Here is a 72,089-nt window from a genome sequence, read left to right on the forward strand (position 1 = left end):
ATAAAACCTGCTTCCAAGAGCAATACATTGAATTAAATGAGGTAATTTTGCTTCTGAACAATACTCCAAGGGTCATTCCAAAGTAATAAACCCGAAAGCAAAAACTATGAAACCAAGGGAGAAAAAGGGGGATATGCACAGGAAAAGGAAGTATGCACATGTTACCACATGCATTTTTGTTCAGTCTGTGGGGCATGCCTGCTGAAAACTGTTTCTGGTTGTGCATGAAATTCACCACGGACACATGGGAGGACCAGATGTCACTTCTGTGCCTTGGCCTCAGGTACTGATACATCCAAAGCAAGCCAGGTTGGTAAGGCCAGGAAAGCAAGGCTGGGGGGTATTTTCTATAAACTTGAAACACTTCCAACATTTTCCGAAGTTGGTTGTGATGCTTACATCTTATGATTGTGTGCTCCCAGTCAAGGGCAGTCTTCCAAATATTTAATATCTGGTAAAGAATAAACCTTGACTAATTGGAACAAACACCAGACAAATCAGAATAGAGGCTGTCTGTACCCAACATTTTAGCTGAATACTTGGCTAGTTCTCCGTGTTTAGTGAAAAGAACAGGGGCCCTGTATCTGGTCAAAGCTGAGTTAGATCTTGGTTGTTTCTTAGAATCCCTTGTAGCTCCCTGTCTTTGAGCAAGTTCAAGCTTTGCTAAGGCTGATTTTCCTTGTATGTGAAAAAAAGAGAAGACGATTTCCTTGTGTGGTTATTTTGAAAATGAAATGAAATGCGTTTCAATGGTCTTTTGCTACCTATCCCATCATCCAAAAACCGAGGGGCTTAAACCAACAATGATTTATTATTTCTCATGACTGGGTGGGTCAAGAATCCAGGCAGGGCTTGGCTCGGAGGTCCTTCTGCTCCATGTGGTGTGGGCTGGGGGTTGCTCACTCAGCTGCATCCATCTGGCACCTGGGTGGGGCTGGAAGGTCTAGGAAGGCCTCACACACACATACATGACTGGCTCCTCTACCTGGCCTCTTTCTTCCCACAAAGGAAGCTCCCTCTCATCTAGGGAGCTGAGCTTCTCTAAAGGTGATAGTTGGCTTCTCAGGGCCAGAGAGGAAGCTGTCTTGGTATCTTTTAATTTAACCCCAGAACTGGAAGGCATAGCTTCTGCCATACTCTACAGGACAAGGCAAATCATGAAACTGGACAAGATTCAAGGGGGAGGGAGGTCGACCCCACCTCTTTGTGGGGAGTACATCATGTGTGTACACAGAAGCAAGGAATTACTGGTGATCATCATTGGAAGCTCTTAGCCTCAAGATGAATTATGTGAAGGGACCTACTGCAGAGTTTAAAGCCCCCTGCTTGAAATCCCTCATGGGTCCCCACGGTTTCAGGCTACTCCCTAGCATGGCATTCAAGGCCTTTGCTGGCCTGCCCCTGCCTATCTGGCTAGCCTCATTTCTCAGAGCTCCATTCCTTACAGCCCCTGCGCTGGCTGCACAAACCTCTTGCCATAATTTCTTCCACTTTCGTGTCTGTATAGGCTGCTCTCTGAGTGAAAACCCTCCCCGCCCAACTCCGGTCTAACTCCTGACTGTACTTCAAAACTCTGTTCAGTGATGCCTCGTCTGGGATGCCCTTCCACCTCCCTATCTCAGGCTCAGTGTAGGGAAGAAAGGTGGCAGATGAGGGACAGAGAAACAGGCATGGGAGGGTTTGCTAGAAACTCCAGATGGCTTTTTCGTCTTCTCATAGCAGAAGCAACTCTTGTCCAGAGTGTGCTCTTGGAGAACACAGCCTTTCAGAGAAGCCCACCCTCGTCATGGCACCTGGTGTGCATGGAAAACAACAGGGGGCAGTGTCTCCACAGATGACTGGGGTCTGCAGCCCTGGTTCTCTGTGGCCTGTGAATAGGGCAAAGGGAGTAACTGAGAGATTTGCTAGCTCTCAGGTAGCCTTTGGAAAGCACAATGGGTGGAATTGTGGCCCCCGGAAGATATGTCCAAGTCCTAGCCTTTGTGTCTGTGAATGGGACCTCATTTGGAAAGAGCATCTTTGCAGATATAATCAAGTTAAAGATGTAGAGATTAGATCATATTGGATTTAGGGTGGGCCAGTGATTGGTGTTCTTGTAAGAGAAAGCAGAGGGAGGTTTGAGACAAATAGAGAAGTCCACTTGAGAAGGGAGGGAGAGATGGAGGGATGCAGTCACGGGCCCAGGAGGCCAATGGTACCTGAAGCTAAAAGAGGCAAGGAAGGATTCCTCCCTCTGAGCCTAGAGCTTCGGAAGGAGTGCGGTCCTTGATTTCAGACTTCTGGCGTCTAGAACTATGAGAGCATAAACCTCATTGTTTGAAGCCACTTGGTTTGCCCTAGGAAACTAACAGGGCAGGGGAGAAGTGGAGCCTGAAATAACTGTGGGCCCAGCAGAGGCCTGGATTCAGGACCAATGACCTGGAGACTTCTCAACTGGAGGCAAAGGGCCATGATCACAGACTTCAGGACATTGTGGCAGCTTAATGCCTCAAAGGATGGTCAGGGACTCCTGTGCCCGAGGACATATCTATGCTGGGCTCCAGGGTTCCAGCCTAGCCCAGAAGTTCCCCTAGGGAAGATGTGCATGTTCCTTTCCAGTCAGGATGAGATGGCATCCACCAGGGAGGAAGCCTGTGAGACCCAGCATTGCCCTCCAGGGGCTCAGGTCGGAAGATGCTATTTTCAACTGGAGGAGTTTGAGAAGCCTTCAGCTGGTGAGTTCCTCCACCCTTGTAGAATGAGGCTTATGAATAAATTAAGTCAGGTATAGAAAATAAAATGATGGCCATTTGGGGGCCACAATTAAACATATATATAGTGATATAATTATCTATCTATCTATCTATCTATCTATGTATATCTCACGATCTCAACCCCTTAATGTAGTGACAAGAAGCAAAAGGAATTTTGTTTTGGAGCTATGCTGCAATCTCCCAGCATGTGAAGAAAGCATCCTCAGCTGCCCAAAGGTTATGCATGGGCTTGGTTCTAGGCTGTGGAATTACTTTCTGGGGCTTGCTAGGGAAAAGGACAAAAGAGAAGAAGCAAATAGTCATGTGGCATTTCTGTGCTGGGACTTAGGCAAATTATGTAATCGTCCTTTGCATTAAAATCTGCTCCACTTCCATCTGATATTTTGCTGAGAGGACAAGTGAGATTCCAAAGCTCATTTTGCTGGAGTGCAAAATGCTAATCAGCTTCATGGCCAGCAGAGTGGCAGAGGGGGTGTGCCTCTCTGGAGAAGAGAGGAAGGTGAGGAGCCCAGACTGGGGAGGGACAGGAGTCGTCTAGCTGACTCAGTGAACTCTGTCAAACATGCCTCCCTCCTTGCTCCTTTCCCCTGTGACCTCTTCTCAGTGGGCAAGGGGAGGACTCTGAACTGTGTTCTCTTTTACCAAGAAAGACAGTGTGCAAAAGGGTCATTAACAATAGGATCAAGGGTTTGGCTATGAGATGGCATGTGGATGGCATGTGCGAGATACTGATTTGGGGAAATGTGTCCTTATCTCTATAGATGTGCCATTTCAAATTCCCGGTTAGTTTTGAAAAAGACCTTGGAGATTGTCTAATTCCCCCTTCCTCTCCTGCACAGTGGCTCTGAAACTGGTCTAGCAGATGCTTAGCAAATATTTGTTGAATGAAAGAATAAATAAATGAATGAATTTAGTTCAAGTGCTCAGTTTATAGGTGAGGGAATCAAGGCTCTGAGAAATCAAGAGATTGGTCAAGGTCATGCATCAAGCTAGTGGTAGCTTCAAGCCTCTGAGATCTAGTACTCTGACCACTTGGCTGAGAATTTTCTTTCTGTTCCATCTCGCTCCTAGGACAACTGTAGCCACCAGAAGGACGCTTCAATACTCTTGGAAGTTCTCTGGCTGAATGTTGCTATGATACAGTCTTGCAAAGAGCTGATTGCTCAGTCGCAAGGGCAAGTGCTATTTATGTTGGGTGAGTTAGAAGAATTGTTGCCTTGCAGATATCATTTGTTAACTGCCTCTTTAATATTTGTGAGGAGGATGCCTCCATAACATTTTCTGTGTGCACATATTAACTGGTAAATTTTACCTTTTATGGGCTGTGATATCCTTTTGCTATTTGACTTAGAAATCTTTCCCTTCCTTCCTCTCTACCTACATGAAGGAAAAAAAAGCCAGCAGAGGGGAATATTTAGAGGGTGACATTTCAACTTTGCCACTCATTATGACAATTGTGACTGCTTTGCTTTTAATGCTTCAACATTGCCACATGGCCTCCGTTTTTCAAGACTCAGTCAAATTTATTTTATTTTATTTATTTTTTGGCAGTTAAGGGGTCTGTCACAGCGTCAGTCATGACCCATAGAGGATAATCACTATCGAGCTTCCCGGCAATGCTGGTGCCCTGCCCCACATACTTCTTATTGCTTTGGTAAATGAAGTGTCTTCTGGGTCCTCCTATGGGACATCACTGGCTGTGAGTTTCCCAGCCTTGAGTGTATTAGTAATCTATTGCTGCATAACAACACCACAAACTGAATAGCTTAGGACAACCTACATTTATTATCTCAGAGTTTCCTAGGGGCAGGAGTCCGATTATGGCTTCACTGGGTCCTTGGTTCCAGGTTCCACAAGGCTGCAGGCAAGCTGTCGGCCTCTTCGAGGACATTTGGTAGTGGGCAGAATTCAAGTCTTGGCAGCTGTGGGACCGAGGTCCCTATTTTCTCGCTGGCGGTCATCTGGGCCTGCTTCCAATTCCTGGAGGTCTGCACTTCCTTGCTGCCTGGGCAGCTCCCTTTGTCAAACCAGCAGCGGCACCTCTCCCTTCGAGATGCTGAGACGATGTTATATGATCAGAATCTGTTATATGTTAGCAGAATCACTGGAGTGACTATCCCATCACCTCTGCCAGCCATATACTGTTGGCTAGAAGCAAGTTGCAGTTTCTGCTTGTACTTAGGGGAGGGGATTATACAAGGGTGTGCCTCACTGGGGTCACCTTAGGGTGTGCCACCGTAAGCAGTAGAACTGCTCGTCCCCCCCCCCCCCCCCACACACACACATGCCTGATTCTCTGAGCCTTTTATGCCTTCCTCTGCTCGCTGCTGCGGAGTTCTGGCATTTCTGCCCCACTACCTCACTTTCCCCAAGTTTACAAGAGCCATCCAAGATGCACCTCTGTGCCATCCCCTACCGCTCTTGTCAGGGTGTTAAACCATCTCGCCATGTCAATAAACTCTTCCTTATCCAGCTCTGTACCCCGTCCCCTTCGGACATATCCAGTGTTCCAATCCTCTGCCTACCTTCCTGGCTTGTGTTGGTGCGTTTTGGCTACTTCCGGCATCTTCTTTGGTGTGTGCGCCTCTTGTAGCAGGCTCAGCCCTTCCCTGGGCTGACAGTATGGTGGCTGGATGCCACTTATTGTTCTGGTGGCCAGCAGAGGAGGTGGGGTGAGATCGGGGAAGGCATGTGTTGTCTTGCAAGTGAAGGCCTCTGTATTCAAGCTGCCTTGTAGCAAGGGCTGGGGGTGTGTAATGAGGGATGGGCTACTTCTTCAGGCCCAGAGGCTTCAGGAGGATATGATGGTTCAGGGTTTCTGGGTGCACTGGTCCAGCTGTCACCACTCAAGTGTAGGGTCCCATTCCTTCCCAGTCAGAGCACAAACCTGGACACAGCAGCCTTGCTGCGGTTGGGATTCCAACCTTATAATTAAGTCCTGGGCCTGATGCTCAGTTTTTTTCTGCCCTCTGCAGAAAGAGGGCAGGAGATGAGATTCCTTTTACTTGATGCCAGGGAGGCACTATGACCCTCACTCCTTACCTTTTCATGATGATGAATCACCTCAGCCTTTCCTTGTCTCTCCCTAATGCATTTTTAGCAAGGAGCAGCAGCCATCTGAGTCCACTGTACTTAGGACAACTTTTCTGGCGCTGTGCAGGCTGAATGCTTTATATATTCACCAGCCAGCACATTCCCTTCTGGAGGGATCCCATCCAGTTTGGAGCAATTACATGTTTAACAGCTGCAATTCCAACATGCTGGGGCTCCCAGTACTCTCCATTGATGACTGCTGATGGGGTACTTTTTGTCAGCTAGCTAGAAGCGGGTCCAGCTCCCCAAATTTCATTTTAGAGTCAACTTCCTAGGACACCTCCTGACAATAAGTTTTAGTTCATGTTCCCCAGAAATAGACTCTGATGTGGAGATATGCATGCAGAAGTTTTATTGGAAAATGCATTTGGGAATAGCACCTGTAGAAAAGCTAGGGAGCAGAACTGGGCACAGGGAGAGTATCAGCTATGATGTAGTTGTACTAGAGTACCTCCTGATCATACAGCAAGCTCCGGAGCTGGGGTGGCATTTTATGATTGTCCTGCCTTGGAGAAAGGGAGTCAGGCCTTTGCGCCCTTGCATTGACCAGTCACAGGATATAGGCTGGCCCTGGGGAGTGGGTATAAGGGGGAAGGGTGAGGCAGGTCTTTTGACTAAGGACAATCTCTAGAGGGGGGTGCCTTTGTCAGCAGTCAGCATCCAACATTCCCAGCTGCTGGGGTAATGGGTCCTGAAGGGGTGATCTGGGCCATATGCCGTATTAACCACCATACCCGTGGTTCCCACTGAGGGTGATTTTGTCTCCTAGGAGACGTTTAGCATTGTCTGGAGACTTTTTGGTTATTACAACTAGAGGGGTGTTTGCTACCAGCATCTTGTGGGTAGAGACCAGGGATGCTGCTAAACATTCGATAGGGCTCAATTAAGACTGTCCCCCACCATAAAGAATGATGTGGCCCCAAACGTCGATAGTGCCAAAATTGAGAAACTCATGCTATGCCATGCTTCCTTGGATTCACTCTCAAATAAATTACTTGCACCAAAATCCTTGTTTGGGGTTTCTGTTTGGAGGACAATGGGGGGATATTAAAACTCGGGCAATGGAGGATATTAGAGCTCTAAGAGACAAAGTGATTTGAGGGGGTTGCACATCTTGGGCAGGGGAGGACAAAGATGGGAAATCCCAGACTTTCTGTGCCCTGAGCCCACATTCTTCTCTACGTACCATGCTACGTACCATGGAGCTGGTGGGAGGACCAGTCTGCAGGTCTTATAGCACGTGTAGGAGTTGGTGATGGGGGATTTCAGCATGTCCCTGGGCTTATCAGCAAATTCTGGTTCCTTGAGAAATTTGTTGGCTATTCAACAATCATAAAGCCTTTCTCAACTGGACTACAGAATGTGGACAATGATGTGAATGACTATTTCTCAATTCTCCCAAAGTTGGCACGTAGTTAGCACCATTATAGATGGAGAAGTTAATATAGAGAAATTAATTCACTGCTACAGTGGATGCCTTAGGACATTAAGCCTTAATTCTCTTACAGAAACCTGAAGGAAAATGGCTATGTGGTCAGAGATATTCTTCTCAAGTTACTGAGCTTCCATTTAGTAAGGTATTTGTTCCTCCAATCATTCTTCCTTTCACCTATTCATTATTTCATTTAACTAGTAGTTATACTCAGTGAGAGACAACCCTATCTCATGTCTTTTAAAAAATATATTAGAATAGAAAGACTTGAGCTATCATTGTCAGAGAGATTCTATAAATGGTAGAAATGAGAAATCCGGAGAGGCTGAGCAATTTGCCCAAAGGTTTTGGAACTAATTCAAGACATGATCATGGTTAGAACCAGGTTCCAGAAGGGGACAAGTATGCCGAGAGAAGATTGCGTGCAGTATGGTCTTTTACCATAAGGACAGAAATATGTGACTCACTTTAATTTGCACTTTATTAATATGTAGTCATATTAATTCTCTCAGCACACTGCCTGAAGGTACAAGGGTGTAGCCTTCCCCTCTGTGTGTAATTCTCTAGAAAGCTGTGTGCCACAGGGAGCTTTCTAACTAGTAGGTGTCATAGGCCTGGATTGATTTAATTTGAGCCAAGGAGCAATGTAAATCCCAGAAGTTCCTCTTCCAGCTAGAATTGAAAGTACTGGAATGTGAATGCTACCAAATCTCTGGGAAATGAAAGCTCTAGCTTGCCATTTAAGGGAACAATCTGTGAAACTACCTGCTTTCCCCAAACATTGAACCAAGCCAACATTAACTTTTGCCAACCTTAATTGTAAGCAGAGAAGCCACTGTCATGAGTCCATAAATTGAGATTCTCCTCAGGCTTGGAACTGTGCTTAGAAACCATGTTGCTTTCCTGCTCTGCCCCAGGCCTTGTACAAACTTCATTTTCTCATTCTTCTGGGACCGAGTGATGCTCCTTTGGTTGCCGGTACAGTGCTGGGGAGAAATCTGATTTTGTTTTTCCCGACACACACACTGAATTCACTCTGTTTAATTCTGATTTGAGTATTGCCAATTCTCAATCCTGTAATACTGTCAAGAGTATTAATACGATCATTGCCGTGAAGGTGGCCCTCCCTGGCATTTGGCCATATGCCTCACACCAGAGATTCACATGGGTCGCAGAGAAACTGTTCCCAATACCCAGTACCCAGTACAGGAACTTGGAGGAGTGTTTCTTGCTAAAGTAACCACTTAGGCTGGGTCAATCATTGACTGCAAATTCACTACCCATGCATTTAAACCTAAACTAATTAACCATGTGATTTTCTATTTCCATGTTTACATTTTTAAAAAGTTCTTATCTTCATGAGAACTCAAGTGTGCAGGTGAACCCTGCTAGTGTTTGCTTACCAGCAAAAGAGTTTATCGGCTCAGGAAAATGGGAGGGTCATGGATGAACCTGGCTTTCATAATAACTGGAATCAGGGACTAGAAAGTTTTCAGAATTTAGTCCACTCAATACCTATACATTAGGAGTAAAAGCTTCCCTAATATTGGTGCCTGCTTAACTATGGAGGTGGTATCACTAGGCTCATACTCTGGATTTTCCCTGTCCTTCAGTTTGCAAGGAGGGCACTTATTTCTGATCATAAATTCCGGGAGAACCAACTTGGTGTTGTTCTCAGTTCGGCCTTTCTATTTCTTTGGTTCTCACTGAAGATCGCCCTTCTCTGTCCCTCCATGTCCCTGGGGGCAGGCCTGTGGTCTTCTAATACTGTCCAGGACTGGGTGGAAAAGTCTGCCTACCTCTGAGTTTTCCTATTACCTATTTCCTATTTCTTATATATTCCCACATTCTCCAGTAGTTCCTGTTGTTAGTAATAAAGGTGATATTTCGGTCTCCCTAGGTCTGATGTCATCCAGCTCTCAAATCATTTGGAACCTTGGTGGGGAAAGAAGTCTCATTTACCCAGCCCTCTTCAATCCCATTGTTATTCGCTTAGCAGGAACCATTTATTGTGTGATCATTATGTATCAGGCACAGGCCCCATAGAGACAGAGAGAAAAAAGATGGTTCTCGCTCTTGGTGGACTGTCAGTCTAGAGAGAGCTCCTACTGGTGCATCTCCAAGGCCCTGCATGCTTGATAAATATTTGTGGAATGAAAGAAAGGGTGAAGATGCTGCATGTTAACGTGGTAAATGCACAGTGGAAGCAGTGTGTGTTACGGAGATCTGCCTCCAGGACCTGGCCACTCTTTCCTCCCTCCTGGGAGTGCTGGCTGCTGGTGGCTCTCAGCTGAGACTCTCTCCAAAAATTGCCTTCTGTGGAAGAAAGCAGCTTCACTCAAGATAATATTCTGTCTCCAAGGGCAGCCCATGACTGGGCAATACAAGCTACAAAGGCTTGGTCCCCACGTTTCAAACTGGGAGAGATCTGAATGGCCAGGTCAGCTTCTTCCTCTGCCCAGTCCTGACTCCTTTAGGTGTCGATGCTGGGAGCATACCCCAAAAAACTTCCTGCATGTCAATTTCCATCTCAAAATCTGTTTCCAGGAACCTGATCAATACACAAATGCAAACTGTTGTGGGATTACAGGGGAGGGGTTATTTGGTCAATGGTAGGCATTTGGAGAGGTAGAAATGGTACTGGGATTAGAGGAGAGGATGGAAAGCCTGGGCAAAGGATGAAGGAAGCTTGCTAGGAAAAGGAGGGAAGGATGTGCTTTGGGAGAAGAGGTGGCTGGAGCACAGGTGGGAGTGTGGAGCTCCTGAGACAGAGGGAGCTCATGCCTCTTGCTCAGAAGAGATGCTTCCCATGCTTATTGCTCTCAGGTTATACTGTCCTCTCCAAGGAAACAGCCCAGCCAGAGAGATGGAGGGACAGAGGCCTTCATGAGATATTGCAGAGGTAGTGGGGGTTACCCACAGCAAGGAGGGAAGAGAAAATGTGCAGTCAGAGGTCTGAGGACACTGAAGAGGCCAGTGTAGCATGTGAGTGGGGATTCCTGGGTGCAGAAGACCAGAAGGTGCCAGAGTGTTGGGACTGACTCTCTGGAGATATGCCTACATCTGACTGACTCGGGAAGGGTTTGTTTTAGCTCCCAGAGTTCCCTGATGTCATGGCTGGGTATGCACAGGCTGCAGGGGGTGGAGAGAGGAGCAGGATGCCTGCTGTGGTCAAGCATGACTGGCCAAGATGAGCATCTGCTCCTTCTCTGGCAGGTGCCAGGGCAGAGGGATGAGGCCAGTGAGGAGCAAGCTGCTCAGAGGGCAAGGGAGACAGGGAAGAGTGAAAGCTGAAGAGGTGGCCCGAGGAAAGGATCAGGCAGAAGCAAAAGCCTCTGACTTTATTTTCTTGGTTATTGATGTAAAAAATCATTCCCCCCCCCACCCCCTGGAGCTGCAAAAATGAAAAGCAAGTAGCTTTAGCTTTTCTAAATGGTGAAAGGTTTTGATCATGCTTATTGCTTCTACCTAATATAAGATTTGTGAAATTAGAATCCGATCCAAATAACACTGCATATCTAATATATGCCAGGAGCTATGCTAAGCAGCCTGGCTTCATTTGCTAGTGATTATAATCAAAGAAGCAGTTCCTAAAATAATTAAATTTAATGAGAGAAGGATAAACAGAAATGCCATTCAGTTACCATTCTGTTGGTTGCTCTTACCTTGCTGTGGAAGTTAGCTAGGTTGGTTCTATAGCAGTGAGTACCTATTCATTTCATAAATTTATGAAACAAAATGTTATTGATGTCTTGGTGACAGATGCATGTCAGGTGCTAGAAATATACATGCCCAGTATAATAGAAATCAAGGAGACAAGGCTTTTAACACCCAAGAACAAAATAATTTGGTTTTGGATATTAATTCCTTTGGATTTGAACATTTTTAGAGTTAACTTTCAGGAGGACTTGATCTTTTTTAGGAGGATTTGATTTTTGAATGTGTATTTCTTCTCTAAGAATTTGATAATGGGATATCTCTGGGTTATAATCATTCATTATGTGAGTGTCTTCATGTGGTTCATTATTGGTGCATTATAAGGGTGTCATTTAATCTCATTGTTGAATCTTGGATATGCTGTGTTGGACAGCATGACTGCACATATTGTGATTTGGAAAATGGAACAGAGAGGGAATTTTTAGCCTTGGGTCTGGCGTTGATTGAATTTGGTTCTGTTCTGATACATTTCAGAGCCTTCTGGAAGCAACGTGTAAACCACTCATCTGTGGTCCCCAGGAGTGCCATTTGGTACTGAAGGTGCAGTCTCCTGTTATGGTGATCTCCTCCTGAGGGCCACCGCTACACTGTAGTTGACTATTGACTTAACAATGAAGCAGGCTGGGGGCACTTGGGTGGCCCAGTTGGTTAAGCATCCGACTTCAGCTCAGGTCATAATCTCACGGTCTGTGAGTTGGAGCCCGACATGGGGCTCTGTGCTGACAGGTCAGAGCCTGGAGCCTGTTTCGGATTCTGTGTCTCCCTCTCTCTCTCTCTGCCCCTCCCCCGCTCGTGCTCTGTCTCTCTTGCTCTCAAAAATAAATAAAACATAATTTTTTTTTCTAAACAATGAAGCAGGCTGAGTTGAGAGCAAAAAGCTAAAGAAAGGGGAGAACATTTCTTCCCCACTTCTGATGTTTCCTTCTGTGTTAAAAGAACTTCAATTGGATTTCTGCTCTCTGCTGCAGGGGAGGCAGGGTGATTTGTCTGACTGGGAGCTGTGGGAAGAATGAACTGGGCATGTCTGGGTCATATTTACCTTTCTTCCCCTTGGGAATGAGCTTCCCTCAGGCAGCAGGTATTCCTCTTAATTTTTCTGGGGGAAGGTTTGTCCTAACCACCCCAGCTGCTGCATTAGGATGGATACGTCCACTTGGTTCACTTGGTTCACTCACGTTTTTTTCTAACCCATTTCAGAAACTTCTGGAAGAGAAACCTAAACTGTCTACCACTGGTGGTGCCCACCACTGGTCTCAGGAGACCCCAAAGGAAGAGAGTACAGCCAGCAGATCCATTTGGCTCTCATAGGAAGCTTCATTTTCCCATCTTTTTAGTTATAGAGGGAGTATTCTGAACTCTCAGCTAGAACTCTTATTTTCCAATTTAGAATTCAAATGTGGAAACACGGAGTTATTTATTGCTCCCTCAAAATGTCAACAATGGTAGAGGAAATTTGTGGGTATATGGAACAAAAGTTCAGCCTCTTCATTTATATGCTATATTTAAGTGTAAGGTGCTATTAACAAAGTAGAGGCAAATGAAATCAACTTTACATCCTTCATGGTTCAGTCTGGTGTCATGTCCTAGTGTCCCTTGTAGTCCCCATTCCCTGGACTCAGTTTGAGGTTCTTCTCCTCTATATCACTTTGTGCCTGCCTTTCTCACACAGTACCCACCATTGCAAATTGAAAGGAGAGAGGGAGGGAAGGATGGGTAGAAAAAGCCAAAGACCATAGGATGGTTCTGAGAGAATTTTGGCCAGGCCAATGGAGGGATGCTGAGCCATAGTTGCTCATTAGAAGAACCCCACACTGCGTAGGAATGGGCTGGCTCTGGTACCCCAGTCATGCTTGGCCACTGGCTGGGAATACCCTTGAGTTTCACAGTATCCATGGAGGGAAACTATGTTCCTTGCAGTAGGTTCTCGTTCTCCCAAAGGAGATTGGAGAGCTGTATTGCCATGGACACTACACACTCTTTAAAGACAGGGACTGGTCTTGCTCTGTATCCTTGGAGCTTAGACAGTGGGTGGGTCTGGCACACAAGGCAATTGATAAATATTTGTTGAAACATTGTCAGGAATGGATTGTAGAGGGATTTGAGTTTGACAGGCTGTTTGAATTAATTTAGTAAGAAATTTAAAATTATTAAAGATTTTATAACAGAAGATCAGGGCTGTACTTAGAGAAGAATGTAGAGTGCACTAAAGCGAGACTCTTTCTTTTTTGTATGGAGATGTGTCTGTTGATAGGCAGAGAAAGGCAGTCACCCTCAGCAAAAGATTTTGGAGGTGATGTTTTTGGGACTTGGAAAATTATTTGGACTCGGGTTATAGAAAACAAGAAATTAAAGATGAAAATGAGTTTTCCAATTTCAGAGACTGGATGTATGGGAACAGAGGAGGAAGAGGAGCTAGAATCTCAGGGCTAAATGCTGAACTTGATGTTAGATTTGCTGAGCTAGAGATGCTCTTAAACATTCAGGTGGTAATGTCAAACTGGTAGTTAGGATCATCTGCCCGAATCTTGCCAAAGAGGTCCAGGTTAGAGACATATATTGAGAAAAAGAATCAATGAGATTAAGGTAAAAATAGAGAATGGAGTTCAAGGATAAATTTAAATGGACCTGTTGCACATTTTGCAGGCAGCTGCTACGCTATTTGTGCATCCTTTTGCAGGTCTGAATAAACCAGACAGAATGATACCATTCACTTCTATTCCTTTGATTCTTTGGTGGGAGAGAGGGATTCCTCTTGTCTTTTTTTATTCTAAGACCATGAGCTTTCCAAGACTGTATTTCTGCCTTTGATACTCGGAGAATAAGCAGAGTGATTTACACAAAGATTGTGAATTCCTATAGAGTAGAGATCTCACTTATCTCTGTCTAGAATGGTATCTGGAAAACAGGAGGTGTTCAGTTAAATTAATTAATTTAATTTGCATAATGTTTGATAGTTTAGTAAGTCATGGAAGATACATTTAACACTTGATTCTCATAAGAATGCTAAGAACTATTATTACCCCATTTATGAATTAGGACACCTTAGAGAAGGTAAGTAATTCACTTGAAATCATATTGTTATGGTAAGAGCCTGTATCAGTCAGAATAGGTTAAGTTATGCTTAGTAACAAATAATCCTAAAAATCTCAGTAGCTTAACAACATAAAAATTTATTTCTTACTTCTGTAAAATCCACTGTAGGTCTGGGAAACCTGCTGGAGAAGCTCTTCTCCATGTGATGGCTCGGAATTTCAGCCTTAATCAAATATACCAATATTGCTTTTGCAGTTGCTGCAGAAGAGAAAAGAAAACATACAGAATCATGCACCAGTTCTTCAAGGCTTTCATCAGGTAATGAATCATTTTGTTCCACCCACATTTAATTGGTCAAAGAAGTCACATGGCCTCGTCTAACTTCAAGGGAGAAGGCAAGGGCGATCTCCCCAATGTTCCGGGAAGGAGAAATGGAAACATAGGTGAGTAGCTCTATTTTCTACCACAAAAGCAGAATTAGGTCTTGACTTTAGATCCCTTCCTTCCTTCCTTCCTTCCTTCCTTCCTTCCTTCCTTCCTTCCTTCCTTCCTTCCTTCCTTCCTTCCATATTTATTTTTGAGAGAGAAAGAGCATGAGCGAGTGGGGAAGGGTCAGAGAGAGAAGGAGAGAGCATTCCAAGTAGGCTTCTTACTGTCAGTGCAAAGCTTGACACAGAGCTCAGTCTCATGAACTGTGAGATCATGACCTGAGCCAAGATCAAGAGTCAGATGCTTAACAGACTGAACCACCCAGGTGCCCCTTGAGTTTAGATTTCTGATTTCAATTGCAATTTCTGATTAAAACAGTCACATTTTACTCTTTGTTTCACATTTTTTTAAAAAAGAGTTCCACACCCAATGTGGGGCTGGAACTCATGTTCCCAAGATCAAGAGTCATCCGCTTCACTGAGCCAGCCAGATGCCTCTCTGTGACCCACATTTTAATTTTTACTAAGTATATACAGAAAGCTATCCACATTTATTCCAGTTTCTAATGTTCAACCTACCCTGAAAAACAATTATGCTCTCTATCCTTTTCTTCTGTTTTCTCTTGCCTATAGGCCTGACCTCTTAACATTGGGTCTTAGAGTATAAAGCCTCAAAGGGACTCAAGATATCAGAGAGAGACCAATTCCTTTCTTAAGGTTAGATATGGGGTTTAAATATGTGTAATGATATTTGAGTACTGGACCCAGAAATGCTAGATCTTGCCAATTCAATTAATCCTCTTCCCAGTGATGTTCTGAAGGTGAGAAATATCTAAATGATACGACCTTGTTATGACTTGGGACAGTGACTCCTGCAAAGCTCTGTTAGAGCTCACACATTAGGCTTAGGCTGTGGGGTTTCCCATCTCAAATCTATATCTTGGGATCTTACTTCACTATGTCCACTCTCATGGGGTCAGGAACCATGGTCAGCATGCTTATGTGAGGAGAGGAACAATATAACTGTGACTCATGACCAGGACAGACGGGGGTTGGGGGGGACTTTGGGATTAAGTGAGCTGGACAGACAGATAGATGCACAATGTATTCTCACAGAGGGAACTCCTCATCTACTAAGTGTGGCCCAGAAAAGTCTGAGAGCTTGACTCACCAGGTTACCACTCCTAGAGAAGTGTTGCTCAGGCTGCTGAGCATCTCCTCTGACCACTTGTATTTTACTTATAAGGAAATTGAGACCTCTAGACATTTAGGGTTCATGACTCCTAAGAAGTTGAGCTGCTTCAACTCCAGCCCAGGATGGCTTCCCCCTTGACTTACAACTTTGGAAGGACCCTGAAGCAAAATAAAGACTCCAGGGTCTATCAACGGGATGATAACAAGAGCAAGCACTACTGAGATTTTATCATGTGCCAGGCATAAGTGCTAAGGTTATTTTATTTAACCTCACACTATTATGGGATAGGAGCTTTGTATGTCCTTTCTTTCACAGATGAAGAATGTAAGGTCCATAGGGCAGGGATTTTTTTGGGGGGGATAATTTTTTTTTTGTCTGTATCCCTAGTGCCCAGATCAGTAGTAGGTATAGATTAGGTGCCCAGTATGTATTTGTTGAATAAACAAGCTCAAGATCACTGTGCTAAGTGAGTGAAGGAGCCAGCATAGGAGCTCAGGCAGTCTGATTTTGAGTCGCCTATTATAACGTGACCTTCTGTACATGTCTGCCATTATGGGTTATGGTGTAATAGTGTTTGCTGGTCATTGTCTTGCTGGTTATTGTTTTGTTGTCTCTTTCCCCCACATTATGAGTACCTCGAGAGAAAGGGATGATGCCCCATTCTTCCTGCACTTAACTCACCCTGCACTGCTGGGTAAACAGCAGGAGTAAGTTATGTGTTGATTGGTTGCTTGGCTAGCTTCACACCCCAGAGGGTGGTGGGAAAGGCAGCCATAAGTTTATGGCGGCTGGTTTTAACTTTCCCAGGCGGTTCCATCTCCCCACACACCTCCTTTAAGGAGACCCAGCCAGTGTTCCACTAGGGGGACCCAAAAGCAAAGGAAAAACCTCTCCTGCCCTCCAGAGATAATGCAACCCAGCCCACAGCCCTCACGAGGGGTCAGCACTGGCTCCGCCAACCTCAGGGCTCACATCCCTGTATAGCTCTGGTTCTGCTCTTGCCTTGCTTGATGCAGCTTTTAGAGTCAGGGCTTTGGGAGCAAATTCCACTCCTGTGGGGCCAGGACTGCTCAGTTCCTGGGACCCCGGCTGTTCCTGCGGTGCTGACATATGGGTTTGTCCTAGGAGTAGAGGAGAGGGGTTTTAAAGGGCTGGCCACCTGGTGATGAGGCTGCCCTGGTGTCACACGGGAAGCCCCGAAATGCAGATCTAGTAAATAAAGGATACTTCATCTTCTGCTCCCTTCTCTCCCTCTCTAAAATCAGGGGCCCCCAACCACTTTGATGGTTCAGTGTGAGGCCATTCAAAGCTCAGTGCTTCCTTTTCTACAGCAACAGGAACTGGAGACGTGGTTCTCACTAGGGCAGCCTGACTTGTTGAGACAGATAGAATGATCTATTTTGACAAGGCATCTTAGAGGGATGGATGTATTTGTGAAACGTTGGACAGTTTCATTTATTATTATTTCTCAACTCTGTGCTGTGGGACATTTTTTCTTTTTTTGAACAGCTTGCAAATATGCTACCAGCATTTGGGAAAATTCTCAGTTATATGTTTTCTGTAATAAAATCTGATTTTTTTCTATATTTCTTTTCTATGATCTCTAAATCGTTTGATTTACTTTTTATTGTAGAGGTTTTATTTCTTTTAAGATATGATCTTTTCCTTGAGGAAAGATCTACGGTGAAACATCTAGAGTATTCCAGAACTTAAAGAAGTTGTAGAAATACTGGCATAGACCCATAATGGCACAGGCATAGAAGGGGTTCCTGGACTCTGCACCGAAGATGGGGCACATGAAATGAAGGGGCACGAAAGCCAGGTGGGGCCAAATCATTTCACAGACCTTCAGCTCGAGAGGAATCTTTAGAGATTTTTCTCATTTAGAACTCTTATTTGACAGACGAGAGAACTGAGGTCCGGAGGGGCAAATGACTTGCCTTGTCACATAGCTGATTAATAACAAAGCCCCAAAGGCATCTGGTCATCACTTTTCAATATCCCACAGACTTCTGGTGTGAACTGAAGGTGAAAGTGTTTTTTTCCCCATGGCCGTTCATTTTATATTAGTCTGCCAAGGAAGTGTCTGGAATAAAAGAGGTAAAGCAGAGAGAGAAGAGACAGAGGGTTTTGACCATTGTGTGATAAAGATGTTCTGGTGACTCAGTGCCCTGTGGCCTGCAAATGATGCAAAGGGGAAAATGATGAGTAGGTCTGTCCAGGAGAACACAAGGCCCCCCAAAACAAAACAAAACAGAACAAACCACCCTCTGGAAGGTTGTGTCCAAGGACAGGAGGCACACTCAACAAACTTGGTTCAATAATCATGTAATGAAACTGTTTGGTACCAGACACTATGGAATGTTCTAGAAAACACCACCTAGCATTGTCTATCTCCTTTACATTCTCTAAGCACTTTCCCATATACACTCTCCTCATTTGACACTTTCTGTATCAGCCAGAGTTCCAGGTGATTCCGGTTCACCTGGGCATTGAGAGGACTTTTTTTAGAAAGGGGCAAGTGGGGTCCCACCATGACAGGACCCAGAGCGGCTCTGGGGTGAGACAATAGGGATGAAAGGTCTCTGCCTTTGTTCTGCCTTGTCTTGCACTCTTTCCAGTATGTTATTTTGCTTAGGCTCCCTGTTCCAGACTGCGGGTGTCTGATTGGCTGAGCCTGGAGCACATGGGCACTCCTTGACTGGGGGAATACTGAGGCATCTTGATGTACAGGTCCTTCAAGGCTATATCCAAAGCAAAATCTGAATGCTCTTGACAGAAGAAAGGAGAATAACTAACACATGTTCCCTGTAAATGAAATGATTATCTTCATGGCATAAATGAAACGGCTGAGGCCCAGAGAGGTGAAGTGACTCACCCAAGGTCACATAGCTATATAGAGCAGAGCAAAGTTACATCTCCAGAACCTGTTCTTTCTACAAAAGGGAGTGGGTGAAGTTTGTATTTAATGCAGTCCTTTCTCCTTTCTTACTGCTCATGTCACCCTGGTTCCTACCCCTCCTCCAAAGGTGTCTTATCACTCTCTCAGCTGCCATCTATGGACCATGAGGCTGATGCTTTTACTCCCCTCCACTCCTGGATCCCCAAATTTCCTGGTACCCATGTGATAAACGGAGGAATACTTCACACTGTGTGCTAATAATTGAAGAAATCACACCCAGGTGGGTCTTCTGACACTGTGAAAGCCCTCTCTCACTTCTTATTCCACTGCTGTGGATCTGGAGCTTATTGTTGTTGCGGGGGAGCTCAAGGAACTGAGGAAGTCACCTATGCAGGTTTCACTGAGATAAGGTCTGCCTACAGGTGGGGCCTGGCCACAGATTCATGGCCCCATCGCAATACCTTAAGTGAACCTTTAGGGACAATGGTTCAAAACTATATGGTTCTCTGTTGTCTACAGAAAAAAGCCCACGTTCCCTTGCTTAGCTGTATGATGTGCCACTCCTGGTGTCTGGGGTGCTGGTTACGGAAGGACTCTGAGTCTCTGGGAACAGTGGGAAAGAATGACATGTTCCACTAGTCTGCTGAGCGTGGAGAATGGAGAGGGGTGGCATGTATAAAGTCGGCTTGATGTTCATACTGAAGCCCTTAGTGTTCTTTCCTCAACCTACCATTCCCTTCCTCCTCAATACTTTCCCTACCCTTTGGTGCTGTAGTCTGAAGATGGAAATCAGCTGACCTGTTTCTTCAAATGAAATTGCATGTAGAAGCTCAATGTGTAAAATAAACGAAAGGCTGAGATGAAGCGGGAGGGGATTCAGAGACCACTGTGGCTCTGAGGGTGTGCTTGGAATCCCCGGGAACCATGCCTCTACCCACAATCCACTTTCTGCTCTTCCTGGGACATACTCCATCCTTGCCCCTCCCTGCTATCTCTCTCTCTGTTCCTTAACCTGGAATGACATCTTGCCAATTCTGTAAGATCTCAGAGGTCACCTCTGCCCTAAAACCTTCCCTAATGCTTCTAGCTGGATAGATTCTCTCTGAAAGCCAAAACATTGTTCTTGAACTTCTCTCATGGATTTTATAGTTGCTCATTTGAATACAGGTTCCCCTGATATGTTATAGGTGCCTCTGGGTAGTTCCCTGTGTGACGGGTAATCTGAGGTCTGTGCAATCAATTTTGGTAAAAAAAAATGCTAGCATTGTAATGCATGGATATTGTTTATTTTGTTTTAGAGCCTTTGCAAACTCTTTGTAATATTCTACCTCCTACATCCACCATCTATGCTTATTCTTTCCGGACATCTTTTTGTTTTTGTTTTTGTTTTGCTTTTGTAAAATTGGGGTAGTGGTGTTACTGGCTCCATGGAGTTCCTGTGATGAGTTAATTTAATTTATGCTAAGTGCTTATTACAGCACCTGGCACAGAGTATGTGCTTGGTGAATGTTAGTTATTACTATTATTGTAATTATTATTACCTCAACATCATTAGGATAACAACACTTCTCCACCTTGATATCATGCCCAGGTTCCTTCCCAAGGGGTGGCCTGCATTTGCTTGTCACCGAGGCGCAGGAAGAAGTGAACCTCTCGACTCTTGGCTGGGAGTCTGGGTGGATGAAGTGAGAATTAGTCATGGCCTCATTCACAATCTGAGAACATTCACACTTGTCACACCTGCTTGGAGAGGCTTGGATTCATCCAGCAAATTTTGCATTTTCAGCCCTGGTCTGTGTGCTGGGAACAGCTCAATTTTGACAGTCTTGCAAAGGCCTCTTCGAAGTGGCCCAGTGACTTCATTCAGGACCTGGCCCTGCTGAGAGCGGGGACTCTAGTGAAAGGCAGGAGAAAGCTGTGTCAGCCGCAGCCGTGTCTCCTCAGGAGACGTTCTCCCAGGGTGCCTGTCCTTGTCTGTTCCCAGAGTGTGCCTTTAAACCCAAGCTGCAAAAGAGTGTCCTTTTGCTAAAGAGACTAAGAATCTTTCAGGAACCTGCTCCCTGGAAGGGACATGTTGGGATGCCAGATCCTTGGCTAAAGTCATTAAGTGAATTTATACTTGATCTGCTGCAATGGAAGTGTCCATCTTTTTTTTTTTTTAATGTTTATTTATTTTTGAGAGAGAGAGCATGTGTGCATGAGCAAGGGGGGGAGGGGCAGAGAAAGAGGGAGACAGAGGATCCAAAGCAGGCTCCACACTGACAGCAGAGCGCCTGATGCAGGGCTTGAACCCATGAACTGTAAGATCGTGACCTGAGCTGAAGTTGGGCGCTTAACTGACTGAGCCACCCAGGCACCCCAGGAAGCGTCCATCCTGATGGGAGGGCTTTGGCCTTGGGTTTTGGAAGTACTTTGTTTCTCCTTTGTCCTACCTATTGGCCTTCACAACTGCTGGTCAGCCTGCATTTCCTGAATTTCCATGTTCTTTCTTACCTTTCTGTCTCTGCTAGAAAATGTGCCACCTCTTCTGCTGCCATACACCCTTAGGCTTCTTCCCCTCAGAAGTTTCTCTTGACCCCAAAGGCTTTTGGATATTCTTTTCCTTCGATATCACATACCTGTCTACATCATGATTCCTGTAACTCTGGGCATCACAGCCTGTTTCTTTACCTGTCTCTCCTGCTGTAAAGTGGGCTGCGTGCCCCGCTCCTGAACTGTGTTATTTGTTCATGGCTACAACTCTGGGGACTGACCAAAAAAAAAAAGAAAAAAAGAAAAGGGCACAAATGAATGAATGAAAACAATGAATAAATAAGTGGATGAGTACAAGAATCAAGCACAAATTATTATTTCTGTTGATCTGACCCAAGCATGAGAAGGTGAGGCATGACAGAGGAGAACATATCTTCAAATACTGTTCCAAAGTAGCACCCTTTCAGTGAAGAAATTGTGTGCCGCATCTCAATTTTTGGAACAGATAAAAGAAGAACTTTTCTGCCTGTAGGAGGAGTGAAACCCTATGGTCTCTTTCTTCTTCCTCCTTTGGGGGTGGGGCGTAGGCTCCTTGGGCAGAGTTTGAAAGCCATTGCCCCTACAAGGATGACGCTGTTTTGAAAAGAACTGAGCAGAGGGACCACAATCCACCCGGGGGCCTGATTTCCTTACTAGTTGTGGCTAATAGCACGTATTATGCACATAGGCTGGGCCAGTCCTATGCTAAGGGCTTTGCTTATATCAATTTTTCATCCACATAATAATCTTATGTGGTATTTTCTATGCTCACTTCTATTTTAGAGAGGAGAAAACTGAAGCATAGAGTTAAGTAACATGCCCAGGTCCCATGACGACTGAGCAGCTGAGTCAGGAATCAAACTCTGGATTATCGACAGAACCCTGAGCAGGCAGCCGTCTGCAGGAAAACAGCGGAAGTGCCCATAAGAACCTAAGCTGTTCACTGAGTGTGGTTGCAGCTGGGCACTGTGCTAAGCCGTTCACAAATATTAGCTCATTCGATCCTTACTGCACCCCTATGGCATGGAGGTGTCACTGCCATGTTATCACTGGCAGAGGAATCACCTCTATCTACCCTTCGCAGTGGGTTATCAATGTCACCTATTGCCAACAAGGGGGTCAAGTAAAAAACGATTAGCCCAACATTTGCATACATTTTGTAGCAAGATGACCTTTTTCTTTTTAAAGAGAAACACAGATTATTTGAAACCAATGATGCTAATTAGGGTTGGCTGCCTCAGCAGGATAAAATAAATCAACCAATCCACTTTTTGGAAGCAGAAGGTGGGAAAGAGGCTACTTCTGAGCTGACTGTGCACCAAGAGACAGATCCTTGTTTCATATAAATTGTCTATGAAAATTCCTCTAGATGAACGCAGGAGGGAAATCTGGCACAAGTCCTAGAGCAGGATAAAGATGTTTGAAAATCCTTTCAGAAATCATAACTTAGATGCTTCTCCCATCTGTCCCATTTCTGCCAAGAAATATGACCCTCTTTCTTATAGGATTTTCAAAGCACTAGAAGACTCCAGAATGGTATATAGAGTAAGAGGTATTACTGCTTCACGGTGGACAATCCAAAACCTCCTGGACCCTTTTCTGACTGCTGATAACCCTGTGGTAAGAAGTCTAATGAGACATGCTCATATATTTTCTTTAAATTTAAATAAAAAAATTTTAATGTTTATTTTTGAGAGAGAGACACAGAGTGCGAGTGGGGGAGGGGCAGAGAGAGAGGGAGACACAGAATCCGAAACAAGCTCTGAGCTGTCAGCACACAGCCTGATGCAGGGCTCAAACCCACCTATTGTAAGATCATGACCTGAGCTGAAGTTGGATGGGTTCTGGACCCATTCACTGAGTGGGCCACCCAGGCACCCGACAAGACATGCTCATATTAATAATGGCTGTCCCTGTCCTGTCTTCCTTTAGGGGATCTCTGTGTACTATGACAGCAGAAAGCTTCATCCAGCATAGTCAGGAAGGGAAGGACTAAGGACAATGGTATTCTTTGTAAAAATCAAGAGGATGAGATTATAAGCCTGTGGTGTTCATTAAGGCTGTTCATAAATATTTTGGTTCTGTTCTGGGTCACGGTGGGATTGTACTTCCCATGAAAGCTAGGCATGGCCCTGTGATTTGCTGTGTGCAATAAAAGGGGAGTGAAAGTGATATATATCAGTTCTGGTAGAAAATGTTAAGAGCTAGTAGGATTTGCCATGTTCTCTTTCCCTTTGTCACAGTGTCAGGCAACATTTGAGAGAATGGATAATTTTTTTTAGACTGGGTATGATGGTTAATTTTATATGTCAACCTGGCTAGGCAATGGTGCCCAGTTGTTTGGTCAAATACCAGTCTAGATATTGCTGTGAAGGTATTTTTTTAAAGATATGATCAACACTTAAATCAAGAGACTCTGAGTAAAGCAGATTATCCTCCATAATGTGGGTGGAACTCAACCAATCACTTGAGGTTCTTAACAGCAGACTGAGGTTTTTCATAAAGGAAGGGATTCTCTTCTAGATTGTAACATAGAGACCCTGCTTGAGTTTTCCAGCCTGCTGCCCTGTGGAATTCCTACCCAAGATTACAAGCATCAACTCTTATCTGAATAGACTATTGGCCTGCTTTACAGATGTTGGACTTGCCAGCCCCACCATCATGTGAACCAATTCCTTAGAATAAAATAAATCTCTATGTATATATCCCATTGGTTCCATTTCTTTGTTTTTCTCTAATACACTGAGTGAGGATGAACTGGAGCAGGAACTCAGCCAACTCATACTAGAAATGTAGAGTGAGTAAGAGATAAACCTTTGTTGTTAAAAGCCATTGTTTGTTACAACAGCAGAACCTACTCTATTCCTACCGATAGGAAAATTAGATATCTGTCCCGTTCATCTACATTTTTTCTTATACTTTTAAAAAACTTATTTATTTATTTATTTAGAGAGAGGGGAGAAGGGGCAGAGAGAGAGGGAGAGACATCCCAATCAGGCTCCACGCTGTCTCCTTGCATCAGGGCTTGATCTCACAAACTGTGAGATTACCCCATCTCTAAATATTGAAATGAAATATCAAAACCAAATCTACGTAACATTAGCTGAGAGAAAGAAAGGTTGGAAGGAAATTCATATTAGCCAATGGCTTACTGCTGAACCAGGTACTGAGCCAAGTGCTTGGCATATAATATCTTATATATTTCTAAAACTAGCTTGTAAGGTATGTATAATATTATTTGAGAGATGAGAAAACTAAAGCCAAAGACACAGAGTTAGTGAATGCCAGATGTGAAATTCAGAGTCAGAATTATGTGTTCTAAAACTCAAGGATAATTGTATCAATTAGGATTTTTAACAACAGAAAAGGAATTTATTGCAATGGCATCAGATACTCACAGAATCGATGGGAAGGACTGGAGAACAGGCTCATCAAAGGACAGATATTCAGGGCACCAGGGGTCTGGAAGCAGGAATGTTTCAACGGCCTCACTAGGAGATGATGATGGAAGGAATGCGGGTATGCTTTTTCTGGTGTTTTATATTTTGTTCTATTTCTGATCAAGTTCAAAGTCCTGAGTTCAGCTGGCCTACCTTGGCGTTATGGGCTCACTCCCTGGCAACTGCATTGACAGTTCCAATAAAACCACTTGCTATTGGAGATAGGTAATTCCTCATAAGGACATTAGGAACTGTTGTCACACACACACACAAAATGTGTGTGTGTGTGTGTGTGTGTGTGTGTGTGTGTGCGCGCGCGTGTGTGTGCGTGCTGGGGGGTGGTGAATATTAGGCAGCCAAAAAGGAGAGCAATTACAGGTATCCTCCGCTTTTCGAAAGTTCCCGCTATGCCACTTCGCTTTTAGGAAGGACCTGTGTTAGTACCCGTTTTCCGTAATGGAAAGAAATCCGAAGGAGAGTTTCATGTTTACGACAAAAGACGAAAAGCGAAAATCGTGTTCAGCATCGGTTTTGCAGCAGTCGTCGTACACGTAGAGGTAGACGCAGCCGCAGCTGCGCTGAGAGGCAGGGTCTTGTCTCGGCATCCAGCCGCCGGAGCTCTGACCTGGTCTGGTGAGCGTCTGTGCCGTATCTCAATGTATTTTTGTGTATTTATTAGCAAGATCCGTCCTAAGGTGTCAGGAAAGTCTGAGAGAGGTTGTTTTTGCGGTCTGAGAATGCTCAAAAATGCTTCCATATAAATTAATGGAAACTGCTTCTTGGTTTTATGCCATTTGGGTTTATCAAAGAGTTCTTAGGAATGCTCCACACTTGGGTAGCGGGGAAAACTAGGTTTGGCTGGCAGAGAGCCCCATTTTCTGTCTGTTGTCCTGATGTAGTATCAAAGGGACCACTTCCATTCTTAAAAATGTCCTAGTCTGGAGGATAAATGATGGTGTCACCAAATAGCATCCCATATACACACATACGCTATTATTCATCTGGAGCCATAAGGGGCTGAAGTGGAGCATTTCCCTAGGCATGGAGGGCTGTTACAGGGTTATTTTTCCCTGGATTTGTTTTGGTTCATCTCCCAGTAGTGTATTTCTAAATTCCTGAATCATTTTTATCTGATTGGTTATTATCTAGTTCTACTGGCTAGAAATTATACATGCCCTTTGCTGTTGAAGACTTGTGCTGTTTCTAGGTGACACTCTTCTTTCTGATGAGAAGGACCAGGGTGATAGGTACTGGAACAACTTCCAAGCTTTGTGCAGGATTTCAGTTGTTCAAGGGGCTGTACCAAGGGCATGCGTCAAGTGGGATATAATCATGAGCAGATCTTATAGATTCCACTTCCTTGGCGTCCTTTGAATCTGTGCGTTTTACCTTCATCGCTAACATCTTGGTTCAAGCTGCCACTATCTGTCATAAGGATTACCACCTCCTGATTGGCATAGGACCTTCAGTGTTGTGTCTGGTCAATCCATTCACTACATAGCAGTCAGAGTGATCTTTCTAAGGTGACAGCCTGATTACATCAGCTCTCTTGCTCTGATGGCTCCCTACAGCTCTTGATTAAAGTCCAAATGCCTTCACCTGGCCTGCCTAAGCTGGCCTGGCTTTCCTCCTCGCTTAGTGCTCCCCACAGACGCTCTTTCCTCCTGACCCTCTGGGACTCAGGTCTTTCGAAGATTTTTATCTCTTCTGTCTGGACATCTACTTCTTTTTTCTCCACCAACTCCTACTTACCCTTAACTCTTAGCTTAACACTGGTCATAGTCATGTTATTAATAGCTCATCTAGACAGAGCACTTATTTATATGCCAGATGCCATGCTATGGGCTTCACAGGGAATATCTCATTTGATCCTTTCAGCCACCCTAGCAAGTAGGTGCTACTATTATCATTAGCATCTGTCTGTCAGATGGTTGGGGTTCGGAGAAGATAGATGCCTTGCCAGGATATACAGCTAATATAAAAGGTAGAGCCAAGATTTGAACATGGAAAAGCAGATGCAGAGCCTGTACCCCTGTCCCTGTGCTACAGGGCTTTTTAAAGATTTCCTCCAGGTGGCCTCTGCCTCCCCGATCTTCTAAGGTGCCTCTTCTAAGGTACACCTGCATTAGGTGCCTCTTCTCAGTGCTTGTGTATGTAGCACAGAACTTTCTCTGGTAAAGTCCTCATCAGCCTGTACTATAATGACCTGTTTATTTGTTTTTCTTTTCTTCTGGAGTGTTAAGACCCATGAGGCTAGTGTCTTTTTCATTCTTTTACTCAAGTAGGCAGAGGTCTTCTCACACAGTGGGTTCTTAATAAATGTTGGCTGCATGGATGATTAAAATTAGGTATTGGCATTAGGTCTCGAAAAGTTACAAATGCCCCCTCCATCCTACCTCCCAGCTTGTTCCTCAGCTTATTGCCCGTTGCCATTGATCTAAGAATTATTTCTTCTACTGAATCAGCTTTTTTTTTTTTTTAAAAGTCCATTTATTTATTTTGAGACAGAGAGAGAGAGCATGGGCAAAGAAGAGGCAGAGAGAGAGAGGGAGAGAATCCCAAGCAGGCTCCATGCTCAGTGCAGAGCCCAATGCAGGGCTACAACTGTGAGATCATGACCTGAGCTGATACTAAGAATTGTACACTCCACCCACTGAGCCACCCAGGTGTTCCTGCATTAGCTTTTAATATCCCCTCCTCTGGGCCTTTGCCTGTGAGATTTCCTCCATGAAAAGCTCTCTCCATTCTCCCTGCTGCTAATTCATGTTCTTCTCACTTTAGATGCCATTAGGGCAGAGTCTTCTTTGATTTACTCCTGTGGCTTCTCTTATCCATTCCCTTCCATTGGGGACTTAAATGACTGGCCCTGGGTATGGCATAGACCCATGTTGTCCCCAATATCTGTCTTCCCTTCATCATTAAGGAGATGGGCATATTGCCAATGATTAAATGGCTGCCTTCCTCAGTCTCCTTATAGCTGGGAAGGTGCCTTTTGATTGACTGAAGTTTTGGCCAACAAAATCAATTTTGTGAGTGAATTCAAGAAATGTCCTTACAGGAAGCATACAGATCTTTTTTCTTACTTTTCCTCCATTCTGTTGTCAAAAGTGTAAGCTGGAGCTCTAGCAAGCATCTTGGATCATGGGAACAAGAGCTACGTTCCAGAGATGGTGGTGTGGTGAGCTGGTAGGAGCCTGAGTTCCAGACAACTTTGCATGGCTTCCATACCATCCCTAGACTGTCTACTCTTGACTTCTTTTATAGCACTGAGCAATATGCACTCCTATTTGTAGCTTCTGTGTTATGTGCAGCCACACCCAGTCTTGTCTCAGACACTGGTCTGTGGCCGTCTCCACATGCTGAGCAGTCATAAAAAGCTGGGTGGCATCTCTAGGTGGCAGTTATCAAGGGGAAGGAAGTAGGTTTCTCGCAATTATTTAAGACTTTGACTTCTGGTTACGAGTCTACCATGCATTGTCTACATACCCTTGAACAAGCCACATCACCTTTTTGGAGCTCATTTCCCCCCTGGGAATGGTTGGTTGGTTGGTGGATGAGATTGGACCATGACCTTTAAAAGGTCTGTGGTGACAAAGGCCATGTCTCCAAGACAAGAACTGCTAAAGACAGAGACCTGGGCCGATATACATTTTTTCTGAGACCTCATGTGCCTTGTTCCTTGCTCTTGTCCCGATGTGCTCTCTGGGTCCTAGCTTCAGGCTGAGCTGTGCGATTTGGGCTGGAGCAAATGTTAGTGCTGTTTGTGTGATAGCTCTGACTCTGCTGTTCAATCCTCAAGGGCCTCTCAGATCTCAGAGTCTGCTCTTGCTCTGTTGGCCTACCTGGGGCTCCCTGTCTGTCAAGTCCAATAAAAATGTTTCCTTAAAAAATCCTCTTTTCTTTAATAAGCTCTGAACAAAGGCTAAGCTGGGAGAGCCACCCTGCTCCAGTGTTCGCACACGTCTCCTTCTACACATAATCTTTGTGTAAGTTGCTTGCTCTTAAGATTTTCCTGATCTTTGTTTGCTCATTTAGGCTGACTTCTTAGGAGTAAATTGTGTGTGTGTGTACACGAGTTTGTGAGTGTTTGGAGGGTGTAGGAAGAAGGGAGAAGAAGGAGGGCAGGGGTGAGTATTCTGAGGTTAAAATCTAGTTGGCCCTGGTCCAGAACCTTTCTGGAGATGGTCCTGAGGCTTACACTTACACTTTATTTCAGGTGTCTCTGCATTAGGAACCACACTATCCATATGTACCTGGGCCATCAAGCCTGCATGCTAATGGCACTTACTCCTCCCATTCTTGATCACTGTCCCCTAAACAGTGAGTACAGGGCCACTTACATAGCATAGACCATTCATACACATGTGATAGAATATGATGTGAATGGCACCCCCTAGAATGGTGCAGTGTGTAACTTGTACAACTGTATGTGATGGCTCTGGCATCTACCTGTCAATCCAGAGACGTCTAGATTTTCTGCCTCTGAAATGCTATCTAGGCAAAAAAGGTCTGACTTATTTGATGGGGTTTTTATCATGCTGGAGGCTATATTGGAAAGTTTTCCTCACCTGAGTCATTGGGGGACCCCCAGAACAAGGCCAAGAATTCAGTTTGGCCCTTTGTGACAGAAACCATCAATCAATAGTTTGTCTTAAAGGTTTTATGTTCTCATGTTAACGAAGATGAGAGATAGGTGTGATGGGCCTGGTATGGTGTCCTTATAGGATCGTCTGGGAGTGAGAAAGCATCCTTCTATCTTTCTGCTCCAAGGCTCCCACCTCAAGGTCATCTCATGGTTCAAGATGGTCCCATCTTAAGGTCATCTCATGGTTCAAGATGGTTCCATCTCAGGGTCATCTCATGGTTCAAGATGGTTCCATCTCAGGGTCATCCATGGTTCAAGATGAGTATTGGAGTGCTAGCTATTACAGCAGCATCCCAAGTCCTGCCAGGACAAAGGAGGGAAGAAATGGCAAAAGGGGTGAGCTTCCTGGATGAGTCAGCTCCTATTAAGCAATCCTGCTGGAAGACCCCATATTTCTGCTGACTGTCTTTGGCCAAAATTAGTCTCATGGACACATATAGCTGAAAGAGAGGTCAGGAAATCTAGAATTTTAGCTGGGTACATTTCTGCCCTCAATAAAATTGGGACGTTGTTCTAATGAGGAAGGGGAAAATGGTTATTATGGACAAGTGATGGCCTCTGCCCAGGGGCCCTTTGCATATCTCTTTATAAGACTATTTGTGTTAGAATCACCCTTCTTAAAAAGCAGCTAGCAGGCACAGGTGATTGTGCTGGGCATATAGTTAACTGTTCAGATGCTCAGAAAATGCCAACTGGGTTATTGAATTAGAACATTTGTTAAACCATTACACTGATTGAAGGGCAGGGGAAAATTTGAGCTCCTCTTTTTGAAGACTTGGGTAGTTGGGGCCAGAACAAACATTCCCAGTAATGTGGGCCTGGCTTGCAGGAAGTCTAACTGTTCCAAAAACTCAGCATGGGTCAGAACTTGATCTTTCTTTTGTTGCTGCTTCACATGACAGTTCTTCATTAGTACATTGGGTAAGGTGGCTACTGGTGCCATAAGAAAGAGGTTTGTGACTCAAGAAATGACTTCTTGGCCAGAAACATATTTAGCTGAATTAATGAGGCAATGACATTTTTTTTCACCTATATTCCAAGGCATTACTTGCCAGTGATTGCTCAAGGAAACTTGGCCTTATCATGGCATGCCAGCATGTACTGAATGTTGCAAAATTTTAGGGTCACCCAATAAATGGAAAAGTCAGACCATATGTGTTAGGTAGATCATTGGAAGTTAGCTGGGTTGATTTATGTTTTCAAGTGTCGGTCCTTACAGTAAAACAATTATTGAGCATATATTGTGTTATAAATGTTTGGGGGGAGTAGCTACAAAGATAAATGATACTTGGTTTTGCTTTCAGAAACCTTGCCACTTAGTGTAGGAGATAAGATGTGATGGCACAATTAGATGAGGTAGAATGTGAGGAAGGCTCCAACGGAGATGCTGTGGGAGGCAGAGCAGCGCCGTGGTGGGTTTAGATTGGGGCTGGCAGGGAGGCTCCAAGGTCAGCTGCATGAACGAGGTAGAGAGGGACCTTGAAGGACAGGGAAGTTTTGGACCCAGGGAGACAGGTCGGGAGAATGGAGGTGCATTCACTACGAAGGGAGCAGCAGCAGGAAACGTCTAGAGAGAAGACAGCCTGGGGCATCTTCAGACGCTTCTGAGGAATCCAGCTGTCTGCACATGTAAATATATACTCTGGGGAAAAGGGTGCCATATGTACATAAGCTTAGTGGGATGCTAGGATTTTAATTAAATATTAGCCTATTGAAGGCTCTGAAAAGGTCCTTTTTTAAAAGGCAAATTTCTGTCTAACTTTGTTAGGCAAGTAAATGAATTTATCCATATAGAAAAGACCTTTTTTTTTTTTTTTTTTTTTTTTTACCCAGATGTAGAGTGTTGGAAATGTGGTTTAGCAGTGTCTCCAGGAAGAAGAAATGGTTTGCTGGGAATCTAGCTGGTCTCTGTTGACAAACAGCCTACTCAGCTTGACCTACTGGCCCAATAGCAGGGTTTGCTTCTAAAGCCAGTGTTCTTTCTTTCCTACCTATTCTACTGCTCATCCAAAAAGAAAGTAAAAAGCAATGGTCATAAACAATTTTTGCTCCTTTTTTAAATGTTTACTTCTTTATTTTTGAGAGAGAGAGAGAGAGTGAGAGAGCACGCGCGAGCGAGCGCGCAATTAGGGGAGGGGCAGAGTGAGGGAGATACAGAATCCGAAGCAGGCTCCAGGCTCTGAGCTGTCAGCACAGAGCCTGATGTGGGGCTTGAACCCATGAACTGTGAGATCATGACCTGAGCTGAAGTCAGACGCTTCACCCACCGAGCCACCCAGGTGCTCTGATTTTTGCTCCTTTATGCCCTAAAAGTATTTTGAAGAATTATGTACCCCCTTACATATTTCTTAAGTTAACTTACAAGTATTTTCTCATAAATTTAAATAATTGCAGAGGACACAACTATTATACGTATACATATGTATGTTGTGTATAATGGTGTGTATGTTTGTATACATGTACACATATACATTATAAATATTGAACATATTGTAAATAATATAAAATAATGCATTACTCTTTTAAATTAATCCAATGGCATAGATCCCACAGTCACCCGATACCCACTGTCCTCTAATGAAACAAAGAAATGCACATATGAACAGGCTTTTACTTAACAGCAGAAAATTCTCTTTCACATATTTCTACCTTAAAAATCACATTTCTGTTCTTCTTCCATCACAATAAGAATTTTCTTTCATTGTAACATATTTTCATGTTGGAGGTCTTTTATTGATCAACCTATAAAATTTTTCTGCAGCAAAAATATGTTGAAACATTGAAACAAAAATTATTGCCTGTGATTCCAAATGCTCTAAGTTTCAAAACAAATTTCTCTTGGATTGAGTTATCATTATAATTATTATGGGTTCACAATTGATCAAAGTAACATGTGTGTGTACTCTACATTTTAATAAACACTGGTCATACGAGTAAAATATTATTGGAAGTGCTTCTCTCCTTTTTTTAAAGTTTATTTATTTATTTTGAGAGAGAGTGCACACACGTTGTGAGTGGGGAGGGGCAGAGAGAGGGAGAGACAGAGGGTGAGAGAGAGAGGGAGAGAATCCCAGGCAGGTTCTGCACTGACAGTGCAGAACCCAATGCGGGGCTTGAACTCATGAACCGTGAGATTATGACCTGAGCTGAAACCAAGAGTTGGATGCTTAACCAACTCAGGCACCCAGGCACCCCTGGAAATGCTTCTCTTAATGATAAATACGGGGCAGAAGTTATACTTCCCTATTCAGGGAAGCTCTGAAGATGTCAGAATGTTGAATTGTCCCTTTTTTAGCACCTTGTGTTTGCTGCATCCGTCGTATGGCTGAAAATTGTGTTTTTTTGTTTTGTTTTGTTTTGTTTGTTTGATTTTGCTGAAGGGGCGAAGAATGGAGAGGGAGAGTAAGAAAGAATAGACATGCTGCTTCAAAGTGCTTTCTCACACAGCTCAATTTTATAAAAGAATACACATTTGGAAATTGGGGATCTGAAACTTGCCTCTCCTAAAATGAGCTCATTTGTGCCCATATATGCCTCGTGAGGTTGTCGTGTGAATGACAGTCTGAAGACCACTGGTAACTGGAAAAGAAAAATGACCCTAATATCAGAATACCTCATTTTGCTCATAACTGGCTATATTCCCGTAAATAAATTACTTAACCACAAGGGACTCAGTCTCCTCCTGCTTCAGACAATGCTGAGGCCCTTCTGGCACCCATAGTCTGATTTCCAGGCATCCTTCTGGGGGTGGAAATGATTGTCTAACTGAAGCTGTATGTGTTTCTGAAGATATCAATCAAACCATCTTTTCCAGGCAATTAGATTCTGTGGCAGTCTCATCTCAGCATATCAAACAGATTTATGAAGTTAATCTTTGACCTTTGCAACAACTAGAAAGGAACATAGATGAAGGGGAACAGAGCTTTTGGGCATTTCTCTTTTCTTGTTGTTTTTTTGGCTTGATTAGATAGCTGGTTTCCACAGCCTGCATGACTAATTCTGTGCTTCAATGACTCTCTTATAACCTTAGCATGTAAAGATGGAAAAATTCCCCTGACATTTTCAGGAAACATTTATTACAGACTATTTTATATGTCTGGTCAGAATGGGCTAACTGATTTTTCACAAGAACAGAATTTGGCAGAAAGCCTGGCCTCCTTTAGTACTGTCTTGCCAAAAATCACTCTGGAGCCAACCTGTAGGGCCTGTGATGTCTCATGAGGCCAGACTTGAGAACGGGCTTGGGTCGGACTAACTCTTCCACCTAAAATGGGAAACAAGATCCATGTAGAGATAGAGGACCTCTCCCCACCTGTGTTTCTGGGGAATGTGAGGTAAATCCCCATGGCTTTATCCTCCTGGAAGGGGAGTGATGGAATATTACATCTGGAAGCTTGGGAAAGGGACAGAGAATAGAGGAGCCAGGCCACAGCCCATGCTCAGAACTAGCAAGAAGAACAACGAAGGAAGACGGTCACCTATCCTTCTCCTTCAAATCTCCTGATCCCGTGGCTTACCTGGCCCAGCCTCTGCATCACCTCTTATCCCTTCTGCTATGGCCACTTTGATCTCCATCTGAAGATTCAGCCCCATTCTGGCTCTCAGGGCAAATGCCGATGAGAAGCAGGAGGTGTTTCAGCCACAGGAAGGGTTTAAACAGGCGGTGTCAGGATCAAATTTCAGTTTCAGATTTACTGCTCTGGCCACAGCTGTGTGGAGGATGTTCCGGTTACACTGTGGTGATAAAGTTGTCATTCTGCTGGAGAGACCCAATGAGTTTCACATGTGTGTTGCCTGTTTTATGCGGTGAACACTGACAGTACCTCTGGCTTGCGGCAGAAGGCTGTTATCACCTTTACTGAAGATGAGCAAACCAGCCTGAGTTGCTGGAAAATGGATGTTTTTAAGAAGGTCTCCACTAAGCCAGCTTGGTAGGCCTTGAGCTCTGGACCCAGACAGTCCAGGGTCTGATTGCCTGCTCTTCTGTTTGCTGTGTGACCTTGGCCAAACTGTCGAACTTCTCTAAGCTTGTTGCTTATTTGTCAGCCGGGAGGGTAATTGTGTCTACTGCACAGGATTATCATGATCATTATGTTCCTGGCCTGTATAAATATTATGCTACCTGTTTTCTTTCCTGAACCAGTGCTGAGGAAAGGTGGGAGAACCATGGCTCGAAGGGGGGAATAGGAAGGGTGGGCATGTAGGAGGTATGGGTGCAGGAGGGTATGATGTCTCTGAGTTAGATGGGCAGAGATGCTGCAATTTTGCCTAAGAATAGCACTGGTTCTGTGTCATTTCTAGTTCAGACATCCTAACTGATGGCTCACAGGCTGGTTGGTAGTCCCCAGGATTAGCTGAATCTGAGTAATAGCTGGTGGGCGTATTAGTCAGTGTTCTACAGAGGAACCAAACCAACAAGGTGTATATGTGTGCGTGCATGCATGCGTGTGTGCGTGTGTGTGTGTGTGTTTTAAGGAATTGGTGGCTTGGCAAGTGTAAAACCTACAGGGTGGGCCAACAGGCTGGAGACCCAGGTAAGAGTTGGGGTCTGAGTCCAAAGGCTGTCTGCTGGCAGAGTCCCTTCTTGCTAGAGGGGGATCTGTCTTTGTTCAACCAATTAGATGAAGTCTACTCACATTATGGAGAATAGTCTGTTTTATTGAAAGTCTACCCATTTAAATGCAAATCTTCTCCAAAAAACACCCTCACAAAGACATCTAGAATAATGTCTAACCATATATCTCGACACCATAGCTCAGCCAAGTTGACATAGAAGTTCATGTCTGACACCTGAGCCAAACCATTCAGTCACTCATCTTCCTGACTTGGAGGTGTTTGAGTCGGTGATCCTTAGTCCAGCATTGCTCTTCATGATCACGTGGAAGACTACCTCATCACTGGACATTGCATGATCATGTGATTTGCTGGGAATAAATGAATTTCTAGGCAAACATGCCTACCGTGCCTTTCCTAGTCTCAAGTGTCTCCTCTGTTACCATGAACTGGCTAGAGAACAAACATAAGGCACATTGGGGCCTTAGACTTGGATGGCTGTGCAGGAGCTCATATGGGCTCACGCGTGAGGCCAGTTGGGACTGTAACAGCATGACCCCGAGAGAAAGCCTGACTTAGCAGATGGGTGCAGGGGAAAATTAACCTGCAGGGGCAATGGCCCCAAGATGTCCAGTGAATGTGGTGAGTTCTCGTGTGTTTGTGCAGGTGTATGTTTGGACAGGGAGGTTCCATCTGAAAGTGAGGTCTCCCTGCTGCCGTGGGAGGGTTCAGGAGCCCTTAGGGGTTCTGGGCAGCAGGCTCTGAGCAGGGTGGAGTCAGCGTGAGCCACACTGGTATGGGTTTTTATTCCCAAAGCTCAGGGTCAGGGAAAGGTTGAATGGAGAGGGGACCTGGGCCTAAGGAATGGCCACAATAAACTACGGGGGCTGGAGTTAAGCTTCTGTGGTTTAGGGATCATGTGGTGAGCCCAGGTTCATCCCAGCATCATCTAGTCAACTATAGGCAACAAGATTCACCTCAGACCTTGCCTGGTGTTGCTGCGGGACTGCTGGCCTGATCTAGACAAGAGCATGAGGGTTTGAAGTTGACTGTGACAGGCATAGCTGTCATTGTTGACCGTGGCATCAGGCAACAGGGCCAACAAGTCTGTGTGTGTATGAAGAAAAGTGTGTCAGGACGGTGGTGCCCTGCACCCCCACTGTCCTTGGATGAGGCCAGAGAATGAACAGAAGGGCATATACTGATGGGGCGAAGGGTGAGTTGTCCATGCGGTGGTGCTCACAGCTTGTCTTCATGTGCGCCCACGTGCCTTTTTTTTCCTTTGATTAAAAACGCATACTGTAAATTACATCCTGTTTTAGAATTCATGGAAATACGATTTGTCTTTCCTAATCTGAAAAGCAGACTTCATGTACTTGTAAGATTCCCAGAGAAATGTCTACATTTGTAATAATTCACTTCTTTTCTTCTTCTGGGATGCAGTGACAACGAGAGGTAGGGTGCATGTTATGACCTCTCTGCTCAAACACCCCTGGGTCTCACCCCATCTCCAAGAAGCTCACAGTCCAGCTGGAAGTGACGATCCACCCACTCTCTGACACAGGGTAGACTGTGAGGTAAAAACAAGAGTGTATCATTGTTTGAGGGAGGAAGAGGTTCATTCTGCTTGGAAGCTCCTTGAGGGACAATGGAGACATCAGTGGGGCCCAACGAAAGGATAATACTTACGGTGGAACATACGTTTTCTGAAGTCTGTGAAGTAGGAGTAGTACAAACAACCGGGGTTGTCCAGTGATAACAGTGTTCAAGGCAGATGAGAAGACCTTGTTTTGTGAGTCTGAACTGAAATGGAACAAGGTGAGAGGGAGGGACAGGACTTTATAAAACATAGGAAGTGCCCCCACATGCTGAGAGAGGAGCGATCAGGTAAATACTAAAGCCAGGCTTTGGCAATCAGAAGGAAGTAGTTTCTTTTGAAGTTATCTCAGGCGAGAGTTAGTGAGAGGTGAAGTTAAAAATGCACAGCTTTGGAATCAATAAATAATTAATAGCGCATTTGTATCCTACTTTATGGTTTAGAAAGCAGGATAACAATTTAGGAAGTTTTGATATCTCTGTTTAGCAGACGAGGGAGCAGAGGCATGACAAAGTTAAATGACTTTCTTAAGATCACAATAATAGTAAATGGCCAAATCCTATTGAAGAATGAGCTCAGGAACAGTTCTTGATCTAGTTTTAGCAACGGGTGAAACTAATCTTTCATCAGGAAACATTTATTGAGGAACTACTATGCAGATATTATGTATTTGATAGTTTCTGGTACAGTTTCTTTCATCTGGGAGCTCACAGCCTAGGGAATGGCTCTGAAGTGGGTGATTTGGGGTGACATTTGGTGAGGTTTAGAGATATTTTTGGTGGTCATGGCTGGCATTTGGTGGGTAGAGGCCAGGAATGCTGCTATACAACCTACAGTGCATGGGGCAAAGAGCTATCTGTCCTAAACTGTCAATAGTACTGAGGTTAACAAACCCTGTTCCAGTACATTATTCATTTATGCATTCATTTTATCACATATTCGACAAGCTTTTGGGGTACCTATAATGGACTGTTCTAAGCATGGAGGGTATGGTGAGAAAGAAGACAGAAAAAGCCCTGGTTCTCATGTCATTTTTTTTTGGGTGTAGAGTGGAGGGTGGAGAGAAAGGAGAGTTGGACATTAACAAGAAAATGAATTAGTAACAAGGAAACTATCAGGTGGTATTGAGCGCTCTGTGGAAGGTTCAGATGCGTTGGTACAATTATAGGTAACTTGGAGGTTGCATTAAAATGGCTCATCATAGGAAGCCTTTATAAAGCAGTCATATTAGGGGTGCCTGGGTGGCTCAATTGGTTGAGCATCTGACTCTTGATCTTGGCTCAGGTCGTGATCTCACGGTTCATGAGTTCGAGCTGTGCTGACAGTGTAGAGCCTGCTTGGGATTTTCTGTCTCTCTGCCCCTCCCCCACACTTGCTTGTGTGCGCTCTCTCTCTCTCTCTCTCTCTCTCTCTCTCTAAATAAATAAATAAATAAGACTTATACAAAATAAAGCACTCATATTAACGACTGAATTTGAATGACAGGAAGCCATCTGAGGAAAGCGCATGTCAGGCCAAGAGAATAGCAGGTGCAAAGGCCCTGAGATGGAAATGAAATTGGGATGTTCTTTTGAGGAACAGAAGGAAGGTCAGGGTGTTTGGAGTGTGGAGGGGGAGGGAAGTGACACCAGAGAGGATGGCAGGGGCTGTATCCTGTCAGGGCTTTGTTAGCCAAGAGAAAGAATTTGCATTCCCTTCTCTGTGGCTTCCACGTGGCTATTCTCATGGGGAAAATGATAAGGGTTATGAAGAAAAGAAAATAGTCTTGGGGACAAAGTGATGGAGGGGGTCAGTATTGAATTCGGTGGCCAGAGAAGGCTACTCTGAGACTTGGATGCTGACAAGGAGATACCTGTGGGAAGGCTCGAGGCACCTGAGGCTTGGGGTTATGGGCCAAATTGTATTCTCTCCTCCCCTCCCCCACCATTCATATATTGAAGTTCTATCCTCTGTTTCCTCAGAATGTGACTCTACTTGGAGGTAGGGTCTTCAAACAGGTGATTAAGTTACCATGAGGCTAGTAGAGTGAGCCCTGATCCAGTGTGACTGGTGTCCTCATAAAAAGCGATGCCCAAAGAGATACCAGGGGTGTGTGCTCACAGAGGGAAGTCCATGTGCAGACACAGCAAGAAGGAGGCCATCTGCAAGCCAAGGACAGAGCCCTCCGAAGAAACTAACCCTGATAACACCTTGATCTCGGACTTTGAGCCTCAGAACTGTGAGAAAACCAAGTTCTGTTATGTGACCCCCCCAATCTATGGCTTTTATTATGGCGGCCCTCACAGACTAATACACCTGGAATTTGGTTTTCTTATCTTTTGCAAAAAGGATGCTTGTGGATCTTTAAGATTTTTCCAGTTCTAAGAGCCTTTGATTCTAAGAAATACATGAGCTCCTCCTCCGGGCTGCCTGTCCTCTGTGTAAGCCTTAGCTACCTGTCCTTGATTAGAGAATGGCAGAACAGTTGTGGGGAAATGGAGCAGCCCTCGGGAGGAATTTGGAATTAGATATGGATTTCCCATCAATTTCAAAGAGCCCCCGGGTTGGGAGGATTCCAGTCACTCTTCTCCCACAGGAAGGGCATTCTAAACCCCAGATGAGGATCCATGGGATCATAATGACATATGTCTCCCTTAGGGACAGGCAGAATTCAGTGCCAGAGTTTCCAGAAAGGAGATGGAACTTGAGGAATTTTCCCCTTGGAAAGAGTTCACTAGAGAACAGGGCCCTATGGAGAACTGGAGTTCCTTTGGTGCTGACCCCATGCACCATCCAGGCCTTGCAGGGTCCCTGCCTTCTGTGCGAAGCAGCCACGTTGGCTCATCTTGTCCTTTTAGGCCCTTATCTTGTCTCTGACAAGGGAGGTTTGAGAATATGACTCGTTTTAGGACTCAGGAAGAGAGTGGGCAAAGCATTTGCAAACTTGATGTGCCCTGCTTGCTGAAACAAATCTGGCCCAGTAGGCAGCTCCTTTGTTCTCTAAGCAAGAGCACTTGAAGAATGGCAGCTACTGTTCAAGCAGTTACTTTTGTTTCTAACTTTTTCCTTACAAATTGATATACATCAGAACATATTGAAGGGGCAGACTGTGCCTTGCTGCCCAGCCTTTCATAGTTAACCATCTGTTCAAATATTATGAATTCAACAAATATTTACTAAGCAATTCACATTGCTTACAATTTTTGGAGGGCATGGGAGTGGGGAGGAGACACAGACACTAAGCCAGTATTTGTGTGTGTGTGTGTGTGTGTGTGTGTGTGTGTGTGTGTGTGTGTAGTGTCTAAATAAAGTGGCTGACAGGGAGTAGTTGCTCATTAAATGGGTGCCAAAGAATGAATGAATGAGGGAACAAGTGAATGGACTGGACAGTTTACACTTCAGATTCTCTGTCTCAGCCTCCATGTAGTAGTGTAAAACCCTCCTGGAATGTAACTTTCTCTGCTCCCCGGAACGTAGGCTTTCTGATAGCAGGGGTTTTTGTTTGTGCTGTATCCCTAACACCCAGAGACCACTGAGGACATGCTCCAGTAATCCAGGTAAGAGCTGATCATTCTGGGCAAGCAGAGGACACAGAGAGATAGTTAAGAGGCAGAAAAGTTACTGCACACGGTAACTGATCTATTGTGGGGATCAAGAGAAGACAGTTTAGGGAATCTCCTAGGATCCTGCAACTGTGTGGATAGGGTGCCAATAACAATGACAACGAGGAGATAGGGAGGACCACTCACCAGTTACAAATAGACATCCGGAGTTTACGAGGGAAATCGGTGTCGCTGATATTAACTTGGAATTGTTAGCATAAGGTATCAGTTGAAGCCTGAGAAAGAGGAGCAGAGGCCTGAAGATAGAACCTTGGGGAAATAGTGACATCTAAATGAGGAGGAAGACTGGACATTGGGAGGTTATCTGAGAGTTGGAGGAAAATGAGGAGAGAGTGGTATCTTCTAAAATCAGATTGTGTCATGTCACTATGCTGCAGGCAGCCTGGGTCCTGCAGAATAAAAGCCTTGAGTCATTAACATGTATACCTGGTATGTCATAGGTGCTCAGGAATATTTTGCTGAATAGGGAAGTGATTTTTTGGATACATTCCTACAAGGCATTAATGGCAGAAGATCGGGCATTTGTTTTTATGTATTCCGCCTGAGTTGCAGGTCACTAATGGAGTTAGACCACGTTGGGTAGCGTGATATAGAAGCATTAGTCCTCCAGATCTGAATGAAGCAAGGGGGAGATGGTGAGAATCCAAGACTGTTAATTTGACCAAGGAATTCCAATAGGTCAGCAGGCTCTGGGATTTGGCAGCAATTTTGTGCATTTGGAGACTCAAAGAATTTACCAACCCCCTGAGAGCCATTTTTGCAGACTGTGAGACTTTTAGGTCATCTTGTCTGATGCATTTGGCCACAAATGACCTGAAGAAGCTTACGTCAATATACACCATTTAAGTATTATTTTTGTCATCTTGCCATATAGTTTAAACTAATATTTACTGGCCTCTGCCATGTTCCAGATGCTGTGTCAGGCATGTCAAATACAAATCTCTCATAATGCCAAACACCCATTTTACAGATAAGAAAACTGAGGCTAAGAGAGGTCAAATAAACTCAAGGTGACACAACTCATATAGCACATTTGGGATTTTACCTCAGGTTCTCAGACTCCATGTTCAATTTTTTGGTTTGTTTTCTGGTCTATAAAATAGAAATAATAATGTCTGCCCTGACCAATTTCTAGGGTTTCAGGGAGGATTATATGAGATCGTGTGAACAAAAGTTCTTATTAGGATTTATCATTAAATCAGTGATGCTTAGCTGGAGTTTGCTTTTAATGCTTCCCCTGAAGTCTTGAGAAACATGGAGGTTTCTGGCATCCTAGGATGCTGGTGGGGAAGTCTATTTGGTGGGGGGTGTGGGGCTGTCCAAGCACCTCTCACATTCCATCCTGGAGGAAGGCGTCTAACCTGTCAAGATGCAGGCCATTTGCTCCCCAGTGTCCTCACTGCTAAAACTCCAGTGGAAATGATGGCAACCATGTGGTAAATGCCCACAGGCCTGCTGCTTTCCCCATATTATTTTAAAAAATTAATTATATAAATTAATTAATAAGTACTTGATAAAAATGCATTTACATTTTTTATTTACAACTTTTAAAATGTGACTCCCATGTTATTTTAAATCTTGCCGTAAGATCGTTTTGTTATTTTCTTTTTACCAGAGAAGACAGTGAGGTTCAGAAACTTGCCCAAGGCAACACGGGTAATGAGGGACAAGTCAGCTCTTGAATCCAAGTGTGTCTGATTCTAAAGAGCAAGACCACCCTACCTCGTCATTATTCTTTATTCTAATGGTTTATGGATGTGGTTCTGGGTGATTCTTCCCCCTGATGCATCATCATGACTTAGGATCTTTCCAAAAAGATCAGTGTCCTTTCCTTGGGTGAAAACTCTGTGGTTTACAATTGTTTTATATACATTTTAAAGCACATTTATAGCTGGCATGGCTTGGGAGCTAAATTTAATTCCCTATGTGTTGGCTGTTTGCACTTATAATTTGAACAGGGGTTGAACAAAAGCATTTAATGATTGGAAATTAAATTGGTGACACATCATTGTGTCTTATCCTCCCCCGCTTTGATCAGACAAGGCTCAGTCAAGTAGACGTTTAAACATGAAGAAGGCAGATGGACCAGTAGCCTAGAACATAGGCGAGGGGTTGGCAAACTGTGGCCCACAGGCCAGAGCTGGCTTTCTGCCTTTTCTTCTACAGTCCTCAGGAGCTAAAATGGTTTTCGCATTTTCAAATCGTCGGAAAAAATTGTGGAAATTTTTTCTCTTTTGTTATGTACATATCCCATAATGTTGTGTTTTTGCCTCTGGCCCCATAAAACCTAAAATATTCACTATCTGTCTCTTGCAGAAATATTGCTGACTCTTGACATAGGACTTTACCTCTTTGAGGTGAAATAGGAAGGACATAATGTCTCCTTTATTCTGGAATATTTTATATTCTTTGTTTTGTTTTGCTTTGTTTTTCAAATTTTTATTTAAATTCTAGTTAGTTACCATACAGTGCAATATTGGTTTCAGGAGTAGAATTCAGTGATTCATCACTTACATACAATACCCAGTACTCATCACAACAAGTGCCTTCCTTAATACCCATCACCCATTTAGCCTGTCTCCCACCCACCTCCCTACATCAACCCTCAGTTTGTTCTCTATATAAAGAGTCTCTTATGGTTTGTTTTCCCCCCCTCTCTCTTTTTTCCCCTCTCATATGTTCAGTTGTCTTGTTTCTTAAATTCCAAATATGAGTGAAATCATATAGTTATTTGTCTTCCTCTGACTGACTTATTTCACTTAGCATAAATAGCTCTAGCTCCATCCACATCATTGCAAATGGGAAGATTTCATTCTTTTTGATGACTGAATAATATTCCATTGTATGTATATATACCACATCTTCTTTATCCATTCATCAGTTGATAGACATCTGGCCTCCTCCATAGTTTGGCTATTGTTGATAATGCTACTCTAAACATTGGGGTGCACACACCCCCTTTAATCTGTATTTTTGTATCTTTTGGGTAGATACCTAGTAGTTCAATTGCTGGGTTGTGGGGTAGTTCTATTTTTAACTTTTTGAGGAACTTCCATACTCTATATGCTCTGGAGTGGCTCCATCAGTTTGCATTCCCATCAACAGTGTAAGAGGGTTCCTCTTTCTCTGCATCCTCACCAACATATGTTGTTTCCCCGAGTGGTTCATTTTAGCCATTCTGACTGGTAAGAGGTGGTATATCATTTTGGTTTTGATTTGTATCTCCCTGATGATGAGCGATGTTGAGCATCTTTTCATGTGTCTGTTAGCCATCTGGATGTCTTCTTTGGAAAAGTATTCATGTCTTCTGTCCATTTCTTCGCTGGATTATTTGTTTTTGGGGTCTTGAGTTTGATAAGTTCTTTATAGATTTTGGATACTAACCCTTTATCAGACATGTCATTTGCGAATATCTTCTCCAATTCAGTAAGCTGCCTTTTAGTTTTGTTGATTATTTCCTTTGCTGTGCAGAAGCTTTTTATCTTGATGAGGTCCCAATATGTTTGCTTTTGTTTCCCTTGCCTTTGGTGATGTGTCTAGCAAGAAGTTGCTCTAGCCGAGGTCAGAGAGGTTGCTGCCCGTTTTCTCCTCTAGGATTTTGATGGTTTCCTGTCTCACATTTAGGTCTTTCATTCATTTTGAATTTATTTTTGTGTCTGGTGTAAGAAAGTGGGCCAGTTTCATTCTTTTGCATGTTACTGTCCAGTTTTCCCAACACCATTCATTGAAGAGACTTGCCTTTTTTCTATTGGATGTTCTTTCCTGCTTTGTCAAAGATTAGTTGATCATTATTTTATATTCTTCTTCTTTTAGTTCAATATCACAGACATTCTTGAGCAGAGCTTTGTGCACAAGCTATAGGGAAATGGAAGTAGATAAGGCAGATCACTCACTGGGGCCTTGGACTCCATGGCTTTTCCTCTTTCAGAGGAAGAGGGTTTTGTTCTGGAAGGAAAGGAAAATATTTCAGGGGCAACTATTCTGCAGTGAGCAGAGCAGACTCCTTTGTGAGTACCTGGCTTCTAATCACAGGCCCACCGTGAGCCTTGTCTGAGCTGGGTTCCATTATTGCGCAAATGTCTGAAGAAAGTTTCCATTTTGTTGAGAAAAGAAAGACTTCCTATTTTTTACAAGGCAGAGAAATTAATGGGGGAAAGAAGTTCTCCTTTCTATATCAAGAATGAAAGGGAGCTGTTTGAACAGACTTCAGGCAAGAATCAGCACTAACTGGGTGCTTGGCTGATAGCTGGGCTTTGTGGCTTCCTGTGCTATTAAAGCATTCCGGCCAACTCCTCCTGGCAGTCTGTCTTCTTCTGAAGGCTCAGATGTCTGACGCTGGACAGTGGGATGAGAGCTCAAAGGGAATATGCCCAGAGCACGAGCTCCTTCAGATCTCTGCTTCCAGCCAGAGCCAGGTGACAAGAGCCCAATCGTGAGCCAGCAGAGCAATGCCTGGCTTCCTCCCGCAGGCGGGCAGGTGAAGAGACCCCGTGCTCTGTGCTGCTGGTATCTGTGAACCCCGTGGGCCGTCTTCTCCCTTGTAGAGATACAAAGTTGAATTTTTTCAGAGCACTTTTGGAAAAGCAAGTGCATCCAGGCCCTTGCCTTTCTCTTCTTTGTCGGTTCCAGGTCCTCTTCCTGTGGGACCCCACTCTTGTCTCTGGGCTGCCTTCTGTGTGGCTACCTCCCAGTCCTGCCTTGTCTTTTCTGCCTCAGAGCTCCTCTGTGTCCCTCCTCTGCCACTGCACTGGGCTCTTGGTATTTGGTCTCACCTGTTACATTGCCTGGAAAGGCAACATGGGGATGTTGGGGGTTCTTTTGCTTCCCTTTACTTCCCAGGTACGGAATTCACAAGACAACAAAATTTTCCCCAGGAATGCCCTCTTAATACATCTAGGAGTAAATAGCTTCAATTTGGGTGTCTTGGGCTACCCCTGAAATGAGGGTATAAAACCAGGCACAATAATGGCAGGGACAGTCCTTTTTTCTGGCTTGGACTTGCTTGGTTAAGTGGAGCCTCCAGGCCCCCTGAGAATTGCATGTCTCTGGGAATCTCTAGGCTTTGCATTCCTGAGGTGATACCCTCAGCCTAGACCTCTGAGGCTAAGTTTGATGGCTTTACCATCAAAGCCACTGCTGGGCCAACGCTGCTCAGCCTGCTGAGCCTGCAGGGCTATAGCTGGGGTGCAGAAGCCTTGCTGAGCCCCCAGCCTAGTGGGGAGACTCCCCCTTCTCCACTCTTGGGTCACTCCCCTTCAGTTCTGTCTCAGTGTAGGGCAGCTGCATGTTGGACCCAAGTTGTGTGCCTGTCTTGCTAGAGATGGTGAATCTCTTTCCGGGGAGTTTCTCTGTCCCTCACAAAATTGACTCAGAGCTGCCTTCCCCCAGCCCCATCCTCCAGGTGTATGCAGACCTATAAGAAGAGAAGAGCATAGGCTCAGTCTAGAACCCCTGCTACACACACACACCTCTGTCTTTTTGCTTGCTGTGGGAAATGGACTGCCACACCCTCTTCCGCACGTTTCTGGTGTTCTGCTGGTGTGGACACTCAGCAAGCTCAGCTCGTTTTTCTCCTGTGGTGCCGCACAAAGCACGTTTCAGTGATAACCACTCTGTCTCCAAGGCCAGTTGTTAGGGTTCTCTCGAGAAACAAAATCAATAGCATACATATATAAGGAGATTTATTATAAGGAATTTGCTCATGTGATTATGGAAGCCAGTGAGTCCCAAATCTGCAGCATGGGCCAGACGGTAGACCAGAGACACCACCCAGATAGTGCTGGGTGTTGGGACTGCAGTGGCGAATAAGGGTTCAGTCCTTGACCTTGAGGCACGTCCAGTCTGATGTATGCAATTATATTATCCTTTAGGATTTACAAAGGGCATTCACAGATGTGACCTCATTTGAGTTTTACATGGACTCTTCACTTAGTGTCATTCTGATGTCCATTTTAGAGATGAGGAAGTGGAGGCCTGGAGACACTAAGCAATTTTGCTCATATTGTATCACTAATGGGTAGCAGAGCAGAGACTCCAATGCTTCTTTTTAAAATTTGAAAGCCCAAGCCCTTAGGTCACACATATAGTTAATGGCTTCGGAAAAGCAAATACCATGTCAGATTTGATATATCTCTTATTAAGTTGCATGGTGATGGTGCACAACATTGTAATTTTTCATGTACCTGTCTCTTATTGTCTAGACTATCAGCAGGGGTGGACAGGGTCTTACTAATGTTTAAATCCTCAGAGATAAGCAGAATGCCCAGTACCTAGTAGGTGCTCAGTAAACAGTTGTTGAATAAAGTGTTACTGAGGGTCCCTCATGAGCCAGATTCATTCTGAATTTCATTATGAGTGGGAAACCAGTCCGGGAGTCCAGGTGGCAGCTGCCAGATGAGTGCTGGGGATGAGGTGAGGGGCAGGCTGGAGGGCCAGTGAATGCCTTGCAGTGAGCTTTGATATTCAGTAATCCAGGCTTTGATTTCCATGCATGAGGTTCAATTGCTGCCTTTGTATGAGGATTCATCAGAAGGAGACGAGGCTTTTTCAAGTGGGTTTTTAAATGAAATCTGTACGGGAGGGATAGAAGTTAAGCCCATGGTTCCGGCTCCCTTTCCTGCACAAATTTCAGAGGAGATTCCTGCAGAAGTCAGGGGTCGTCAAAGCAGAAGCATTCCTGTGATTACCAGTGCCAGCCTGCAAGCTGGAAGGACATGTGCAGGCAAGCCCTGGGGGCCAGGAGCAGCCGGGGGGTTCCTTTCCTTTGATTTCCTTCCAGATCTTGTCAAGGTAGTCCGTGGCCACGAGCCTAGTGACAGTGGGGCTGTGGGGGTGGAGCGGGGAGGAGAAGGGACTCACTTTCCTACCCGAAAAGCTTTTGTGACTGTTGGAAATGTGACAGAACTGTCCAAAGCACATGGCAGACCTAGCCATGCAGATTGGGGGAAATTGAGCCGTTGCTTTTACTGTTCTGTGACAACATAAAGTTGTAAATTGTCTTCTACAGAAAAAACAAAAGAAAAATCATGAGCACCATATTATGGACACGGATGCCACGTATTCAAGAGACCTGGGTTGCTTGCGTCCCAGTCCTCCCCTCTGGGTCCACCCTCACCACCTTTGACATCTATGTCGACAACCACAAGGATTTAAAATTTTTTTTTTCAACGTTTATTTATTTTTGGGACAGAGAGAGACAGAGCATGAACAGGGGAGGGGCAGAGAGAGAGGGAGACACAGAATCGGAAACAGGCTCCAGGCTCTGAGCCATCAGCCCAGAGCCCGATGCGGGGCTCGAACTCCCGGACCGCGAGATCGTGACCTGGCTGAAGTCGGCCGCTTAACCGACTGCGCCACCCAGGCGCCCCGACAACCACAAGGATTTAAAGAGGGACGTTGTTGGACGCCTGGGTGGCTTAGTCAGCTAAGCATCCGAATCTTGATTTCAGCTCAGGTCACAATCTCAGTGTGCTGCGTTGGGCTCTGCACTGTCAGTGCAGGGCCTGCTTGAGATTCTCTCTTTGCCCCTTCCCTGCTGTGTGTGCACTCTCTCTCTCCCTCAAAATAAATAAATAAACTTGAAAAAAAATCTTAAAGAGGGATGTTGTTGCCTTATCATGTCAAACAGCAGTTTCTCCTCTGCCCAAGTACATTCTGTGGATCCATAACGTTGATGCTAATAAGATGGTAAACCTTCATAATCAGTCACTAAGCAGTTAACTTATCATTGCACACAAAGCCAAGGCAAGTCTTTTTGAGGATCTTAATTTATTCAGTATCACTTACCACACTGATCAAATACAGAGGACAATGGCAGGAACATTTGAAGGAAATTCAAGTCATACATGTGTTATTAATTAGCTGTGTGACTTTGAACAATAAATACATCACGTTGGACATTTATTTCTCCATATTGGGGTGGATTTATGAGGCAAGACCGAAGACAAGCAGGCCAGTTAGGAGTCCTTATCATAGGTCAGGCAGTTAAGGGTGGTGTTCAGGCTGGTGGTCAGGCAGGCCTGGGTTCGAATTCTGGTTCAGGTTTTGCAAGCACTGTGGCATTGCTGAGTTATGCAAACTGTCTGAGCTTGAGGATCTCTACAATGGGAATAACAGTCATCATCCTAACCAATTGGGCACACAGGACTTCCAGTAGTAAGGGAAAAGGTGTTGAGTGTACAGAGTCAAGGGCATGGACATCAATGGTAAGTCCTGCCCAGCAAGGCAGTCCCCCGGGCTTTCGAACTGCCCACAGAACACCAAGCACAAGAGATACTTACCACAGGACATTTCACAATTGCTTGTAATTAAAAATATGTCTTAGACTCCTCTTAAAAAAAAAAGAACGGGACGCAGCCCTCTTTAGGGTAGTCTTTGAGTTTCCGACTGAATGTCAAATCAAACATAAGGTCTTCCACCCAAGTACTCTCTCTTGTTCCTGAACCACCAATTTCCTGGGTACAGGGTTATGTTGGAGCTTCTAGGCAGGGTCTGGTTTAGTGGGAGACAAGAGGGGGCCAGGCTAGAGAACTGGTTGCATTTATGTGATGAAGAGCCTCACTTTGGACTTATGATCATCCTTGCAGGTGAGCTGATGTGAGCAGTCACACTGACAAGGGTGAAAGAAGAATGCATCCTCAGGTAACTGTCGATGTGCCACCTTGCTTTGGCAATTCGTCACTTTTTAATATACTGGGATCTTAAAATTCTGGCACTGTCTGGGGCCTCCTTTGATTTCCAGTAGGGTCTGGGCTTCGACGTGCATGCCTGTGAAGCTTCCAGGTGCCATTCGTTTAGCTCAAACCTATGCAGCTAATGGGGCCTGGCCACTCGGGAGGCAAATCTGTGCCTACTCCCGAAGGCTATGGATGTTTAAATGAAATTGCCCATCATACTTGCTTCGCTGGGTCTTGAGCTGAAACACGAATTATCCAGCAGGACCAGAGAGAAGACCTGGGGATATGTGGGGGAGGGAGTTCCTCCTTGGAGCCACAGAGCCATATGGGGAGGAGGTTTATGGAAGCAGCCGGGCACTGTTGCCCACAGAGGTGGTGGCAGCTGGAGGAGAACAGTGATGTCCAGGCTGTTTCTCTGCCATCTGTTGGGACCAGTGTACTTCTTATGACCCAAATCCTGGAAGTGTTGCAGGCAGGCAAGCTGATTAATTATTTCCCTGGGGTCTCCCTAGCAGAGGATAGAAATGATGCTTGGTGGGCGTGAAAGAGAGGCCAAACCTTTCAACTAGTAGGGAATTTGTTTCCTGCCTAACTGCAGCCACATGTGAAGGTATAGAAAACATATGTGCCTCTGATAAAAGATCACATTTAAAGACTAGAAAGAAACCAGCACAACAAGGTCCTGTTTCTCATCAAACACCAAGCCCTGCGTTTCCAAATGCTCTGTGTTACTAGAGGGTGTTTAAGAAACATTCCAACAGGGCTGGGCTCCATTTCTATCAGCACCTTGGGTGCTGTTACCCACTGTTGCTCTCCAGTGTAATCAGTCATTTGCCATGGCGGTTCCTAAGCCTGGTGGCCTCTGTGGTCCACTGAGTCAGAATCCACAGGAGTAGCCAACAGAAACTGGAATTTTTCATCAGTCCTCTGGCTGATTTTTATGCAGGAAGGCTTTAAACTCTCTGTGAAATGAGGGATGGACAGGTTTGGAGAGAATGCATAAGGGACTATGCTGACCTGCTGGTAGCACAGAGAATATCACATAAATATATATATATATATATATACATATATATATGTATATATATGTATATGCATATATATGTATGTATATATATGTATATGCATATATATATATGTATGTATACGTATATATATGAGTTTTTCCTTACACACAAGGAAGGAAAGGGATGGGGAAGTGAACGAATGATGGTAGGGAGGAATAAGAGATAGGCATTCATAAGAGTGGAGTGTCATTATAGGAGCAACAAACCCACCAAGAGTAGTCAGCCTTCAAAATAATAAACTACCAGTAGATGCCCATCTCTATTAATGGAATCATCATTTATTAGTCTCCCAGGCTATGAACCTTAGAGGTATCTGTGATTCCTCCTTTGCTCCTCTTTTCTCCTTCCATTCCAAGTGATCACTAAATCTTGTTCATGGATTGTGTTGCTCATGGCTGGTTGCTTTGCTCAAAGCCAGTCCTTCTTCCTCTTGTGTTAATAGGTCTCAGGGTTAACTTGAGAATTAGGAAGAAAGAGTCCAGCTGGATTCTTGCAGTAGCTTCTTCAGTGGTCTTTTGGTCAACAGACTCTCTTCTTTCACTCATCTACCGTGACTTGGGAATGATTGTCCTCTAAAGTTCTAGGAAACTTATTTTTCTGCCTAGGAAAAAAAATCTCTCTGTTTATTGCAAACAGGATAAAATACAAACCCCTTAGTATGGTTCTCAAATTGGTCCTGGAGTTCTTCTCCAAAGTCATCTCTGTAGCAAATTAAAGGTGGTGGAAAATTCCTTGACACTCATCCCATGGAAAGGTGGGGTCTGTGTGCCCTCCTTTTGTTTCTGAGTGGGCTTTGTGACTATTTTTACCATGGTCACATGTTGGAGGTGACCCTTTGCCTATTTCTGGTCCATGCATTAAGAAGATGTCAGTTTCCATTTTCTGCCACTTAGGATATTTTATTATTCCTTTTTCAGAGCGCTCTGAGATGCTGTGTAAGAAGTCCAACTACCCTGAAAGGGCATAGATGTTCTGTTGTTGATTTCAGTGGTGCCTACCTTTTCTATCCACCTTGCATACTAATATCTGAGTGAAGCCATTTGGGCTAGTATAAAAGACCGATATCAGTGAGTGACCCTAACTGATGTCATTTGGAGCATAAGAATCTCCCAGCTGAGTTCTGCCCAAATTCCTGAACCACAAAATTGTCAGGTATAGTAAAAATAATTGTTTTAAGCCTCTAAGTTTTGGGGGTAATTTCTTGCTCAGCAACAGACAACAGTCTCCTATCAATCTTCCCAAGCAACCCACTCCCCAGTTACATGGAACCACCATCAGTTTCCTAAACACATTAAAACTCTCACGCCAGGAGTGGCCTTCTTCACCTTCCTTACTTGGAAAAATCCTGCTCATTCTTCAGATACAGCTCACATATTAGCTCCTTTCTGAAGTCATTATTGAACAAATGAATGAAAGAAATCCTTTCTGTTCCACACTACGTTGCCACAGGTTCTTGAAAAGTACCTTTTTATTCATTTATTTATTTTTATTTTTTTTTCCCAACGTTTTTTATTTATTTTTGGGACAGAGAGAGACAGAGCATGAACAGGGGAGGGGCAGAGAGAGAGGGAGACACAGAATCGGAAGCAGGCTCCAGGCTCTGAGCCATCAGCCCAGAGCCTGACGCGGGGCTCGAACTCACGGACCGCGAGATCGTGACCTGGCTGAAGTCGGACGCTTAACCGACTGCGCCACCCAGGCGCCCCATAAAGTACCTTTTTAAAAGCAACATGGAGGGGCGCCTGGGTGGCTCAGTCGGTTAACCGTCGGACTTCAGCTCAGGTCATGATCTCACAGTTCGTGAGTTTGAGCCCCACATTGGGCTCTGTGCTGACAGCTCAGAGCCTGGAATGTGCTTTGGATTCTGTGTCTCCCTCTGTCTCTGCCCCTCCCCTGCTCATGCTCTGTGTCTCTCTGTCTCTTAAAAGAATAAAATAAAATGTTAAAAAGAAAAGCAACATGGAACTGCACTTAAGTGTTTGGCTTCTTTGAAAGTCTGGTAATTCCTGGAGGGTAGGAGTTGTGTCTTCTTCAGTTTCGCATATCCAGGGCTAAATATAGTGCCTGGTACATAGAGGGTACACAATAAATGTTTGTAGAACGATGGGAGGACCCAAGAAGCAAATAAAACCATGAAAAGCGTTTTGGTCTGTGTATTTTTTGAAGGTTTAATCATGCTTTCCTGGGTTCTTCCAGTTAGAGTTACACATGAAATAGACTATTGGCTCTTTTGGTCTTTTGTGAAATCCTGAGTGCTTGGCAGCTTGACGAACTAGATTGGCTTGTCAGTGTGTTGGAAAATAATTGTCCAACTACCTGGAAGAGGGAGGCACTCATGAAATATAAGTCTGATGGGTTGTGGGTGGTGAATTGACATTTTCTGAGGTTTAACGAGGCAACAAGATTAATAAAAAGAGCTTTGGTGAGAGAGGAGAGATTGTTGCTGGGCCTGGCCTCAGTTCTGTCACTGAAGGATCTGGCCAATTTGCTTTATCTCTTTGCGTCTTAATTTCTTATGAAAAGGGGCACTGGGTCAGATGACATGTCAGGTATCTTCCAGCTCTGACATTCTGTAAACCCAGCACTAACCTGGACTATTTCACTTGTATTATCTAAATGGGATAGCTGAGGGGCACCTGGGTGGCTCAGTTGGTTAAGTGTCCGACTTCGGGTCAGGTCATGATCTCACTGCTTGTGGATTCAAGCTCTGGGTCGGACTCTGTGCTGACAGCTCAGAGCCTGGAGCCTGCTTCATATTCAGTGTTTCTCTTTCCCTCTGCCCCTCCCCCACTTGCACTCTGTCTCTCTCTCAAGTATAAGTAAAAAACATAAAAAAAATTTTTTTTTAATGAGATAGCTGAATCCTGCCTGAATCTCTACCTCCTCATCCCTTTGCTCACTCCTTAACCCTTTGTGCTTTGATGGCCCTCATGGGGAATCACATGCTTTAGAAGATCTTCCCTGGGTGGAAGTTTCTGTGTGGGTGTAGATCAGCTCTGTAGACCGGGGTTGTCCCTGTTAATGGACTGATTTCCCTATAGATTATTTGAGGGATTCTTTATAGAACACCTTTAATTCCCTCATATATCCCAAGATGTACCTCCCAGACTGGCTTGCCAAGGAGTCTGAAATGCTAGTTTGAATTTTCCCCTTAAGGCATTGAAGGCTCTTCCTTCAAATGCAAACATAATTAAAACATTAGCAGCCATTAAAACCTTATTTGAATGAGCTTATCACATCAGCTCCCTCACTCTGATTTCTCTAGAGCTTTTATATCTGTTGTCCCGTCTAAATCTGCGCAATAATTTATTTTGCAGATGTAGAAATTGAGTGTTTTAGCAGGGGGAAATGCACATCATCCACTCCAGTTTCCTGATTCCTAATCCCACTGTACTTTTTTACATTGCTTTTACAAGCAGGGTCCCAAGGAAATGAAAATAAGGACAGGTATATTTTGATGGAAGGAAGAAAAGAAATGGGAAGAAAGTCCCCTTACCCCCAACCCAGCACGCTCCAGAGCTTCGGGAATTGCTTAGAATAGCAGCAAGCAGGATCAGCACGAAGGCACTGTCTGCCTACAAGAGGGTCATAAAGGGACCTTAAGAAAGATGAATGGAGGTATCTAGAAGACCCATTTGGCCAGTGTGGTATCATGGACTGGACTTTGGCTAAGAATATTTGGCAGTGTGGCCTTAAGGAAATCATTTAACTTCTCTGAGCCAAGTTTCCTCCATGTTGAAAATAAGGATCATAACACCTACCTTGTAGAGTTATTGTGAAGTGGCAATGCCATTTATTGAAAAATATTGAAGTCTTCCCACTCAGAAATTGGTACCTTCCACTAGTATCAATATTGCTTTTATCGTATCATCATTGAGACTCCTGGTAGACAAAAACTGCTAGACTCACGCCCCAATCAATATGATGGTTTATTTCCTAAAGGCAAGTAGACAGGATGATTAATTTGAAGGATCTCTTAATGTGTAGGGATGCATTATTTCACTCAGATTTGGGTCTCTTCCTTGCAGCGGTATGTTCTTGGTATCTAGTAGTATCTTGTATTTATTTCATAGAGTGTTGATGATGAGGGCTTTTACTGAAAGCTCACATATTAATAAATTATTGCTGCCAACCATAAGCTGGAAAATGCACCGGTCTCATTTCTCCAGGGGGAAAATCACAGTGAAGATTTAGCTGACCTGTATCGATACCTTGATTGCACTACTCTTCTGTTTCTTTCTTTGGGTTTGCTTTTCCCTCTGCCTGGAACACCCTCCTCCCAAGCCTACTTTTGCTGGGCTCTTTTCCAACTCCAAGTCTCAGTGTAAATGCCACTCCTTCTGGGACACCATCCTTGATGACCTGGACTGGGGTGGGACTCCTTGACTCTTCCCCTGAACTTCTGCCATCATGACACTCATCATACCCCATGTTAATTCCTCTTTCTGTTGGTTTTCCCCATGAAAATGTAGGGGCTGTGAGGGCAAACATGTCTTCGTTCTTCATCACTGTGTCCCTTGTACCTAGTTTAAGCCCCAGAAAATATTTGTTAAATGGATGAATGAGGATATCAACTTGTTCCAAGAAAAATTAGGGTCAATTTATAAAAAAAATGCAATAGAGTAAAGAGAAGAATGGATGTTCAAATACAACCAAGTATAGGAAAACGAATGTTCAGGTCAGGAAATGGGAGATAGGATCAGGGAGAAGGAATATGCAGAAGCCACAGGGCAGGAACAATTGAAAGGTGGCTAATGTGGCTGGTGGAGTGGGCAAGGAGGTGGGTGGTGGGAGATGAGGCCAGTGAGGAAGGCAGGGGCTAGACCACGTAGGAAAACATAGCTTGGATTCTAAGTCTGGTGAAAAGTCGTTGGTTTATGGAGGACATGGAGGGAGGAGGAAGAAAGAGGGTGATTTACTGGTGAAAGAGAATTAAATTTTTATTTCCAACAATAGAAAGAAAATACATAGTGTGTAAGTTGGGGGACCATGAATACTAGGACTGGGGGTATGTTAGGAGGAGGACAGATCATGTGCTTTTTGTAATTTACTTAAGTACTGCTTGGCTTTTAAGCTTCTATGTGCATGTTTTATTTTCTTATAAATTTAATGTTTATTAAAAAAGAAAAAAAAAGAACAAAAGAAAAGGTGAGCTGCCTCATGTTCCCTGTCTCTATCCAGAAGAGGGGTGGGTTTACAGTGAAGTCAATGGAGCTTAATTTTCTAAAATCTCATCTGCCAAAGCCTAGAGGGCCCCTGCAATGTTCGCTTGCCATTGATTTTTACAAAATTTGCAAAATTAAGGTATTTGGACTCAGGTGGATTAAGATCATTGTCTTTTCCCACTCTGATTCCCCTCTCTGTCACATTTCCCCCTATAGGACATTGCTTGAGGGGTCTCATGCATTTTGAGGGTCCAGTTAAGGGAACTGAGTTGGGGCTCCCTCTGCTCTCTGCTTACTACGATCCATTTAGGTAGTTCTCAGCCACTTCTGTGTGTGATTTTGTTTTCACTGGCTGTCCCACCATTGAGATGGCCTCCAGGAATACCCTACCATCTGGGCTGATTCACGAGGTGTCCTGACACAAAATTCAGGGGCATAGGTGGTCTCACAATTGAACTTGTCCTAGGGTTTCTTGCACAGGAGCTGTGTGAGGGTATCTACATTTAGTCACTACGCAAGAAGACTTAAAATCTTGAAGTCTTACAACTCATACATGAAGTAAACTTAATAGAGGTTTTCTCAGATTTCAGCACAATCCCCAAATGTATAATATTACCAATGCTGGGTTGAGAAGCTGAAAGGAACTTTTCTAAACTATCAATAAAAATACAATTTTCAGTCAGCATGCCAGATGAAGACTGAATTATCTTTCTTTTAAAAATTTTTAAAAAAATGTTTATTTTTGAGAGAGAGAGAGAGAGAGAGAGAGAGAGAATGAGTGGGGGAGGGGCAGAGAGAGAGGGAGACAGAATATGAAGCAGGCTATAAGCTCTGACTGAGCTGTCAGCACAGGGACCAACCTGGGGCTCGAACTCATGACTGCGAGATCATGACCTGAGCTAAAGTCGGACACTTAACCGACTGAGCCACCCAGGAGCCCCCTGAATTATCTTTCTATTCCCTGTACAGATAATATTATAAAATAGAGGTGATTAAAGGTATGCAGCTAAAATATCTAGGAGAAAAACTATTATAGATATATGCCAGGCAATTAATTAATGAAAGCATGCTTTCTTTTCAGTGAGTTTTGTGAAGTTTGTAGTATTAGCTTTTGAAAACTTGCACTTTTCTGTAATTTCTTTTCTAATGCTAATTAAATATTTTTGTACCTGATTCTGTATCATAATCTTGCATTCTTTTTCTTAAATGGTTTCCCTAATTTTTATAAGCCTCAGGTCCCCAAAACCTGATCTGCCTGTAAAGGAGTTTTCCCTATGTCAAATGTTGTAGGGATTAGGAAAATGTTCTTTGAAGGGTCTGATTAGTGTGAATGGTGAAGAAGGAGGCTTGGGGGACCAGGAACACTTATTGTAGGTCTTAAAAACCTAGGCTGGAGACTTTTGTTTTTCAATTGAGGTGAAATTCACATAACAGAAAAGTAGTCCTTTTAAAGTGTCCAATTTAGTGGCATTTAGTACATTCACTGTGTTATGCAATGGCCACCCCAATCTAGTTCCGAAACATTTTCAACACTCCACAGGAGAGCGGTATCCATTAAGCAGGCACTTCCTGTTCCCATGCACCCCTCAGCCCCTGGCAACCATCAGTCTGTAGTCTGTCTCTATGGATTTACCTATTCTGGGTATTTCATCTAAATGGAATCATTCAATATGTGATCTTTTTTTAATTTGGCTTCTTTCACTTAGCATAATGTGTTCAAGCTTCATCCACATTGTAGCATTATCAGTACTTCATTCCTTTTAAATGATGTGCTGGAGTATGTATGTGTGTGTGTGCATATTGCGTGTGTGTGCATGTGCGTATGTGTGCACATGCATGAATGTATATTTCGATAGAGCTCATTTGGAAACCATTTTCTAATTTAGCTTAGTTGAAAACATTTATGCAGAGCCTATCATGTGCCAGGTACTGAACTAGGGACTGCTCTATTTTCTTTATAACCACAGTTTCTGGATGAAAAAAAATGAACCTGAGGGTTCTCCCTTATATCCAGGAGCCTGTGCCAAACCTCGTGAACCCTAACATCATGAGCTCAGACTTACAACTTACTCTAGCCCTCTATAGAATTTTTTCCCCCAGGAAATTTTGTCATCCTTTTACCAGTATTTGGGGAGGGAGGGGGGAGGGGGGAGAAGGTAGCTAGGGGAGGATGTACAATTTATATCAGGATAACTGCCCAGGGTTGAATTGACATAGGAAAAGAAGGCAATAACCTATAAATTTCGTGACAGCATTTGGAATTTCCTCTGACTCATTGCCAGGATAGCTCCCTGTTGGAGAGGTGGAGAAGAGGCTCACATTGGCAGCCACATAGCCAGGCACCGTGCTGTTGTCCTCTCCTTGTGTTAACTTTTATGACCTTTGCAAGTGACCTTGGGATTTGTTAAAGCAGTGCATAAATCCATTAATATATGTTATCGTGGACTGAATGTTTGTGTCCCCACCCTCAAATTCATATGTTGAAGCCCTATTCCCAGTGTAGCATCATTGGAAGGTGGGGCCTTTGGAAGGTAAGTAACTAAGTTTAGATGAGGTCATGAAGGTGGAGTCCCCTTTATAAAGGAACCAGTATCCTTATAAGAAGAGGTCACGTGAGGACACAGCAAGAAGGCAACCATATGCAAGCCAGAAAGAGGGTCTTCACCAAGAAGTGAATGTGCTGGCACCTCGATCTTGGACTTTCCAGCCTCCAGAACTGTGAGAAATAAATGTCTGTTGTTTAAGTCATCCAGTCTTTTGTCAACGAGCAACACATAGTAGATTGATACTACTCTCATTTGCTCTTGGATTTTCTGTTTGCCCTTCTGTGAGTACCACCTGGGAGGTCGGTGGCCCAACATCTCTGAAGCTGGTGGGCAAGCGGGAATCAGAATCCAATGTGGACTATGACCTGCCAGGTTCTTCTTGCATCTGCCTTTGTCAGTTCGTTCTTCCGCAGGCAGAGAAATAGCCGATCCACTGAACAGCCAACCCCTGTGTGTTGAGCCCTCTCAGTGAGCTGAATCCTGGGCTTGGCACCAGCAGAGCTGTGTTTCTTGAAGCCACACAAATACTCCAAAAAGAGGGATTATTGTCATCTCCATTAAAGACAATGAAATCAAGACTCAGGGAAGTGAATGAGTCTCTAAGAGCTCACAATTAGTAAGCAACAGAGCTGGGATTCAAGCCCAAAGCAGCCTTCTTTCAAGTGTGATGTTCTTGATTTATATTCTAGCTAGGGAATGCAGCCTGCCCCCAGAACTGCCAGGGGTTAAAAGAAGATATTCTTTCGATTTTGGAATTCCTCGGGCCCAAAGTTGTTGCTGCATTTTGTATGCAAGGGAGTTTTTAATTTTTTCTTTTAAATTTGGGAGATGTTTCCTCATACAAGGAACAATAAAATTTGGATTTAAGCGTCAATTAATGCACTGAGACAGGGAACCCCAACGTACAGCTGGAGAGCGGGAAAGCTTGCCAGGAGAGGCATTCATCTTGGAAGTAATCGTGTATTTTACTTGGCTTTGGCTTTCTGGAACGAGATCTTTGAAAAAGGGCTTTTAAATTTTACATCACTTTCAATTCGGTGGTGTGGACTCGGCCTTTGCGTGAGCCATGGTGGGGACATTTATCTCAATAGAGAACAGAGAGTTGATGAACCATAAATTCTCCCACTCAGCACCCTGTGTTGGGTTTTCGTTTCTCACCACTCAGATGGGAGCTTCTCTTCCTTAACTAGTCACTCAGGCTGCAGCCAGCAGGGGCCTGGAGAGGCCCTGGGGAGACCAGGAACCAGGCCCAGGGGGCAGCACCAGCTCTTCCCACTGGGCACATGTTGCATATTTCCTGCTCTCTCAGATACCGTCTTTCTGCCCTGCTTGGGCAAGTTATTTATGCAAGGGGAACATTTACTGAGTCCCCCACTCTCCTGGGTCAGCATCATGTGGCAGATTCATGAAGAGGGGAGGAGCATTCTGGTTCCTCTGAAATTATGCACCAGTCTGGACCCCATGTTTCCCCCCAGAAGGTTGGGGCCATCTCTGTGCAAACTGGTATGACACCCCAGTAGGCTCCTTGTTGGAGTTTTCATCTCTCCTGGAATATTTTCTCCCCTCCCTGCCTTCAAGTACCTGGCAGTCTTCTGTTTACTCTCCTATCTGCTCTTACGTTATGCTTACACTTGCTGTTCCCTTACTAAAATGTACTCTGCCAGAAAATTCTTCTTTCAAATTGAAATAGATCAAGTTTAAACCAAGTTTGTCCAAAAAATTCAATAATTTGGACTCTGCCTAACAGCTCTGGCCTTGATAAAATAGCCATGTCATACTCTGGACAGCTTGAACACTGAGTGAGTCATTTTCTTGACCCTGTCACCTCAGGGCCTTTGCACATGTTGTTCCTTGTGCCTAAAACGATTTTTCTTAGCCCTCCTTAACTTTTGCCTCGCTGCCACTATTTAGTCTTCCCTTCCTCAGGGAAAACTTGTTCTGACCCCCCCCAAGGCTAGGCTGGGAGCTCATTGCTCTCTGCTCTTGCTACTTAACGTTTCCTGTTTTCTTGTTAGTCCCCCTCAGTAAACTGGGAGCTCCTCAAGAGGAGGGAGTATAACCCTCCACCTCACAGAGTCATCCATTAAATGTTTTTGAATAAAGGAATAATGAATGATACACAAGTGATCACTATTTTTGTTTCTTTCAGAAATCTGTACTTCAACAGGCTTAACTCTAAAGTGACTTTGAGATCAATAAAAGAAATCCACATTTCCCTGGTTTGCATTTGACTCTTTAGGGAGGTGGGTGCTGGCTTCAGAAATGAGATTCCAGCGAAGGAGCTGTCCAGAACCCATGGGCACTACAATGCGTTTTGCTTCAAAGAGGTCAAGTTTGATATGACTGACCAAATCAAGAAAATTAATGCAAATTTTAGGGTGGAGAGTGTGGACGGTAAAGGCGTTTTGAAGGATGTGCAGAATGCAAACAGGGCTCTTTCTGCTGCATTTGTTGCCACACAGTTGGGCATGGACACTAGCATCCCTGTGACAGTGGCCACAGGGAAACCCAACTGCTCCATTATTGTGTGTGTCAGAGATGCTGATCAACTCTGCTGCTTGGTTGCCTTTTCTGCCTCCATTTCTCACAGGGCATCACTTGGGAGAAGCTGGGTCACATGGGAAACGCTAGTTGCAAGGGGGTTGGGAAATTAAGCCTTTAGCTCTCTAGCTGGGTACATGGGAGGGTGCCATACATGGTGGCTGGAGGACTGAGTGTTCAGTCTATAATATCTGTCCTAATGTGACATGGAAAATCCAACTGAGGATGCGGAATTTAGCATAATTACCTGTAAGCTAGCCCCAACTCCGTGTTTATAAAACAGTAGTTATTATTCAGTGTGACCCCATTTTGATTAGAGAGAAAATGACTGTATATGTGTTTGCATAAACATTGACAAAAGTATACTTGTCTAAGCATCTTAGGTTAGATCATGAAGGCTGCTCTGGGTTTGAGCATTGACAAAAACAAAGACCAGACTTGGCTGGGTTCCTTTTACTTCATTCTGCCCAAATAGTGGCCTAGTGGTCCAAAGCACGTGATTGAGATCCAGGATGCATGATGGTGTAGGGGGATGTGGCTTCTAGGGAACTCTTTAGTTCCTCAAACAGAGAATGGGCTTCAGTCAGGTCAGAGGATCCTAGAACCACTTAACTTAATCCTTTAAAGACAGGCAGGACTGGGGACAGGCCAGCCCATGTTATCTAATGTTTACCTGAACCTAATATTTCAGGTTCTTAATTTCTTGCTACATCGCAGTTATATAACTAAAACTCTCTACTTTTATTTCTTGCTCTTGGGCCTCCCTCACTTTTGAGTACAATATTCCTACTATGACTTTCCACTGCAAACACTGATGTTCTCAAGTGGGACATGAAGGGAGGAGGGAGAGACCATTATTGTCCAGTTAGATGTTACAGATGAACTTTTCAAATTACCTAGTATAATATTCATATAATCATAAAGCTTCCATCTTTAGCTTTCCCAAAAGGTATAGTTTTAAATAGTCAGTGATCGAGAATTTCAACAAAATAAAAACATACTGGATTATTAAAAATCTTTTAGGGCCAACGGGTGAATTTCAGATACCAGCATTACTAGGTTTGGATGGGATGGGAGGAAGTGGAGAAAATTCAAGGCCGTTGGGCATATGAAATGTTATATTCAGGGGCACCTGGGTGGCTCAGTCAGTTGAGCATCTGACTTTGGCTCAGGTCATGATCTCACAGTTCCTCAATTCAAGCCCCACATCAGGCTCGCTGCTGTCAGCACAGAGCCCACTTCAGGTCCTCTGTCCTCTACCCCTGCCCTGCTTTTGTACCCCAGCTTGTGCTCTCTCTCTCTCAAAAATAAACATTAAAAAAATCTTTAAAAAAAAGAAGCGTTCCATTCACACTCACTGAAATGATGAATGATAAGAGGAACTGGTCTGAGAAAGGAAGAACATTCCTCCTCCAACTCCTCTTTTTTTTTTTTTTTTAAATGTTTATTTATTTTTGAGACAGAGAGAGGCAGAGCATGAACGGGGGAGGGTCAGAGAGAGAGGGAGACACAGAATCGGAAGCAGGCTCCAGGCTCTGGGCCATCATCAGCCCAGAACCCGACGCGGGGCTCGAACTCACGGACCGTGAGATCGTGACCTGAGCTGAAGTCGGACGCTTAACCGACTGAGTCACCCAGGCGCCCCCCTCCAACTCCTCTTTTAAGGACACGTGGTGTCCTGGCCAAGAGCATGGGTTCTGGCCTGGGCCAGCAGGCTTCAAGTCCTGGTTTATCCCTCATTAGTCTTAGGGTCTTGGAAAATTTACTTAATCTCAATGTGCCTGATCTTTAGAGTAGGGTTTAATAATAGTGTTTTCTTCAAAGGGTCATGATGAGGACTAGATGAGGTAATTTGTGTGAAAGTGCTTAGTCCAAAACCTGGCACACAGTGAATATTCCATATATGCTGGATATAATTGTTACTGTACTAAGGCCTTTGGCAGGGGAAGAGATTTTGTGCTAGGGACAGGGGCATGGTACAGATGTTCTGGTGCTTAGAAAAAATAAATGCCTATCACTTATAAGACCAAGTTGAAGAAACACACCAAAAAAATCCACAATTGATTGTGATGGCTGAAGATACTCCAAGGACCATGGTATTTTGGAGGAACTTAACCAGTCATTCTAACAGTCATTTTTCTCCAAATGGATTTGAGGCATAAAATGGAGGATATGTGTACAATATGTTTGATAAAACTGATATCTGACATTAAGACAAAAGAGGAAGGATGTAAGTTACAAAGTGCAATAGATGTGATTGAATTTCAACATTCCATCAGGCAATTTGTAGAGATAAATGGATTGCCTTAGCTATCTTCAGTTGAGTTTTTATAGGGTGAGGGTAGAGCGGAAAGGGGTGGGAAGAAGGTGAGTAGGACAGAAGAATGTTCTGCCGTGGCTGAGGAAGCAGGAAAAGCTTGTAGGGCAGGGGGGTTAGTAAAAGAGGCACAGACCAAATTAGTAAACTGAGTGATGCTAATGTGAATGTGATGTTAAATGTAATGATTTTAGCTGAATATTTTTTAAGACTGTTTGACAGCAGTGATGAAGTCTCATTCTGTCTTTGCCCTAATTGCATTCCTCACCACAAATATTCGTCTTCCGTATCATGGGCTGATCCATCTATCCATCCATCCATCCATCCATCCATTCATCTGTATTTTTAGTCTCCAGATAAAATAGAGCATAACACAGAAGGATCAGGCAGCATTTGTGCCCAAACCAGCATATGGTTTCTAGCTAGGCCATTGGGAGTCACCCTTTTGATGTCAGGAGATGAACTCTGCTTTGAAACTGTTGTTTTCCACTCAAATAAGAAACTTTTCTGCCTTTCATCATCTCCTTCCTATGATAGGTGTGATTAACAAAAGTTTGATGACTAATGGAATAAATACATATGATTGAACAATGAACATTTACTTGATTAATCCCCTTCCAAGGCTTTATCTTCAGACCCCGTACAGTGGCCCTACCACACCACTGCTTGCTGAAACACATCTGAAACTCATCTTTGTTTTTTTTTTTAATTTAAAAAAAAAAATTTTTTTTTCAACGTTTATTTATTTTTTTGGGACAGAGAGAGACAGAGCATGAACGGGGGAGGGGCAGAGAGAGAGGGAGACACAGAATCGGAAACAGGCTCCAGGCTCTGAGCGATCAGCCCAGAGCCCGACGCGGGGCTTGAACTCACGGACTGCGAGATCATGACCTGGCTGAAGTCGGACATTTAACCGACTGCGCCACCCAGGCGCCCCTGAAACTCATCTTTTGAAGTCACCTTCAAACAGTTTGTTGGTTGGACCTGATGATTTCTGGGGTGTCAGAGGTCTTTCATGGTTCGTTTCAATTTGGGGATCAGCTAGATGTCATGAGATGGCAAAGTGAAACCAAGAATTGCAGTGTGCCATGAATATTTTTACTGGTCAGAAATTGTAAGATGGTGAATGGTTTTATGATTACATATGTGTGTGTGTGTATATATATATATATATATATATATATATATATATATTTAACATTTATTTAATTTTTGAGAGACAGAGACAGAGCATGAGTGGGGGGAGGGGAAGAGAGAGAGAGGGAGTCACAGAATCTGAAGCAGGTTCCAGGCTCTGAGCTGTCAGCACAGAGCCCGACGTGGGGCTCGAACTCATGAACTGTGAGATCATGATCTGAGCCGAAGTTGGACGCTTAACCTACTGAACCACCTAGGTGCCCCGGTTTTATGATTTTAATGATTAATATTACACTGTTCAAAATTGTTGCTAACATGAATGAAGCTATTGATGGACTGGAGTAAATCAGTCAAGATGTGACATATTCCTGGTGGAATTTTCCTGGAATAAACCCCATCCACTGAGGTTCTCTCCTTACCCTGATCATTAATCTTTTCTAACTTCTAGAGGCCACCTCCATTCCGTGGCTTGTGTCCCCTTCCTCCATCTTCACAGCAAGCAGCAGTGTCTCCTCAAATTTTTCTCTGACTGTCCTGCTTCCTTCATTCCTTTATTCACTTATGCAGGCCCTTATGCTGGGCCCAGCTGGATAGTCCAGCACAATCTCTCTCTCTCTCTCTCTCTCTCTCTCTCTCTCTCTCACACACACACACACACACACACACACACACACACACACACATGATTCTTAATTTAATCACATCTACAAATTTCCTTTTGCTCACAGGGTAACAGCTTTAGAGGTTCAGGGATTAGGACATGGGGAGGTGATGTTGCATTATTCTTTCTACCACTCCAACCTAGGAATTTATGTCCCTTTCTGGTTTCCTATTACTTAATAAGCCACAGCAATAATAACCTGAGCCATCAACTCTGAGAGAGACCATGAAATGTGGGGGAAATGTGGATTTGTGTCCTGGTCTATTAGGTCTGTGCTCTTAGCCTTTGCCTCAGATATTTGATTTTACCTCTTTTCAGGTTAATCTTTTTCTCCTTCTGAGAATATGCATTGTTAAAGGCATTAAGAAGATTAACAAATTTTCTGGCACTGGAAGGAAGCCAGAGGATGACAAGGATTTGACCGATATAGCCACTGAGGTTTCAAAAGATTGAACAACTTATCTAAACTAGGGAGTGGTTGAACTGAGCTTGAATCCTTATTGGCTCAATAGTTTCTTTGATTTTTCTTTTCCTAACCTGGGAGTACACTTTTAAGGAAGAAAATAAGAATTACTACTTAAGCAGAGACTAAAGATCTAATTTGATATCAGTAATAACAGTAGAAACTTTTGAAAAATAATTTTCTACTTATAAATCAAACATTTAACTGCAAAATTAAGAAGCAGGAAACAAACTTATCAATATTAAATATGTTTGAAATTTCTAGAGGAAGACAAAAGGTAATATTTCTCTTCTCTACCAGTGTTTTTCAAATTTCAGTTCCTCTTTTGATGAACATAAACATGTCCACTCCACAACAACTGTGACATATTCCCCCTGTCTGCTTGTGAGTCATGACATCTTCTGTACGTTTCCAACAATCAAGAGGATATTGTCAACTTCTGTGGCTTACAGTCTTGTAGTTTGTATTATGGAAACACACTTTTTTTCCAACTGTAAAATTCCACTATAATTATTAGATATGTTTTTTTTTCAAACTACTTAATAGAGAATCCTTTCCCACTCAGGGCTGAGATATATGTTTCTGTATGATTCAACCATGTATGGTGTGGAGGTTCTGTACTTGGCTCAAATGTAAATATTTTGAGGGTTGAGAGTGTTTGATCTCAGGAAAATATAATTTACTGCTTCTGGAGTAAAAACAAAATTAATAAATGATACAGCACACAAACCCATCTTGGCCTTGCACTGCTTAGCAGTGTTTTAGTGAATTACATTTGAATGAATGAGAAACATATGGATGAAATGTCCCTTGTGGCTACTCCTGGATTCAGAGATGGAAGGGGGAATATGCTTAACCAAATGCACCATATTTTTCTGAACACCATAACATATTTGGACCTATTCTCTGGAGCCAGTGGGAGACTGGTCTTTCTCTTCTGTCCCCTACATACTGGCAAGGCTGGTGGAAGCCTCACCGTGTCAGTCTTTGGCTGGGGGCTGGGGGTGGGGTGGATTGGCTAGGGGTTAGAATCTGACAGATGTGGGATTCTCTCGAGGCATGATAGTGGAGAGTGTTGAGTTAGAGTTGGGCTCTATTTCTTCCTTTGATATAGAATTGTGCTCAAGAAACTGTTCTGGGAAGGTAGATTTCCAATAAACCTGCTGGACAGAGGGAACTTCTCAGAATCAGAAGACAATAATGGAGACTCTATAAGCAAAAGTTCACATTAGGTGAAGTGGTTGACCAGTTGATTCTGCGAAAGACTGGGAATCTAGGTGGCAGGCCCTTCACACTGTCTCATTGCTTTAGTGATGGAGGAGAGCCCCACAACTCTCTCTGCTTCCCCTGAGGTCAATATTAAGGCTTTCATGCAATTCTCTCTCCTCCACACCTCGCAGGAAGCTAATCAAGGCAACTGCTGTTACTTGACTCCAAAAGAAAGAAAGTGCAACTCAGAGGAGAAAAATAAGCCACCCAGGGTTGCCTAGCTAGTCAGTTTCAGAGGTAGGCCCCCAGACTATTTCATCTGAACCCCCATTCCCACAATTTTTGCTCTGCACCAGGCAAATAGTCACACAGGTGGCCCCATTTAGCACTTAAGATGTTTATGACTAAAGCCACAGGAAGCATCCCTGTTTTCATCTGCTCTCCCCTGAGACAGTCACTCTGGTCTGTTTCTTTCTCTTCCATCTCTTTTTTTTTTTTTACATGGTGAGTCACCTAATAATACCAGTCTCAGTGAATAGGTCAGTGTGTATAATCTGCTTTATTCCAGCAGAACGGATTTCAGGGTGAAAATCCCATGCAAGCAGGTGAACACAGGTACCTGGCTTAGACCTAAACTTCTCTTGGAATGACAGTGGATTTTATCTGAAGTCTCTGCTTGGTTCCTACCTGTTTTTCTCCAGCCGGTTGCACTCACCTTCATAGACTCTGAAAGATTCCTTCTGTAGTGTGAGGGTGTTCTCTTCAGTTTTAGGTTAAAAGAACCCCGTGGACCCCCAAAGCTGGTTACTTGCTTCTAACTGAGCCTCTGGCCAGAACCTGCAGATCCTGTCCTCTGGATTAACACATGCCAGTTGGGCCGAGGCCCCTTGTCTCTTTTAGTTTTGTGACATTTAGTCTACTCTCTTGTTTGCTTTCTGTGACTTTTGCTTTTGTTCTGGCTTCTTTTTTTTTTTTTTTTTTAATTTTTTTTTTCAATGTTTTTATTTATTTTTGGGACAGAGAGAGACAGAGCATGAACGGGGGAGGGGCAGAGAGAGAGGGAGACACAGAATCGGAAACAGGCTCCAGGCTCTGAGCCATCAGCCCAGAGCCCGACGCGGGGCTCGAACTCACGGACAGCGAGATCGTGACCTGGCTGAAGTCGGACGCTTAACCGACTGCGCCACCCAGGCGCCCCTGTTCTGGCTTCTTTAAGACCTGTTAATGAACCTCTGTGCTCTCCTTTCTCCGGTGGTATCACACCTGGCCTTCCCTTACGTCTCGTCACCTGTGCAGGGAAATGGGCTTGGACTTTTTTTTTTTTTTAATTTTTTTTTTTCAACGTTTATTTTTATTTTTGGGACAGAGAGAGACAGAGCATGAACGGGGGAGGGGCAGAGAGAGAGGGAGACACAGAATTGGAAACAGGCTCCAGGCTCTGAGCCATCAGCCCAGAGCCTGACGCGGGGCTCGAACTCCTGGACCGCGAGATCGTGACCTGGCTGAAGTCGGCCGCTTAACCGACTGCGCCACCCAGGCGCCCCGGGCTTGGACTTTTAAATTTCTTCATCTGTAAGTGGGCCTAGCATACAGCATGGAGGGAAAAAAGTGAGCCAACAATTCAAGTATCTGTCACTTAGTCATCATTTGAATGATAAATAGAATTTCTTTCCCTTTTGCCATGAAAGACAGTTGAAGGAGTGGCACAGTGAATAGTAGATCAGTGGTTCTCAGCCAGGGAATGATTTTGCCCCCACCTGGAGACGCTGAATTGGCAATGTCTGGAGACATTTTTGTTTGTCACAACTGGCAGGAAGGTGCTACTGGCATCCAGTGGGTAAAACCAGGGATGCTGCTAAATATACTGTGATGCACAGGTCAGCCCCTCACAGTGAAGAATCTTCTAGCCTAGAATGTCAGTAGTGCTGAGGTTGAGAATTATCACCACAGAGGATAAACTGTATACTTTGCACTCAAAGATATATATGAGTACTTCTTTGACCTTTGTAATATTGATGTTCATATATGCCGATAGCAATGACTATCCATGATAAAATCAATGTTAATATCAATATGATGTCATACAAAAACCTGAATGAGCAGCTTGCCAAATACCAGGCAGATGTATTAATGGGTTTCATCATTACAATATCCCTTTTAAATATAGTTACTTTTATCGTCCTTTTTTAGGTGTGGTGAAAACAAGGCTCGGAGAGGTTGAGTCCTAAGTCATGTCTGCTAGAATATGTGTCCAGACCTAATAGATCACTTTAGTTCTAGGTGGCAGTATAAGTTCTGAGCAAAATGACCAGCAGGAGGCAGTCTAGGACTTCCGTGGATCCTGTTCAAGTTCACTGCTGTGTGATGTGGAGAATCAGGGGCAATCAAGTCTGTCCCTCACTCTGTGGTGAATTCTGTCCTCTTCTACTGGATTTCCCCCCTCCCAAGGGCTGGTAGGGACTCTCCGGTTTGGGAGGCGAGTCAGAGATCCCCGGGTGGCTGTAGCAAAGTCCAATCAGAGGGTGTTTCTACTGCCAGGAAGGAGCGTCTCCTTCCTTTTTCTCCGGTGAAGGAGCCGGCCCCTTTGAGGCTGTCCCACGCGAGTGCACATATTGCTGGTAAGACCAGAGGATGGTAGCACCTCGGCTCGTTAATAAAAAGGAGATGGGGAAGGGGTGCACAGAGAGTTCCCAAGGTCTTTGAATGCTTTCCTTCCCCGAAGTCTTGGCTCTCTAACGAGCCATTCAGGAGGAGGGAAATCTGCCTGAACGTATTTTTGCATGGGAGGACTTCCCGTGGCAAACAGGCTCACGTGGAGCAGCAGCCTCTGTTCATTGTGCTCAGGCCTCTGGCCATCTGGACCACCCAGGGGCCAGTGTTTTCCTAGGGAGGGCAGGATGAAGGCGAGGGGATTGACACCGCAGCCCCAAGGTAATTACCAGATGGCAAAACGCTTGTTTTCACTGGATGATTCAGAACAACCAGTCACCCCAGGAAAGCTAATCTGATTTCATCTTCAGCATCCAGCTTTTCCCCTTCCAAGATGTGTTCTTCTCTTTTCCTTGACAGGCAGCAGCTAAGTCTGCCCCTTAAGGGCTGCAAGACGATTGTCTGAATCGGAGCTGCTGCAGGTTCTGGTCAATATCCGCCCCCCACCCCCACCTCCGTTGTGATCGGGCCAGTCTGGGGTCCCATGTGCACTCAGGGGGGCCAGCACCTGGCTTAAGCACGCACCGGCTGGGTGACTGTGGGCAAGTTACTTAACTGCTTAGAATTTTACAAAATGGGGATGATAATTCCTGCCTTACAGGGTTTTAAATAAAATATCTCATGTGAAGGGCCTGCCCCAGTGTGCACCCTCAGTGGACGTTAACGCCTCTTCCGTTTTGGTGCCTTAATAACAACCATCCAACACTTCCCTGATGTGAAAGCTCAAACATTCGGGTGTTAGAACGCTGCTATTCCTAAACATTAACGAATCCATTTATTAGTGTATCAGACTAGGTGTGTATGTGTGTGTGTGCAGTGGGTGTGCGACGACCACTGTTCTTCCAGCTCCTTCTCTGCTTCGAAGTCCACTGCCCTTTTGCCCACATCCCTTCCCTGCCAGCCCAAATTGGGTTAAATGAGGGAAATGGATGTGACGATACCCTACACAGCACCTTGCTCAGAGGAGTGTCTGAATAGTTTTCTTTTAAATGTAACATTTGAAAATATTCCTCCCTTAAAGCTTGTGTTCTACTCAGCTTTGGAATCCCTGACATTTCTGCTCCTCTTTGTAAAAAATGAGAAAATCGACGTAGGTATTAGGGAGATTTTATTGCAAATTGCTGCACGGGTTCACTCACTCTTCCTCTCCTGCTCCTCAAATTCACATGCGCCTTCCCAGCAGCTGAGTCCTTGACCAGCAGAGGGCACCAAAGCACAAGGCATCGGTTTCTCTCCCAGACCTAGCGGGTTCCTCCTTAGTTCTGTCTGCGGGATCCAGCTGAGGCCTGAAGCCAGCTGACTTGGGTCTAACCCTGTGCGGTAGCCACTCATTCCCTTCTTTCTGATACTTAGTCTGGTGGGTGAATCATTTAGGGGGCAGAATGACAAAAGGAACATAAGTTTTAGAGCAATGTCTTGAATCCTGGTTTCCTCCGTTCCTGATCTGTAAGCAGGAGGGAACAATAGCAGCGACCATTTGTGGAGTGCTTATTATATGCCTCACACTGTTTTAAGGTCTTCCTGCAGGAGGAGGTAGTGCCTGAGCCGAGAGTCCCAAAGAATGAATGGGGGTGAACTAATTTCAGCCAATTCTTCTTGAAAATGAGATAGAAATAAGGTTAGAAGTATTGCCTGGAGTCTATGAAACCCTCCACCTCCATTTAAAAAATATGACTTAACACTATTATAGAAAGAAATAAAGCTCCCATGATTCCACCCCTGTGATTTAAACCTATATTACTATGCTATTTTTGTGTACTATTATTGGTTGTCATGCAGCTTGCTACAGATTTCCCCATAATTGCAAACACAAGGCTTACTGCATTTTACATTTTTTAAATGTAATATTTCAACATGTTAAATGAAGCATAGTGAATAAAGTCATGGGATCTCAATCAGTCTGCCCTGGCTGAGTGTCTTGATTCTTGCCCCTTATAAACCCAGGGAACTTGGCTGCATTATATAACTACTCCATGCCTCAGTTTCCTCACCCCTAAAATAGAGTGAATCATAGCAGCTGTCTTTTAGAGTTGTGAAAATTAAATAACGTAATACATGTAGAATGTTGGCTCTTGACTGGGGGTGATTTGCCTCCGGGGGGGCGGGACTTGCGGCAATGTCAGGAGACATTTTTGGTTGTCACAACCAGAGGGCAGAAGTGTTACAGGCAGCTGATGGGTAGAGGCCGGGAACACTGCACACTTTCTACAATGCACAGGACTGTCCCCCACGGCAAAGAGTTCTCTGGTCCAAAATGTCAGTAAGGCCAATGTTGAGAAATCCTGCTGTAGGCTGGGAAGCAGTGTCTGGCACATGGGAAGTTCTTACTAGATTTTAGTTATTATTTCCTAAGCCTTCCAAAATCTGTAACCTGATACTCAAGGAGAAGAGTGATTACAGCCAACCTGTCTACATTTCTCTCTTGTTTCTCCTTTATACAAAGCACGGAGTCTAGCCAGCTGGGCCTATTCACTGAGCTTTGACTATGTCATGCCCATGCCTAAGCCTGGATCTTGGTCCCTCTACCTGGATCTCCTCACCCACAGTAACTCCTATACTTGCTTCCAGATCTGTCTTCTCTGTGAAAGCCTAACAGTGATTTCCTGTGCCTGGGGCCCTACCACTCCAATATGGTTACATACATTTGGTTCTGCAGGCAGGTTTTAGTCTCTGTGTGAAATCCCTGGCCACTCCAGAAGGAGTTACTCTGGGCCAGGAACTCAGTGTCAAGGCCCTGAATACATGATGTCTAACAAGCGACAGGCCTATCCGGGAGAGGCGCACCCTATGGCTTGCTCGACCTGGGGTCCTGCTTAGATGCTCATTAAGCACCTGATGGGGGCCATGCAATGAATTTTGGGAATCGGTCCTGCTCTGGAGGGGTTAAATCTGGACTCTGATCTCATTAGCAGTGTGATCCTGTTCAAGTGACTGATCAGATGACACTCATTTATAATGAGCATGATAAGAGGTATTTCAGAGTTGGCGGGGATGGGTTGAATACTTAGTTATGGCTTAAAAGTGTTAGTTCTTTTCTACCTTGATTGCCTGGTTTGCTTTTCAACTGCTCATCTACGCACTTGTCCAAGGGCACTCCCACACTTCCCCCCGCCCCCTCCACGAGAGCCACTCTCTGGGGTCTAGCTTTGTTCTCCAGTAAACATTCTCCCTGTGAGTCAGGCTGCTGCTCAGTCTCTCTGTTTAGGTTGTCCATCTGTGGTGCTGAGCCAGTGCTACAGCTCTTAAGTAGAATTCCAGGAAAAGTGAAGCCCTTGACGGAGCTGTGTTTGGCTGAGTCTGTGTGTTCCCTGCCCCCCTCTCCTCCATGTATCCAGAGTACATCCTGATTCTGAGGAGATTCCTTCTGGGTTGTTTCCACACAGTTGGGGGTAGAAAAGAGCGCCCCTAATTGGGGGGATTCTTAACATATAGCACAGATGACACGTGTTTTGACTTACAGCATGTACTGTCTGTGTTGCTGAGTCAAAAACCTTGCAAATGTTTTTGGTTAAGCTGTTCATTAGGCTCTGCACTTGCCAGGCATAGAGCTCAGTGACAGAGGACAGACAGGCACAACGTGCTGACAAGCCAAAGGTGACGATGCTTTTATATCTGATAGTGGCATGGATGTTTATTAGGGGGCTCCAGGCAAGTCACTTACCCTTTCTGGGCCTCTCAGAGGCAGTTCAGTATAGAAG

At 44.2% G+C, this 72,089-nt stretch overlaps 1 long non-coding RNA gene across 1 annotated transcript; it reads right to left on the bottom strand.

Annotated features, from left to right (window-relative positions):
* Positions 1-4,519: 4,519 nt before the first annotated feature.
* Positions 4,520-14,290, bottom strand: LOC123586772. The gene is made up of 3 exons (XR_006706943.1): positions 14,177-14,290; positions 8,091-8,264; positions 4,520-4,835 (listed from the first exon to the last, which is right to left on the bottom strand). It is a non-coding gene; the product is annotated as an uncharacterized LOC123586772 (long non-coding RNA).
* Between the last annotated feature and the right edge of the window lie 57,799 nt (positions 14,291-72,089).

This window comes from Leopardus geoffroyi, chromosome C3 (genome assembly GCF_018350155.1).
Source record: "Leopardus geoffroyi isolate Oge1 chromosome C3, O.geoffroyi_Oge1_pat1.0, whole genome shotgun sequence".
NCBI lineage: Eukaryota > Metazoa > Chordata > Mammalia > Carnivora > Felidae > Leopardus > Leopardus geoffroyi.